The sequence below is a fragment of the Stegodyphus dumicola genome, chromosome 2 (genome assembly GCF_044657685.1).
Source record: "Stegodyphus dumicola isolate Sdum_Otavi_A_Nest chromosome 2, ASM4465768v1".
Lineage (NCBI taxonomy): Eukaryota > Metazoa > Arthropoda > Arachnida > Araneae > Eresidae > Stegodyphus > Stegodyphus dumicola.
This window is the reverse complement of record NC_140769.1, coordinates 250,534,315-250,595,262: the sequence shown is the minus strand read 5'-3', so window position 1 is coordinate 250,595,262 and position 60,948 is coordinate 250,534,315. Positions and strand designations below refer to the sequence as shown.

The following is a 60,948-nucleotide window of genomic DNA, read 5'->3' as shown; positions in this document are numbered from 1 at the left end:
TATAGTGGTTGTTAGAATTAAGAACTTTTTTAGAAGATGTAGATAACGCTAATGTTTCACTAGCAGAAAGACTGTGAAATGATTTTGGAGAATTGGAAAGTCTTCTTTCTACGCCGTATATAGCCACAAAAGAGCTACAATCTGAAGAATTAACAGGAGGTGAGAATGGAATAATGTGATGTTTGTTCTTTCTGAAATGTAGGGCTTATTGCAGAAAGAATAGAAATTATAAATGCCAGTTTTTCCATTTCATAATGAATGTTAATTAATATAAATAATTTGCTATGAGACGAAATTGTTTTGTCTGTAGCATCTATTACTTCTTTTATATTAAAAAAGTAAGCTATAACACATGTGTATACGTTTACATATGTAGAGGAAGTCGGAGTCAGAGTCTTTAAAATTCCAGGAGCCGGGAGTCGAGCATTTTCTCTACCGACTCCACAGCCCTGAATTTAAGTAACTTGGAAAAAGAAAAATGCATAATAATTAGAAATAAAATCGGGTTAATTTTAAAACCAGAAAATAAAGTCTTACAGTAAAGAAAACTTTTCAGCTTCGTAGTTATGAAATCTTTTGCTCATGAAAGATTAATGAGCTGCAACTGCTGGACCCTCTGGTATTCAGATGGTCCCAATACATCTCTCTTGGTCGGAAACATTGAAGTAAAATTCTGGGAGGGAAGAGAAATAACAAAAGGAGTAGCTGGCATTCTTCAAAGCTCTAGGCTAATTTTCGCGACATTTCACGTTGCGTTCGGTCAAAAATTAGTGACCGTTTTAAAGGCATTTATTTAAAATAACTCGACAGGAAAAGGGTTAAAAAGTAAATCTTTCGTTACGACTCTGATATTTTCCTGTTTCTGCTAAAATACGGCAGTGTACAATATACAGAGTGTCCCACAGAGGACACATGTTTTTAAAATTAAATAACTCGTAAAGGAAGATCGATAGAATAATGATACAAAAGGTATGTTTATTGGGACAGCTGTAAAAATCTGATATAGAAGTTTCACATTTAGTTACAAAAGTTGCCAACAGGAACGCTGTAGTAGCTGTACATTCTAGAAAAAGGTAACAAACGTGTCCTCTGCAAGCCGTTGTTGGATTCACATGACAATCTTTTAAAATGTCCACCTTTCGCAGTACAGAGGTGGCGCAAACGAAGAATGAAATTTTCACACACCTCCCGTAGTATTTCAACGGAAATGGATGCATATGCTTCACAGATCGGCTTTCCAAGCTCGTCCAGTGTTGCAGGCTTCTTCTGGAGACGGTGTCCTTCAAGGTGCCCCATAAAAGGTAGTCACTAGGAGTAAGATCAAATGAGTATGGAGGCCAATCCATGTCTCTTCCAGTAAATTTGGAATAGCCCAAAGCAATAACTCTATCCCCGAAGTATTTCTCAAGGAACTGAAACACCTGTTCCGCGAGGTGTGGTTGGGCCCTATCTTGCGTGAACCACGAATTGCCTGGTCGATCCTTCAACGCTAATAGTGTGGCAACAAACTGTTCCAACATTTCAACATAACGGTCATTTCTCACAAGAAGGAGCCAATAACACCTTTGCTGGATACTGCAGCCTAAACAGTTACTTTTGGGGAATATAGTGGTTCTGCTTTACACAAACGGTGGTTTTCAGTACCCCAGAACCGCCAATTTTGTTTGTTCATGACATCATTCACGTGAAAATGTGGTTCATCTCTGAACCATATGCAGCCAACATCGAAACCGCCATCATCAATCATTAGGAGCATTTCGTTCACGAAGTCTTCTCTCTGTTGCACAGCTTAAACGGGAATGGCTTGGTGACATTGGATTTTGAACAGTAACATACGTAGCCTGTTTCCAGTATTTTGTGCATGCTAGATCACGTTAAGGCAGATTCTGCTGAAAGTCTTCTGATGTAGTTCTTCAGATTTTCCTGAATAAGGGCAGAAACTGTCGCGACATTTTCAGGAATAACTACAGTGCACCTAGCACCCATTTTTCACAAACTCATCAGCCACGCTTCCGATCCAGTGAAATTTATCGAAAAGCACACGAATAGTTTTCGAATCAGGACCTTCTGCAACGTTAAATCGAGATTGAAAACCGTTCCTTGTTTTGCTGTAGGACTGTAATTTAACTTGCGAAATTCCAGTACCAGAAAAACACGTTGTTTCATGGAATACATAATTTCATGCAAGTCCTTCGATACCCTAACGTTCTTTCACGTTTTAACAGTGGAACTCTCCGCAGACTGGTCGCTTTGGACTTCAGATCACTCTTTATGGGGACTCCTTCTTGGTAATACAGCGTACGGCGCCACCTATTAACAACTTTTGCATCAGATTTTTACAGCCGTCGCAATAAACATACCTTTCGTTTCATTCTTCTATCGATCTTTGTTTTTGAGTTTTCTAATTTTTAAAACGGGAATCCTTTATGGGACACCATTTAAATCCAACGTATGAAAACAGAGTAGTTCCAACGTATGACGTATTGGATTTACAACGAGCCATTGTATTTGATTTTCAATAGTGGCAGTTTTTATTAAACTATATCAGAATAGCTTTCTATATCCCTATATCGATATATTGTAAGATTTATCATTTAGCACAAATAAAAAAGACTTTTTCGCTACAGACGAATGGCAAAATCATTCGGCTTTGCAATGCTCTTTGCCGTCACTTACAAAATTCGTGTTGCTCGATTTTATCATCTGGTTCTAAATATTGTAATATTCTGCCAATGATATGGCTTCCACTGAAACCACTGTTGCAAAATCTAAATGATTAGCAGCAAAATACAAACTGGCGGCTAGCACATTTTGTTGATTTTTGCGGGCGATATGTGAAAATTCTTACTTGCCTCTCAATTTTGTTTAAAACGCCTCGTCATTTGGAACTCCTTTCACAAGTAACTAATGTTCTTAAACTATCGATATCATAGCAGCATGTTCTAATCGTTTGATGAATGCGTATACCACAACTTTCGAAATGCAAGCTGCACACATTGCATATTATAAAACACATAACTTTCTGCTATAAATTCGAAAAATATAAAATAAAGCTGCTTATATTTGGGGGGGGGGTAAATCTGTCATTAAAGTATCGGCACCTGCGAATTTAAAAATTAAGGCGTTTTCTTTCATTACATGAATTTCGAGAACACATGCAATATATTACTTCAAAATTACAGTATTTTAACAGCAATGATTAATTTATAATATCACTGTGTAACAGAAATATACTTTATGTGATAATATAAACGTCAAATAAAAATCAACAGTTAGAACTAATATATCACATTTTATTTTCAGTATGAACATAATAAGATGAAATTCTCTCTCCGTTCTGTGGGTATCATTTCTTTTCATTCTGCAAGATTCCAGAGAAATTTTTTTTTCAAACGAGCTGCACCTACAAAAAAAAAGGAGAAAAAGTATTTAAATAATTAGCGGAGATAATTTTATTTTCATTTAAAATAAACGTAACTTAAAACAGCCAGTTTCTTCACATTTTATTATTCAGAGTTAATATTTTTTTCATTTTGCCTTGTTTATAATTTTTTTCAATTTCTGACACTGTATTATCAAACATAAAACGGTTAAATGCATCTTTAGAACAATAAATTATTTCTGTCCACGACTATAAAAAAACAAAATTTCCCGCATGCATTAAACCCAGCGCCTTTACAGTAAAACAGAAAAAGCAAAATCAAGGAAGTTACTAATTGCTGCTGAGATTCTTGAATGTGCATCAAGACGTGACGTCTTATCTGACGTGTAGCCCTTGTCTTGCTCGATTTGGAATTGTGAAAAATTTGTTATGTATTTCATTATTATGCACTTATAGTTCTATTAGCTATTATATAGTATCTATATCTTGTAAATATCCGTTTTTATGTAACATATAATAATATAAATAGTACATTGCTTCTCAAAAAGCACACGGCAGTACATTTCACATAACACAGGAAGTTACTCCTGTCATCAGTTGTAAGCAATTGAGTTATTATTCATCAGAATACTAATTAAATTACAGAAAATGCATTTTACTATACTTTTAACCCATTCAGTATTAATTTCCTTATTGAACTGTAATGAGAAAAGGCTTTATGCACTATATAAACAAAATAATACGAATTTTATATAAGATGGCACTTTCTGATTCTGGCATTCTTTGCACCGAGAATTCTTTCCCTCAAATGACTGCCCCTCAGTGATGTTCCCAGTACAGCAAAGGGTGTTAGAGCTGCCAATGGCTGTGCTAATTGCGGGAGCTGCTAGTGTTTCTGTTAGAGAACAGTTTTCACTTTGACATTAGCAAAATACGTAGGTACTACGTACAAGCAATACTTTCATTTTCAGAGTACTCGCACACCAGCCTCATTCTGTGTGGAGAGCTTCTGTTGGCGATTCTGTTAAAAAAAAGTCTAATGTTTTAACATATAATCTTCACTAGAGACAAACCGGATATTCCAAAACTAGATACCTGTCATTTTTTCCGCGTGCATACTACCTCCTGAGAACATCTGCAGGTAGGCAGAATTTTCCAAAGAAAATGTAAATGTCATCAAAATACAAAACTACACATGTGCTGTTCAAAAGCGTTACTAAGGATGTATATGCTCCTCTTTCTGTAGACTTTAGGGGAAATTTTTTACTCAACTGTGAAAAGTGCACTGAATTTATAGGATTAAGGGATTTTTGTAATTGTGTGTGAATGCATCAGAGTTGTTTAACATTTACTAGTTTTTGCCACACAGAATGCCCACAAGCGGGAATATCTCTGAACATTGATGGCTTTGCTGACTTGAATACGAACGATTTTTCCTTAGTAAGCCTTTGTTGGGGTAGGTGCAGATGCTGATGTTCTCTTCAAAACAATTTTCAGAAATCCTTTTCATCCTATGCCTAATCTAATTTGAACATTTAAAAGTCATCTGATAGCTGCATTACCCATAGCAGAAAATTAAAAAAATTGAAACAGTAAATATCCCCGGGATAATCTCGTAATTTGAGAATTTGTAATGCATGCTTAACTTTTAAATGCAGTGCATTTATGAGTTAGTTCATATACAGGGTGTCTCAGCGCCGGGATTACAAATTAGGTACCGTCTTTTTCCGAAAATAAGACACTGTCTTACTTTCATTTTTGGTCCAAAATACGCGCTAGGGCTTATTTTCGGGGGAGGGCAAAAATAAAAGTATATTTATATATTTTTATTTAATATTTATTTTACACAGAATACAGAAATTTAAATTTATTCAATTACAGTCATGTCATCTTCTTCTGGAACATCGTCATAAATAAAATTCATTCTGAATTATATTCTGATTTTCTTCCAAATCCATTTCTTGTTGAATCATTGGTCCGAATCTCTCATGTCTTGCGATATAGCTATCGTTAAATGAATACTTCTTGTCTAAGTAGCCTGTTCGTGGTGCATTGGAAACATCACTATCAGATATTTTGTCCCATGAATTTTTTACCCAATTCACAACTTCTTACAAAATTTATCCCTATGATTTCTCACCATTGTGTTTTCAATATATTCATTGATTTCGGAATATTTTGCTTCAAACATTTCTCTGAAATACGAGTATTAGGAAAGCTAAACATATTATTACTTAATAAATCAACAGCATTTTTTAACGAATTCTTTTTGTCACATTATTTTAACTAGGGATTATTTTCGGGGAATGTCTTATTTTACAAAAAGTTCCGAAAATCACGATAGGGCTTATTTTCGGAGCATGTCTTATTTTCAGAAAAAGACGGTAGTAGAAAAGGTAAGAAAAATCCAAATGACTAGGAATTTCACAGCAACGCAGAGTTGAAAATTCTTTCATAATGCCGCAAATGGTGTTGGCCCACGCATAGGGAAACTTCATTTTACACACGACGCAAACGCTGGCGGGATGAGTACTTATATGAAAACGGATCCAGCCAATTTCCATCTGGTTTAAGGGGCTGGGGAGCGTAATGCGCGAGCCGCATAGTGATAGTTCGAAAAACATTATCTGATGAGGCATAAACCCAATCATAATCTCTTTGGACGCCTGCAACAGAAGTTAGTTAAAACATGCTACTTACAGAGAGTCCTCATGAGTCATGATTGATCGGCAAAGCATCTGGACATGGAGAAAACTGTGCTACATCCTGTACAACGCTCTTTAAATTCGAGTACTCGAGCTCTAACATATGAAAGCATAGCTTGCTGCTGCGGCGTGTTGAGGATTTTTAGAGAAAACGAAATGCAGCAGTATCACGCGCAGTATCTCAGCCAGATAATTATGTACCACAGAACTTTTTGCTTTGCGCAATGGTTTCAGCAACAGTCAGTGTTCACGGATGAGTTGTTCTTCACAGGAAAAGAAATCTTCGATTCGCATAATGACCATATATAGGCGGTGGGGAACCATCATACGGCACGAAGCCATGAAGCACAGAGTCGTTTCGAGTATGTATGGGAGCTGGCACTAGGTCGAATCACTTTATCAGAACCACGGACAACTAGCCTGTTACCTTTTCGTCTGACCGGTAGCAACCCCTTGATATCTTTGAAGCATAGATTGTCACAACTTTTGGAGGACGAACAACTTTTGCACTGCAGTGATCTTCACTGTGGTTCTAACTCGATGGGACCCCTAGGCGATTTCAGTCGTTACTTTCGTTAATTACTAAGACGTTATATTTGGTACACTGTTTTTAGAACATTTCTAGACAATTTAAGTGCAATAGAATGCTGATTATCGGAACTCAACTACTGAGTATCCAAACAATTCAGTTTAAAGGTAAAACAGAACGATGTAGATAAGAAGCTATTCTCTTTTCCCCCCTTTCCTTCCGGCAGACTATATCAAAGAAGTTCGGTAATGATGTGGAACAAATAAGAAAGATACTGGAACGGAACAATAGGATAAGGCTTATTACGAATCTAAATCTAATGATAAGAAGGAGTCTGAAAGAAACTAATCTTCGTAAATAAATTATGAAAAAAATACAATTAATTAATGCTTAAATGTGGACGTAAATGATTTTTTATATCAAATTTTATTTGACGCAGAGATTGATCGTTTGCTCAAGATGACAAGAAATCCAAGAAAACAAAAAACACAATTACGATATAGACCCACGTTCAATCAAATAATTTAACAGTTTAAAATGTGTAAGGGAGTGTATTCTGAAACAAGTGTTAATTTCTGTGCCTGAACGGAATTCGCGACACGACCACGCGTAAAAGAACATTTTCTTTGAAACAAAATGCAATGTTCGGTTTTTCTTCTTTATAAAGAAGAAATATAATTAACCAAGTCTCAGTTTGAATAGGATAAAGTTCCATATTTTTATTATCTCCTAGTGCTTGAGATTGCGCACTGCCATCTGAAATAAATGTTACAGTTTTCATCCCAAATTTTTGTTTATGCAGATTGGGATAGGTACCAATAGGCATTATACTGCACTACCATTATTTTAGTTTTCTGACTTTGTTTCTGATAATGTGAATTCAGTTCCACATGAATATGAATTCAGTTTTGATTTTTATTTCGTTATTTTTTTGGAATGTTTGTATGTATTTAAAAATGAAAGAAAGAAAATACGTGTTTATTTAATTCTGTAAAGAATATATGAGAAATATTTTTACATAGATTAATTGTGTTTTCCCATAAAATTTTAACAAGTTATTCTAGAAAAATTTTAAATTGTGATAAACCATCCCCTTTATAACGAATCTCAACATTTTATGTCTTGAAGGATTTCCTAAATTATAAAGAAACTTGAGGAAATGTATAAGAAGTTAGAACATTTTATACATTTAAACTTTTTTAAATTTTAAACTTTAAAATTTTCAAGTAAAATAACTAACATTTGATTCATTAATTCATCTTAAAATAATAATAAAACATTAATACTACTTATGAAATTTTTATATTCATTAAAATACCATTATAATAACGTTTTTGATTAAAATATATCTCTTACAAATAACTATTCCACCTGTGTTTGTTTCAAATTGTTCAACAACAGTTTTTAGTTGTATTCTCAATTTCGTAAAACTGCTGATAGCTTTTTTGACCTTGCAGTTCAAGAAATATTCTTCGTCATCAACTAATTAAAACTACGATAAAAACTTACGGCTATAGATTTACAATTTATTACTCATGGGGTAGAATTTTGTCCTAGGAGCCCTTTTGCTGTGGCCCGCGGCCACCAAGGACAGTTTTTTTACATAAATTTATTTGCATATAACTCACAAGAAAATGAATGTTTAGTAACTGGAATTTTTGCTTTATGAAATTGTAGGATCTTATGCTAAGAACCAATTATGATGACATGAAACTTTACTATTAACTTCTTTCTATAGTCCTCATTTGAATGCCCCCCTCAAGACCTGAAGGCTGCCTCAACGTGGCGAGGGGGTGGCACTGGGTGGAATAGGCGAAGTACGTCGGGAGTGTATGCTCCTGGTAGGGCCACGTTAGGCGTGAAGGCTAGAGTTCTAGAGTATTTAAGCTGAGTATTTAAATGTTTCAGAGTTAAAAGAATAAGATCCTGAGAAGAACTGTAAATCCACATTACCTGATTAGAAACAAACTGATCCATGACGACTTCAAAATCGACCCTATATTGGACCACATCACTAAATTTAATAACGTTTCTTCATAAGTGGACTTGGATGTGATGCTGCAAATTTTTTAGAAGTTCTTAGCTATTAAATCATTCTAGAAGATAATTTGACCACGATTTGCTACTCACATGCTTAGAGATCATAACTTCGTAAACTAGCTTGCACTGCAAACGTTTACTTGTTTTCTTGCGCAGCGTGATTTTTGTCTCTGATCGCTTTCTATTAGATTCGAACACATGCAGCCCCTTTTTTACCTCATTTTCTGCACCATCCCTAGAGTTTCACTCAAAGTCATACACCCTCAGTGGCTTAATTTTCTTACCTATCTTATTAAGGTTCCTTTTGGGACCACATGAGCAATTTCATAATCACTATCAGTATCAGTTTCAGAGTTAGAGCTTTTTGCAAACTCGCTCGCAGTTTACGTCTTATCATTAGCTCTGCCAAAGTTTGTTACGACTTTGAGCCATTTTTGCAGCCGAATCAACTTTTAAAAGCGCGACGTTAATTGCTTGAGCCAGCTTAAGTGGATTATTTTGTGTGTAGTCTCAGAGTACGTTATTTGAATTTAAACTTTCATATATGTTGTTTTAAATAACCGCAAGTGGCAGAATTTTGTTTTGTAGCACAAGTGGTGGCTTCTGCTAAATTCAAAGAGTTAATTAAAAATATAATTTAATTTTCATGGAACTTTTTGTCATCTGATTTCAGACTAGAGCGATAACTTGCTTGTCAATATACTAAGATTTGAGAGGCATTGAGTTAAATTTCTATACAAATTAGAACACTACATTTAGCGCCCAATTCTCTCGCGAATCACGCTAGGTAAAGATGCAAATTTTAGCCTGCCTTCCTCAAGACTCCAAGTTTCTACAGCACTAGCAAGTTCAGTGCCGCCATCTTACATCTATGTTCTGGAAAAAATTTGTCATCCAAACTCATAGGATGGCCTTTTAAATTACCTGAATACAATTTAAAAATTAAAAATAATTCCAAGAAAAAAATGTTGTGGCAAATGAACTATCAAGAATTAAACTAGATAACGATGGGAAAGAATTAAAATGTATTTTGTTGACTTTAAAAATTGTATAGTTAACGAGAAATAATTATTTCAGAACTACAAATAAACCCAGAATTTAAAAATATATATGCTTATTTGAAATATACCGATCATTCTGAATATCAGGACTTAATAAGAATTAGGAACAGGGAGCAAACTGTGAAAGCATTGACCTTCTGTTTCATTCGAAAGGAACAAATAAGAACAATAAATGATGACCGATTATTTAAGTGAGTTTGAAGTTACGTATTTTAAATGAACTGCATGATGTGCCATTGCCAGGCCTTCTCGGAATAAAAAAAAAATTCAGAGACTAAGAAAGTCTGTTTATTTTTCACAGCTACAAAGATTTGTAACTGAACATGTTAAGTTCTGTAAGATTTGACACTGAATTAGCGATGCTAATGTATGCCCGGATGGGTACTTAGATACACTGTTTAAGAAAAAAAATCGACGCACCAAATAGGAATCATCCGATTGTTTTGAAATTTAGTATGCATAAATATTTTGACTAAATATGTAAATGATTAAAATTTGGTGTCCAATGAATGAAGAGTGCGATCTCCAGCGCATCGGAACTGCGCATCCAGCAGATGTATATAAGGAGCTGTTCTTGAACTGTTGTTGAAAATTTCTGTTGCATTGCGATTTAGGATACCTTTCAACGACTGAACGAAAAAATGCCTCGCCGCAGGATTCGAGCTCATTACGAGCAACTGTTACGAGATTGAAAGAGGTCGTATTATTGGATTGAAAGAGGTAGGTTGGGCAAATCGGAGAATCGCTGGTCATATAAGTCGAAGCGATAAGACGATTAAAAGATGCTGGCAAGAATAGGTGGACAATGGTAGATTTTAGAGCCATGATAATAGCGGTCGACCTAGGGCCATAACACATAGGAAGAACAGAGTGAATGTCAGATCAGCTGTCACAGCGCCTGGACTCATCGTTACCAGCCTTCATACGTGCCACCTGTACAAGAGTATCCACCATGACCATTTACAGACGATAGAGCGAAACCTACACTCGTTCCGACCGTTACGCCGCCTGCCACTCACGCCTGCAGACTGTCGAGTTACATTACAGTGGTGCTTGGCTCTACCAGGTTAGAATGATGCTGACTGGGGACGTAGTCTTCAACGACGACTCCCGCTTCCAACTGTGTCGTGACGATCATCGAAGACGTGTCTGGAAACGCCCAGAGCAGAGTGCCGATCATGCTTTCAGTATTGCACGTCACACTAGCCTTCAACTAGAAGTTATAGTCTAAGGTTCCATTTCCCTTGATAGCCGGACCCCTTTGGTCGTCATTAGAGGGACACTTACAGCACAGCGGTACATCGATGACATTCTGAGACCTGTTTTGCTACTATTCCTTTTGCAGTACCCTGGTCTTATTTTTCAGCAAGATAATGCCAGACTACATACGGCACGTGTTGCTATGAACTGTCTTACAGCTTGTCAAACACTTTCTTGGCCAGCCAGATCACCATATCTCTCTCCCATCGAGCATGTGTGGGATATGATGAGAAGGCGACTGCATTTACCGGGGAATGTTGATGACCTAGCCCGAAGATTGGAGCAAATATGGCAAGAAATACCGCAGGAGATCATCCGGGAGCTTTGTCAGTCGCCGTGTGGCAGCTTGCATCCAGGCTAGAGGTGGGTTAACACCTTATTGAGCTCGTTACTTTGTAACTATGTAACTCTAAAATAAATCATTCAAATGTTCTAAAATTTTAACCATTTTCCACTCTGCAGATAATCTTCCTATCTACGAAGTTTTGTCTCCACCGGACAACTCTTTCTTGGTGCGTCGATTTTTTTTTTTTTGTTATAGTGTGTAGCATAAAAGCCATATTTCCTAACGAAATCGTAGGAATTGAATTTTTCACTTACCCACGTAGCGAAAACAATAAAAATAGATACTTGCTCGCGATTCTTGATCATTTTATCAAGTTAGCAGAAATGAGTTCCCAGGAAAGGCGTCTGCGAAAATTGTTGCAGATTCTTTTTTAAATAAATTTATTTTAAAATGCGGAGCACAAATAAAAGTAGTTTCAGATAATGGTCCGCAATTCACAAGTTAAATTTTTGAAGAAATATGTACATGTCTTGACATTAAAGCACTCTAAAATGTTCTATTATCGACCACAGTCAGATATCGCAGGGTAGGTAAATAGAAGTGTAGTTAAAATTATTCGCAGTTATGTAAGAAATTGCCATCAAAGCTAGGAGCTCTATCTTACCATGCACTAAGATCTGCTAAGCACGATACTACTGGTAAAACACTGCCTGAATTACTTCTCGGAAGTAAGTTGCTTACTTTTCTGTTGAAAAAAGGCTAAATTATTTCTTGGCAAACTTTTTCTTTTTTTTTGGTTGTTGTTATTGTTGCAAAAATGATCGGAAGAATTTAAGCTGACAGGCATTCAGGAGTTTGTGGATGAGGCAAACGTGCAATTCAAATATAGCCCGTGAAAAACAAAAAAAAAAAAAATATTATGCTATGAAGAAGTGTGAGGCGAGTTTAAGTAGGGAGATAAGAATTTTAAAATAAAGTCCCCACTGTCATGGTCACCTTGAGGGAAAGTGGAAAAATTCTATAGTTAATTCAAAGGCCCCTTTTTAAGCGAAAGAATCAGAGAAACAATTTTGGACTTAAAAGAAGAGAATGGGGAATCGGTAAGAGTGAACGTGGATCAGCCTGTTTTACAGAAATCTCCTGGCATTAACAGTGTAAGCCCGTGTGAGAGGTTGGTGATTCAGCAGCGACGTTCACGAGACAAAAGGCCCTCAGAACGCGGAAACAGTGAAAGAAAGGCTTCCGGGAAGTGTAAAAGAAAAATACTGGCCCATTGGATGATGCATGAAAAAGAAAAACTAGAGAGGAGTGGTCCTTGAGGTGTTGCGACCACCCGAATTAGGAACAAAGGCAGTTTGAAGGAAGACAAAAATAAAAAATGTCCTGGTGAACGATATCAGCAGGAAACTTCCATTGATGAGGAAACGACTGGTCAGTTGTGGAAAAAATCTACGCTAAGAAAGACTGCCGGACGATAAACCTTCACGAAGGAAATTTAAAAGAACCAGCGATCAAAAAGCAGCAGACCAGATGATGCTTACCACGAACCGCAAAGGAACCTTCCAACGAAAAGATCTAGCACCAATGGTCAGAGGAAATCGATGAAAATCAAGGATCGAATCGAAAAACAGAAGAAGCCAGGAGATGAACAGTATAGCTATCAGCCTCGTACACGAATCCATGTGAATAGAGCGGCGACGTATCCTACAGCAAATCTATGGAAAAAAGGATGGTTAACATCCACAAACACAAAAGAAAAGTGGAAGTTTCTTCAAAAATATGTTTATTTCATGTGTGTTAAAAATATGTGTGCGACTTCATAGTATACTTTGGTTTCATCTCAAGCAAGGATATTTAAGTTAAGAACAGCTAAGGAGCTTTCTTTGTGTGTGTTGATGTATTTATCTATTTTTAAGAATTTTATATTTTTTTGTTGAACACGATTATGTTGAGTCCAAAATACTGTAAATAGTAGCAAATTTTAGCGCGAACTCAAGTCATATAATAGCAATTAATCCTCGTCTTTATCTATTTTGTATGTACATTTAAAACTAAGTAAACGTAATCAATCCTTTGTACATGAGTACAGTACGTGTATAATTGAGTGAAGTTTAATATTTTGATACATTAACAAGATATGTTAAGAACAAAAGCATTACACCGTGTTTCAAAAAGAATATACGTATTACAAAGTGTTATTTTGTCCAAACTATCGATCACTGCGTCTCGGCTCGGCTATTGGCGAAACGAATATATAGTCTAGTTTATCTTAGTAGCCGCTAGATGTCAGTTATCTTCTGTTTTGCGTGGTAACTGTCACATGTTTAAAATGGCTACTCCGCAGCAGAAATCATTTTGTGTTCTCGAGTTTGCGAAGTGCAATTCCGCGATTACAGTGCAAAGACGTTTCAAGTTGAGGTACTAAAGTGATCCTCCAAATGGGTGGAACATTCGCAGATGGTATCGACAGTTTGTAAATACTCGATGTGTATGTAAAGGAAAGAGTCCTGGCCGCCCTCGTGTTCCCGACGAAAATGTTGCGTGAATTCAAACTGTTGTCCAACGTAGTCCTTCAAAATCAACTCGTCATGCCAGTCGGGAGTTAAAAATGCCTACAACAACAATTTGGCGTGTTTTGAGACGTCGATTGGTTATGAAGCCGTACAAGTTACATTTGTTACAGGCTCTGCATCCTGATGACAAACGCAAACGTGTGGCATTTTGTAACGAGACTATTGATGCTATTGACAATGATAATACTTTCGCACAATACATCGTGTTCAGTGATGAAGCGATTTTTCATGTTAGTGGTCATGTAAACAAACACAATGTTCGAATTTGGGGCCTACAGAACTCACATGCAGCCACTGAACATGTACGAGATTCGCCCAAAATCAATGTGTTTTGTGCGATATCCCGATCTCTGTTTACGGCCCATTCTTTTTTGATGGAAACACGGTTAACGGTCAGTAGCATATCACTATGTTACAAAACTAGTTGGTTCCGAGGCTGCACGAACACAACTTCATTTTTCAACAAGACGGAGCACTCCCTCCCTGGTGTCGCGAAGTGCGTGATTATCTGAATGAAACTCTACGGAACCGCTGGATTGGTCGTCAAGGAGCTGGCGACTTAGCATCTGGCCTCCACGATTACCGGATTTGACACCCTGTGACTTATTCCTGTTGAGTTTCATTAGAGACAATGTTTATGTAGCACCACTGCCACAGAACCTGGAAGAGGTGAAGAACCGGATCCGTACTGTCATAACATCAGTGACGACGGACATGCTTGCCCGAGTATGGGAGGAATTTGAGTATCTATATGATACTATTCGTTTCGCTGATGGAGGACATAATGAATATCTGTAACATTTGTAATCTGGACGTGAGGGGTTCGTACACATGTGTGTAAAGTTTCATATTCGTATGTCATAGTTTAATAAATATATGCATTCGAAATACGTATATTTTTTTAAACACGTTGTATAAAAGCAAAATGTGTTGTTGATAAAAATATGTTAAGAACTAAGGCATTGTAAAAGCAAAACGTATTGTTTATAATATATATTGCAACTGAAAATTAAAAGCTTGCATGTTGTAAATGAATTTATTAAAGTTAAGCCCACTAGTCAACATTTTAAATGAAATTTAAATCTAGAACAAAGTATAGATTTTGAATTAGGGTGCCTTTGTGGTTTGGTGTGGCTATAAATTCTAACCATGCAGGGAATCGATTAGCAGGTAGTAGTGCTTGAAATACGGCAATTTTATACACCTTTTCACCGAACTCAATGTTGGAGAGCGGGAAGAGGAAAAGTTTAAGAGACTAAAAAGGAAATCATAAAAGGGTATTCTTGTACGTGTACATTACGTATCAAGTATTTCTCTGCTAAATTATTTTTCTTTCCAGATTCCTGGAAATAGATTTGGCACAAAGTCTTGATGGATCTGAAAATGTAAATTTAATTGAAATTTTGCAGAATGCAAATTTAGCCGTAAGAAATTATTTAAACTTAAATGAGATTTTATGAGCTGTGTAATGCTTTTTGACTGCAATTTAAAAATATGTCCAAGGTCATTGAGATCTTCGTTTTCGATTAGATTAAGTTCTGGTGGGGACATATGTACAATTTTATGTTAATTAACCAATTGTTATGATTTGAAACTTTAGTTCTTTCCGTAGTCCTCACCAGGATGCAAAATAGTTGCAGAGTATTTAAGCCGAGAGTTTGAATATTTTAGAATTATAGCTTTTTGCAACTTCGCTTTCACTCTAGGTCCTACAGTCATCTTTGCCAAAGTTTGTTCTGGTTTTGAGCCATTCTGCTATTCGACTATTCTTTGAGACAGTTTAACTAGATTATTTTCTGTGTAGTCTCAGATTACGTTATTTGAATTTAAACTTTCACTTATGTTATTTCAAATAGCCGCAAGTAGTGGAGTTTTGTTTTGTAGCACAAAAGCTGCTATTTGTTAAATTTAAAAGAATTAAGCAAAAAAGTTAAAATAACCTTCGTAGGATTTTTGCCATCCTTATTCAGACTAGAACGATAAACAGCTTGTTCTAGTAGGTCAGAAAGACTTTGAGTTAAACTTCTGTACAAAGGAGAATTCTACAAAGTTATATGAAAACTTACGATTTTATATTAACAGAACCTTTCCATCCCTGCAGCCGAAAATATTCTCACAAAATTCTCTACCTTAGGTTTTAAAGCCTGCGGCTGAAGTATATATCGTCTGAAGTATACCATCTTTATCGAACAGTTCTGCATACTAGATAATACGTTAAATTAGTACGCTATATTAATGGCTACAACCACTTTGTGCTACACATATTCCCACTCTTCTTCGCATGAGTTTATCTAGACACCGAATATTCTCTTGCGAAATAATTATCCCATATGCTTTGTACTTAAAGACACATTTCAGCTCTAATACTTTGCTAAAAATTACATGGGGAAAACCTCATTCTTGCTACAGGGGCACATCGAAATGGACTTAGACGTGATAAATGTGCAACTCAATATTGCAGAAGAACAATGTGCAACGTATGTTGCGCAGCTCGAGTAGTACGAATATAGGCTTCCTTTTATTCATAAAACATATTTCCTATGTGATGCAAGAATGGCTGTAATACGAGACTAATGATGATTTTGAGGCAAGTAATACTCGTTAAATCGTCTGGAACAGCAACCAGTTAGATTACGTTGACAGTTTATACGTGTGCACAAGCTACAAAAGTTTGTTCAGCATATGATAAAAACTGACATTCGCCTTTCCTTATCCAAATACGTAAGCGATCCCGCTGCAACTGGTTTTAAGCAGTAAGCTGACATTGATAATCTTACTGACCATCAAATACAATATTCACCTTATTTCCTTGAGACTAGTCAGGACTGTTCTCTTACCTACCCTTGAATCAGCAACGGATGCGTTCTACTTTGCCTTTCATCGGATAAAGCACTCATTCGTTAGCCTTACTTACCCTGAATTAGTTCTCCTTGCTTCTTTTGAATCCTGCCTCGTTTGTCACCAATATCTATGAATTGCGGTTACTTACTGCTTCACTCTGATGGCAATCTAAGCAAGTGATCCCCAAATTTTTCTATGCCTCAAACCTCCAGGAAAGGCTTGATTAATATCTGCAGTCCTTACAAACGAAATATCGTTCTATCAAAATATATTCTTCTCTAAAACGTTTATCATATGACACAAAGAATAGAAGCTGTTCCTTGTCGCAACCTCTTCTTTTCCGTTGCATTGGAAATCTTTAGTCCAAGCTCACATTTTAGCCTAACAATCCTTTAAATATAAACAGTAAATGATATTGCAATTTCCTTGTACCTTTATTTATTGTAAATGATATAGTGGTATGCCTTATTCGTCTTTTGATTTAAGGTCTCCCTAAAAGCTTTGAAACGTTTTTGCTAATTTACTTGATGAGCACTCTAAATTTTTCGATACAGAATCGTTTCCTACCTTGATGCTGCTTTTTCTGACAGTGAATGAAATAAAACTATCGTTCTAAAGTCTTAACTTACCATCCTTTTATAAATCACCATTTCTTTTGGAATTCCCTTTTAACACAAGAAAAAACAACATACACATTTAACTTCTCTGTTCAAAAAGTTCGCTGAAAATTCATGTTGTATATTTGAAACTAGCTATAACTGAATTTGGGAGTTAGACGGCGTGAACTTCAAAATGGCACTCTCTAGAGAATATATATTATATGAAGTCACACCATTCAAGGCAGCCGTAGCTCGTGCTGTATTGCGAAAGCATTAGACGCGATATCACACTTTTAGGAGAGTGTGTTTGAACAAAGAAGTGAGGATTTTTATGATCAGAAAGAGATTCTTATCATGTAATAACTATTTGATTTGCCACAGTGCTCTTCTAATTCTTCTAACCGCGACGTTTACTGTGATCAAAACGGATCCACAGTCAACGCTTTCAGACAACTTAAAACTATCCGAAACAACATAACGACCAGGCTATGACAGATAACAAAACAAAACATTCTATCACGGCTTTCAGGAACATCAGTAGTACTGGAAAAAGTATGTATATATTCCGATGTATGTTACTTCTGTAAGGTCATAATTTTTTACATTTCGAACATTTTCCGCGAACTTTTTGAACACCATAGTTAGACACACAGTACATCACGGTGAGACATTCCATGATTTTCTAGATTTAGCTTTTTTTCCAATGCATTTGAATACTCACCTGTTTTGAATTAAGAAGCAAAATAAAATTCCAGATCTGATTATTAGAATGATATAAACTCAGCATAAATGATAAATTTTATATGCTTACCTTTTACTTCAAATTTCATCTTCCATCTGTAATTTGTCCCATGGCTCCATTTCCTTCATATTTGTGTGTTTCACGGCACGAAGACATGTCTCCCATCTTCATAACTCATTTGCTTTTCGCTGACATTAGAAAAAGAGAACAGGCAGTACAAATTTTCCTGCTTGCTTTCTTTTGGAGCTTAATGGAGTGAAACATCCGATTTTCATACGAACGGATTGATTTTCTAGGGGTTCGTAGTGAATTCCGTATGCCTTAAAATAAACGGCTAACTTTAAGTTTGAATGCACCTTTGTTATGTTCCATAAGATTGTGAACGACTGGGAATTACTTCCGTTCACTCTACATTGTATATAAAATATGAACTATTCAATCTGCGCTTACGTATAAAAAAAGTTGCTCCTACTATTTTTATACATAATTCCTTAATTTTTTAAAAATATTTTGGGATCTGTATACAATAATTGTTTTGAATTCAAAGCACTATTTAGACGTTGCAGCGTCGAGGTAATACAAACCTTCGTTCTGACGATATGTGAAGTATTCAAATTAAAAGAAAAATTTCGATTGAGTGGCGAAATTAAAATGAATTTAATTGTGATTTGAGCTGAAGAAAAAACAGAGGATGCGCAGATTGTCGTTTTCTTGAGATTTTGATATCTGTACGAGCGATTCATTGTAAAAAAATTTCCTTTTTAATAGATGTAGAGAATGAAACGAGAAAATTATATTTTATAGGGGAGAAAGACAACAATTCTTGTGTTTCGCACAAAACATATTTGAAGAAAGAATTCAAGTAATTAATTGTTACAGTTTGTTCAGTAATCGTTAAAAAAACTCTAAGTAGCATCATCAACAAATTTAAAGAATTATAACATTGCAATATTTTCGTATTTGTGCAATTTCCGCGAAAAGGAATACGAATTAGGCTTTTCATTTTTTATTTGCAATAAAAGCGTATTACTTGTACAGAAAAAAAGGTCACTTGCCGCGAAAACAGAGAGGAATGTGAAGACTTTTAACATGTAAATACTTTAACTGTAGCTATGCACGGTCATTGAATGAACGTGTACGGCGCACCGGAACGGAGCAGGCCGACAAATACGAAAGGCCCAGCGCTCACCTGCTTTGTGAATTCAGAGCCTTTCTAGTGAGGTAATGGCGCTGAAGTGGGCGTGCTTGCGGCAGGGTGCACTATGGTTCAACCTATGCCATCGAATTGTCCTCTCCGGCCTGTCGCAATCTTATTAGTTATCAATCTTCCCGCTCACAGACGGCGTATTTGAACCGCTACTGACAGTATCTTTCACCCAGTTTTGTCACTTCGACCATCGTGTCTGGCGATTCGAATATGATAACTTAACGGCGGTGATGAGTTTTCGCTCAGTTGCGTCTGACTTCGTGTGGTTCTCCGAAGCATTCTCCTTGGCTGCAGTTTAAAAGAAATGAAATTGCTATTTTTGGTATATCACCGTTTCAGGGAGAACTGCTGCACTCACGTGAGCTTGAACTAATAAGACGGCACCTCGAAGCCAGAATAGCGTCCTCATTGTTAGGAACTGCCTGTGAGCATATAAGTATATACTATTAAACTACTGCTCTGTCGCCAGTTAACGGCTAAAGGATCAGTCATGAATGTAGCGGGCTGGAGCTGCACCATTCTCAGCAGTGAATCTAGGTTCTCGCTTGGTCCAGAGAACAGCCGTATGTGATGACGACCGCCATGCGTGAAGGCTTACGAAGCTGACGTTGTTCACCTCACCTAGTTGTGCAGCAGCAGCATACTTTATCACGTACGGCGTCACCGTCTGGGTGCTGTTGCATATTTCTGTATAGCCATTCTTCGTGACATTCGGTCACGTTTACTCATCTTGCACAACTTATCTTTTTCAACATGATAATACCATCCTGCGCATAGCCCACCGACAGTCTCCGCAACATGGCTACCTTACTAAGGCTGACTTGACTTGAGCATGTTTGGGAAATGATCAGCCGCCGGCTCCAGGCATCGTAGGACGTATATCTGAGTTGGCTGCACTGTTACGCCGAGACTGATGGGACATCGCTCAGGAAAGCTTTAGACGCTTGTATACATCCTCCGTGCTAGGCCGCATTTCCGCATGGATCGACGCCCACAGTGGCCCAATGCCATGTTAATCTAAAATAGTTCTGGACCTTTCTTGCTGCAATATATGATGATACTGATTCTGCAGTTTTTCTTCGTGTTTTCCTCATCATCTTCCTCACGTCTTTAGACAGATTCATGGTGATTCATTGCTTATATTTTAGGTGGGGGGGATTTCTTTTTGCTATACAATGCATTTTTAAATTGCAGAAGAATGGCTATACAGAAATATTGCGCTTTACTTGGAAACTTTCCAGTGCTAGATATCGAAACATTTTTGTGGGAACTCGTTAATGGATCATACACAGAGAATTAATCCCTTTGGTATATATTTGTTTAATTCAATCCAGTTCTCAAATCTTGAGTTAGACTGACTATACGCGAAACAGTGTTACTTCATATCTATTATCAAATAAGGAAGAACTTGCATATATATTTATTTCTCTCATTGTGGAAAAAAAGGCAGCTCACAGCCACCAAGAGTATGTGCATCTCGAAGCCCAAATTTGGAATTTCGATTTATTTAATTTATTGCATATTATGTACATATTTAATTAATTTTTATTAACAAATTCAGAGCTTTAAAAGCAGTGTGTTGCCAGTGGTCGAAATAGAAAATTTTTTTATCTTTCGAATCCCAGAGTGTTGAAAAATACAATATTTATATCTTTAACTCGGCTATTTAAAAAAAATGCGCTGCCACTACCGGAAATAAAGTACTTTAATTCCGGCTTCCACGAGCTAGTGTGGTTGCCTTTCGGCGTAAGATTAAGAAACTAAGATTTTCAGAATGACTGCTCATAACCTTGAAAGGCAAAGATTCATTTTGTTGAGATCTCTTATAGAGAGCGCTGTAGCAGCTCTTAACTGAGTGAATAAAAGTTTCAGTGTCGGAAGCGTTGGCATGGGTTAGAAAGTAGTGTAGTGTCACGATGGTACTACATATTATAATGCATATAGTGAATTAAAATGTCATAGTTTTAAAATGTAGAGCTACAACTTACGATGCACTCGACGACACACAGAGCACAGCTCCCGACTCTTCGGTTCAGTCGTTACCGGATCTTAACACACTCTCTCGACGATGCACTAATCGCAATACACTAAGAGATTCCTTCGGTGCACTCGACGACTCACACGGCACTCGCTGCCCGGCTGTCAACTCGATCGACTCCGCAGGGTGACTCGCTAGACGAGACACCAATTCGATACTAACACGCACTCTATGCGAGGTACTCTCACTCGGTCACTCGGCGAGGCACACACACTCGATACTAACTCACTCTCCGCGTACCAGCAGGGTTTATATAGCTTTTGGCTGGTGTTCGAGAACATTCTGGGCTAAACCGGTAAGAATTCGTTCCAGAAGGTTGCCCAACCGTCCATGGGATATCGCCAATTTTGACACCAAATATCGCCAAATTGGCAATTTCTCGCCAAATGTGGCAACCCTGCCTTCCCTTGCTATTTTATGGCAAACCTAAAACTGCTTTGCGGGGAAAGCTATCTCACCACGCCTGTACATTTCGTAACAATATTATCTCCTAATAGAAATTTAGAAGTATCAAAAAAGAGGGAACCCATATGTAGAAAGTTTAATTCCGAAAACTGTGTTTTATATATATTAATAAATTGTAAAAATATTGTACTGGAACACTACTACAATGTAAATACACTGTTTGCACATATTGACAACCATCCAAAGTTTTTTCATAAAATTTTCTTTTCGAAATACATAAAGACAGAAAATACAAAGTATTGCAAATCTGACAAAGTGCGTTATGCTTTCTTTCGATATCAAAACTTAATCGTTACTTCGTAGATGATATATGCAGTCAACTTCCGATGATTCAGCGTTGGATTACCATGCTCTGTCTGATTATTGCGGAACGATGGAAAAATTACAGTCACAAATCATCAGCGTAATATAAAACTGTCAACCGAAAACTTGAAAAATGCGCATACTAACAGCAGTAATAGGATATGATGTCACAATAATATTTGGGAAATTTTCTGATCCATAACAGTGCGTAATTTAATTATATAAAATACGGTATATATATTACGAACATTGTTAAATCACTGTAATATTTCGAAATAAATTACTTAATCCCCCCTGGGTTTCTGAGGAGGTGCTATTGTATAGGATGAAGTTACAATGGCAGCAACAAAAAAAAGATAAATTTTTCGCCTCTGTTACTGGTTTTTTACTTTGCGAACTGCGCACTAGAAATGCGTGCTAATGATCCGCAATTTCTGTTCATTTGCCTTGAAACTTTGATCATTTGGATGTTCGATCAAAATGTTTTTGCATACCAAATTTCGTCACGAGCGCAGAAGTCCTTTTTGGTGCTTTGAATATTTTGCAAAAGAGTGTATTTAGTTCTCAGTGTGTCATTGTGATACTTAACCAGTGGTTATTCTTTGAGGAATAACCAGGGCTGTGGAGTCGGAATTGGAGGTAGGCCGATTTTGGGGTAAAAGAAGTTGGAGCTGGAATCACTAAAACCACGTCGACTCCGAAACCAGTTTTTGTTGGATAATTTGAATTTGAAATAAAATTAAAGTGAATTAAAAAAATTGAATTACAAACTGAGTTATTATTTTCATTTATGGACTATATACATTAATAAATAGTTATTTTCTATTTTATTCACATATTAATAAATAAATATAAGGAAGGAGGATGGATGTGATACTAGCGTTCTTCATTAAAAATTGAAAAATTCAGTTCGGACATAAAATGGAATTGACTCGTGAACATTTTCGCGTGATTATTTTTCTTCGACGTGGATTATCAAGACAAGAGTGCTTCGATGAACGTATTTCGTGAGGGTCGTCCAAAATCGGTTGTTGTGCCAGAAAATATCTATGCTGTTCGTGCATTTATAAAGTAAGATATAATAAGACATACAGTGAGACAGAGGCACCTTTGGGCATTAGTATGACAAGCATCAATAAGGTATCATATGACCATTTGGCCGTAAAAAAGTTTTGTTCGCGTTGGATTCCGCATAATCTGACAAACGATCAAAAGAAGGCTCGTGTCGATTGGCGCAAGGAAATGCTGGAAAAATACGTTCAAGGTGCATCAAAGGCTGTGTACGCAGGTGACGAATCATGGATCTATGCATATGTGCCTGAAGTATGAGTCTTCAATGATGAGGCCAAATCCAACGAAACTTGTTCGCGGAAGAAGCACATCGAAGCAAATGGTCGTCTTTTCTCCAGCATTATCGGTCACGCGGCGACAGTGCCGTCGAAGTTTTTTATTTAAATTAGTTGGACTCAGTTTTGAAAGTGTTTCGTATTTGCAGTACAAATTATGAAAGCATACTCGGTTTATTGTTTGAATGCTATAGGTAAATACTTGTAAGATGATTTCTTTAGGGTTTATTAATGACTATGTTACTTATGCCCTTGTGTTCTTGAAGGCCTTGTATGCCACTGTAAACTTAATTTTGCTTAGTGATAATAAATAGCTTCTGGAGGCAAGGCTTTAATCTGTGTAAGACAGACATCATGTCAGCTAGGTAATGGAGTCTCTGTTCTCTGGTTAACAGTGCCGTCGTAGTAGCTTCATTTTGTATACCTCAGTATTAGAAATTCAGTAAAACAGATTCTGAATAGCGATTAGTAGATCTATCGCAATAAAATAAGAAATCGTGAGACCATTTAATTTCTAGTTTATCTGTCGTTTCAAAAGGATAATATCCCCCCCTTTAGGCCTTCCTAATTCCTGAAAATCGTCTCATTCTTCTAAATAGAAGTTCCCATTTCAACCTTTCCGTTCACTCAATTATGATACGTCACTCAATTATGAATCAAGTGTTGTCATAATGATGTTCTGCTCTTTTAATTTTGTTTTCAGATACTTTTAGATACATTAATTAATACCATTGCGTTAATACCTAATATAAAAACATGAAACTTTTCATGAAATAACAGAACGGTACGAAATGTATGGTATTATACATTTTATAGTAAGAAAACATAAATAACATTTCCGCTTTTATTACAATTTCGTCCATCACAAGATAACTTGCATACCTGTTACGAGCATTTATTAACACATCCTTTAGTAAATCTATTGCAATAAAAATATTCCAATGATCACAAATAAGTCCTTACAACACTGAATGTGCCATTACGTATATTAGAAATACCTCACTAAAATAAATTTCGATTTAGTAAGGCTTTGAATTAACTTAGTTTATCAGCTGCCATTCTTCAGATGCACAGAATGAATTTCAGTTATTGCTCAAACAGCATTTTTGTAGCGATTATAGTGACAATGAACATCTTGACGTTCGCATGTATGTAAAAAATTTTTTTCGGCCTCCAGTATCTACATCCAGATCTGGTTCTGCATCACTTGACAGCGGCAAGGTTCACGGATTTCTTCCTACGTGTATTTCGGGGAAGGCGGAAACTTCTACATCACTTAAATCTGAACACATCAAATATTCTTATATTTCTATAGCATCCTCAAAATCAGTAAGTACATCGGACTAGCGTTCAACACATCCATCTTTTAAAACCACAATTAACTTTCAATTAATTGAGAACGTAATAAACGGATAAAAATTAGATTTGTCGCAGAACAAAGGAAAAATTACAACTACAGACCATCAGAGTAAAGCAATATTTCTGCGGGAAGATAGTAGTGATTCTAAATAATGTCACAGTATTTAGGAATTATTTTTATCCGCAACAGAGCTTAAAGTACTCCTGTCGAAATGCAACAGTAATATAAACAGAAGCATTGTTCTGCGTATTTTGAAGTGTGTTCTTGTTTGGAATGCTGATTTAATTTACTCCACTAAATAAGCTTACATTCCAAACTATTTAAAGATAAAGATAAATTACTAGCAGTACTTTTTTCCGTTAATTATAACACCAGTTATCCTCCTGTTGTCGAATTAGCCGTGGTTTTGGGTTAATCATAAAGAGGTCTTCTCTGGTTAATCGAGAGTCTACCGCATTTCCTGCTTGCTCTACATTCTTATGGAGTTTAAATTCACATATAAAATTATTTACTGAAATCAGAAAATTTAAGATACAGACGACGTGCCAAAGGCTATGAACACACAAAAACCTCTCTCTGGCGCGATATTATGCCCAGATAATAAAAAAATATAATATTTTGTGTTAATTTTTTTTAATTTTGCATGAAAATATCAAACGAAAAGATGAGAAATAGTTGAGTGAATTAAAGTATTTTAATATGTGTATCTTCGGTTAACACAATCACGAAGATTACCGTATTTGCCGCCGTATAACACGAACTTTTTTCCTTTGAAATAGGTCTGAAAAACGCGGTGCGTCTTATAAGCCGATACTTAGTTTTTGATTACAATCATTTCTGGAAATTTCCTCTATTCGGAGTTATGCGATTTTGAATGGGTCAAAGCTTCATGGGTAAAAACAAAGACAGTGGTTAAATGATCTAAGAAGTGTGGCATCAGTTATGCACTGGATGGTTCAGAGGACAATTTGTTGTATGACTCAGATGCTAATTTAGAAGAGGTTGCAAGTGACTTCTTTTTAGCTCTGGAGATGAGTGTCTGGGTTTTGACGAAGATTACAAGGTGTTATTTTCCTGATAGATTGGGTATTTGCAGAAAGTATTACTTTATATTTAAAATACTGTAAATTCATTATAATGATCAGTAGGAAAGTTTTAGCCTTCAAAAATGTGTATAAACAAACGGGTGCGTCTTAGATGAATTAACGAGTTTATCTCACAAAGAACTACATCAAGGTGGTTGTTAAGGCTTTCATAAGGCTATCTGTAAACTTGTAGTAAAATAAAAAGGTATTCCAGTTGCATAATTTCTATGTAATCCTATCATGAAAACATTTAACTTTGTTTGCTACATCACAAATAATAGAAGTAACGCTTTTATGCGCTATTCAGTACAAGGATATCTAACTTCAGTTTATATTTCGCAATTTTATGATTATTTTGGTAAAACTGTTAAACCTCTATTCCCTTTCTTTGCAGTGCTCTTTTCCTACATCTATTTTAATAACATTGAATTGTGGTCTGTTTATTATAAAAACGTATTAGAAATGTCACTGTCTCCCTTTAGTAAATCTAAAGCAACAGAACAAATTATTTTCATTCTTGACAGGATCTTTAGTATATTCAAAAGACAAGAACATTTATTTACCTTGATAAAAAAGGTCATTGAGGCTTTTATAATCACATTAATAGATCTATCGCTATAAAGTTAGAAATTATATCAGTTGTTTACAGTGCGCCTTTAGTACATCCATCACATGAACAATGGCTAATTCCGAGATATTTTTCAATAGTCTATATATTTTTTAATTTACATATTTAATGGTAATAGTAAAGTTTATTTTGTTCCAAAATAATTATTTTTCATTATTTTTCAAAAGCTGGCTTCAGAAAATTTATTTCAGTTTAAAATATTTGTTTCAGAAAAATATCTCATTTTCTAAATTAGCCCATAATAAAGGGAGCGCAGCTTACCACAGAATCGTTTTGTTTCCAACATCAGCCATCACGTATTTACGTTCCTGAAACAAAAGAAAATTATATGAATTAGTAAGTATAAGAAACACTAATACGTGCAGTAAATATTATAACTTTATGAACACAAGAAATGAACAGAAAAAACTTATCTACTTAATATATAACTTCAAATACAAGATTTAAAATACTCCAGCAGTTTATTATTACACTTTATTGATATTTAGACAGAAAAATGCTTCTTAAATTTGATTATCTTTCATTTCTAATTCTTGAACAAATCCGAATACTGAAGCATGCACTAATTCCAAAACTAATGATTGGTATTTCCTAAGAAATCAGAGTACACCAGATTTCGATTTCCTATAATACAAATCAAGTATTTTTCTCCGTAGTGGTGGACTCTAGTCGTATATAGGCGCACTAATAAGGCCGGAAGCTGTGGTCTCCTTTATGGAGGCACATAACAGGAGGGCCATCGTTGCCCCTTTTGAAGGGACGAACATCACACCATTACACCAAGATTGGAGTATCCATTCCCTGGCCTGCTTCTCTGAGCTGTCTTAAATGTTAATAGTACTCCACACTCAGAGACTGTACGGAGGGGCGCCACGCCCACCGATCAGCCCCCCGTACAGACCTTAATATCTACATGAGAGCGTCTCCATATCCAAGTCAAGGTCACGACAGTACCAGTACGATCCCTGCCAAGACCGCGCCTATCACCGTATAAATGATGGTTCTAGTCACTGTGAAGACTGATTATTTACCCAAGGAAGCGAAACTGTCAGGACACAAGTCTAGCCATTGGTCTGGAAGAACCCCTGGTCTCCTCCCAAAAATGGTCCGTTCCGGAAATTCCTACCAGTCGATCCCAAGGGATGGGTTGTCCAGCATCATTAGCATATGCCAGCCTGCGCCGAAACCCCAGCCGACATAGTTACCAGTGGGCGCCACGAGGAGGCTGATGCTGAACTGAGGGAGACAAGAGCGGGTTTCACCGTCTCTATTCCCTCAACCCCTGCCCTTCGGTCGAACACCAGGTTTCCTCCCTTCCCTTCCCGCGCACGGTCAGTTCCAGCCGGTTCCGGACACTGAAACTCTAGGTCAGGTGCCGGCGTCCGCTGCTAAGATCAAATGCCAGGTCTCCTCCCGCAAGCGGTCGGTTCTAGACATTTGACTTCGGGTAGCGAACGCCACCCGCCTAAAGGGAAGAACAAATTACATTCATGCTACCTTCTCCGGGATTTGAATCCGGTTCCTTCGTACAGCACAGTCACTAACCTCTTTCCCGTCTGGGCGGCATTAATATTATAGACTATCAGTAACATATTTCGGAATTCTGCAAAATGAATTTTGGCAAATACATTTTTATGCGCAGAAAGCAGTCACATCATCTGTGTTCAAAATAACAACGAATACACGCGCAGAATTTAACGAATACAATTTAAGCAATACTGTATTACCTCGCACTTTATTCAAGTTTTAAAAATATAAAATTACTATTCGGCTTAAATTAAAAGAGAATACTTTAATGCCTTATTTTTACTGATCTACTACTGCCTTCATATCTCACAAGGAATTATCAAAAAATCTATGTCGCAAAACTAATTTAATTGGCACTGCAGATAGTGATCGGGTTTAAAGTGAAGAAGGGGATATATTTTCCTGTTACATTTCAAAAATCTCCTCATTAGTGGCCGGTAGTTCATCCTGAGTTCGAACCCAGGCGAACGGCCTGGATGCAAGATTATTTTCTCCATGTGTAATGTGAATACGTGCCAATTTCCGTTAACAAAGGTCTTCATGAAGGCGACAATCCTGTTCGATAGACAGCCCTCGAATGCTTTACCATATTCAAATAATCTAACCCAGTGGTCACAAACTCAGCCAAATGCACAATCTGAAAGCAGTTGACAGAACAGAATTTTTTAACGAAATTAGATTTTTTTATACAAAAAAAAAATAATTTTTAAATTTCGCTTACCAATATTTATCAAAATATACGTAAACAATAATACTAACGCACAGGACGCAATTCATTTTTATATTTGTTTTCTAACAGAAATCATATGTTTGGTACCTGCAAGACATTTTGTTGGTTATACTTGTAGTTTAAACATACTGACAGCTAAAAATTTTCATACTGACATTTATTTCGAATAAATCTAATATGTTAAACAAACTTACTTTAATTTTAAACTTATATAATCAAATTATGAAAACTAAAACTTTCTTTATGGCCCAAAAACTGGGAATAATAGTAAGCTAATGTCTTTCTATTATTCATTGCATTTTTAAACTTCTTGTTGCTTAATAGAGTTTGACATTTGATAGCGCTTTGATTCTGATGAAATTTGTAATCTATTGGAAAAATTATGAGAAACCATCTTCATCACGGATTTAAGATGCGTACTGGTCAGTCGGATTCCTTTATTATTAATTTTTAACAGTGAAAAAACGCTTTTCACTTGAAAATGTGTTTTCAAACAAAGTAGTTATTCTTAATGTAATATTTCGTTTTAACTTTTGACAAGTACGGCTAAAAGTTAATCAAATCTGTAACTTAATCGTTGAATAAGATTTATATCACACTGTAAATAAATTAGCTCCATTTACATATTTTATGGTGTATCATTCACGTTGGTTTTTAATAGGAATGAAAATAATGTAAACTTAGACTTTAAATAACTAAATTCTTGAAATTTTTGTAACAGATACATAACAAATGTATTCGTGGGCCGCAGGTCCCAACCAATTTCAAAATTATACCGCGGCTTCAACTCGATTATGATTTTTCTTCTTCTTAAGGGCATATACTGCTTTAATTTACCATTAATAGCAATTAGCTTTGTTTCAGGCGTAAAAATGCAGACACAAATACTGAAATTTTATTGGGATTTAGATATTATTATAAACTGAGCGTCAAAGACATTTAACCTGCTTAAAAATTTCGGGAAGTACTGGATGAAACGCTCTAAAGTTGTTAACTCACCTCTTCCCTGTAATGCAAAAACAGCAGATCATCAGTAGATTATCATGCTTTGAATCAGTGATCTCAAACTGGTGGTCCACGACTATATTTTACATATGTATTTGTTCTAAATACAGTGCCAAAAGTTAGTAGATGGATAAGGTTATTGAAACAATAATTAAAACAGTAAATTTTATCAGCACACTAGTTCTGAATCATTAAGTTCATCTGCACTGCTCGAAGAAATTGAAAGTGATTACAGAGGAATTATTTATATACGTTAGGAGTAGTTATCTCGAGAAAATGTATTAAAACAATTTTTAATAATAAATAAAATCAATATTTTCATAAAATGAAAAAATAAAATTTAAAAAATGACGTGCGGCCTGTCAGCTGGTTTCAGATCGTACTCGCATGCAATTTGAGTTTGAAACAACTGCGTTAAAGCGCCAAGTACAGAGAACTCATATACTCGTAGAAGAGCTAGGACCATCAAAGGCTACCCTAGACACGCTTCGTAAAACATACAAAAAATTTACATAGATTCCTTAATACCTTACCACAAAACGAATGGAAATTTGCTTAATTCGTATGAAAAACGTTTTGGATCTGCGATTATTCAAGCCCATAGTTATGTGATAAAAAAAGTAGACTTAACAGTTAACTTAAGAAATCCAGGCAGTTGGAAGCAATGTGTAGACAGGACTATCTTTAAAAACAGGCGACACAGGTAGCCGCCTAGGAAGGCCGGTGTCGTCTAGGCTAGTGGACTCAAACCTGCAACCTCCAAAATAATTTTACAAGATCTGTGAATATATTTCCCAGAAATCAATTAGTATTATTATAATAAGAATTTAAAGAAAAAGAGTTCAATGATCTGAACTCGAATTTTACATTATTTTCATTATCATTAAAAACGAAAGTGAGTAACGCCCCAGAAAATCTACAAAGAGCTACTTAATTTACTTTGCGATAAAAATCTTAGTCAAAGATCCTAAAATGCAGTTTTGATTAGCCTTTGCTGTTTATAAGGTATTACTCCCGCCTTCTTAGCGAACCTTCGTGGTGTAGTGGTTCTGGCCGGTATTTCCAGAGGTCCGCGGTTCGATTCCCGGCGAAGGCATTGCTCATTTTTCACGTCTCCTGCTTCCAAAACTCCTAATGTACATTTATATACAAAAATACATTTAGATGCGAACAATATTTTTCCGCAGTTGAAATATAAATTGATTTTTTTCCTTTGCATTATTATTACTACTATTTATATACGTTTTGATTAATTAGTAATATTTAGCAAAGAAAATTAAAAATATTTTTTCATGTTAAACACAGTGCAGAATTATTTTTCGTCAATATATAAATTACACTGATATTTCACGAAGAATTTTTATTTTGGCTTTTGATTTTTTTTATTTTGCATCAAACTATTCCAGATGCAATCGAACTCCTTATTACTAGAATTCGAAAGTGAGATTTTGTAATAAATATTAACATTCATAACAAAATTCCTTAATTTTACGGCTGGATGAAAGAATAATGAAATAAAATTACGGATGAAAAATATGCCAATGTAAAATGAGGCAAAAAAGCAACTTCATTTTAGCATGGATTTTGAAGAAAACTCCTATTTCAACGGGGCCAGACACGTCTGTGTTCTTTAGGTTCTTTAGTTGAAGAGATTTTTTCCCTCTAAGATATCTAATAGTCTGTCAGTCATATTTTTATTAGTCATGCCCGTTTATAATAAAATCACGAAGGCGGCAGAAATTCGATGTAACAATATATTACTTGTATATCTAAAAATAGTTTTAAAAATTAAAAAATACTTTTTTTGCTTTAAATTCCTTACTTTTTTAATTATCTAACTGTAATATGAACCTTAATTTTTAATTTGATTACAAGCTAAAATTGCATGTTCTTAACGGTCATAATTTTCGTAACTTAAATTTTTAGAATACAAACTTTTAAATATTACTTCTTTTTTTCCTTCCGGAGATGGGAGGAGTTCCAAGACTGTCTTCATTTCTTAAAGCGTTCGAAAAGCCTTGTTAGAAGAGAAAGCCATGCAAACAAGCTTTCAAAATGAGCCTGTTTATGAAAAGATAGGCATAAATTAGAAGCGAAAAAAATCTTATTTTCTTAACCAATACATAAAGTATTTAATTTTATTTGTGTGAAAAGCAACGTTAATTTCTCTTTGTAAGAAAACATGTGAAAATTGGAAGGCGGTAAACTTTTATTTAGGCTGTACAAGAAAGCTTATAATGGATGTTTCTTAGCAGTTGAATTTAGAGGAATAGAGAACAATTAATTTCTTTTTATATCAGCCAATGATTGATAGAACAGTTCGTCACATGAAATAACTTGTAGCTGTTATAACATGAAATATCGCATGAAATAACTTGTAGTTTTTGTATATGAAATAAAAATAGTTGTTTTTTAAGCAAAAATCAAACGTAATTAAATTCGGTATAAACGTATTCAACGCCACACATATAGTGAGTTTAGCAGAATTAAAAGTATTAAAAACGATAATAAAAAAGAAACCGCCTCAGCTCTTCAAAACTGGTAAGCTATAAAAACATTAGGAACAAGTTTTATTCGATGACCTTCAAAACTCTAGCCATTGCTGACCTAACAAATTCTGCTTACACTTCCTAGTTTCGTACAGATACGCCTGAAGTCACATTCCACTAGAGAAACCTTCTGTTGACGTTAAAGTGCGAAAAAGAAAAAAATGCAGCTAAAATCTCCTCCTTTGCGTTCATAGAGATATAACGAAATCAGTACAATATTAATACCTTACATATAGATGTCATACTGAATTTTTAATCTGTATACCTTCTGGTGGGACAGATGATAGATTTTTTATTCAGTTACACGTAACATAGAGCAGTAACCACGTCTGTATTTATACTGATAATTCTCTTTTAATATCGAAAATTGATTATAATATTAAAATTCGGAAGAGAACACAAATTATTTCATAAAAATGAGAAATACAGACTGATTCTTGATCGGAGAAGCATGATGATGACAGTAAAAAACATCTAATATTTATTTACAATAATATAATAAAGAAATCTGTCACAGAAAATTACAAAGCTAAAAATATACTCGCATAATTTGCCATTAACAATCATGTATCCCATAATTTCTTCAAATTTTTAACGATAAGCATATATTAAATTAGGCAATTAGAAGCAGGCTCACCAGTAGCCGAGCAATAAAGTCGCTGAACACTGATAGTTCAATCTGAGGTTCGAATCCCTCGACTGGGCTGGATAAATGGGGGTTTTAGTGGTTCCCCCATGTGTAACGTGTATACGAGCCGATTTCCCTTAGAAAGTCCTCCCCGAAGGCATCCCTCCCCTTAGGCAGATAACTTTCGATTGCTTAGCCATAATCAAATAAACCAATCAGAAACAAGTACCAAAATGCTAATTTTGTCGGTTAAAGCAAGCCATACGGATAGCTACCGAAATACCGTACTTACGTCCATTTCATACTAATTTTATCGCTTGAAAACCGGGAGAGGAAAAATATCTGCGTATACTGTTTCTGAAAAGACAGCTTAAATGATAAACATAGCATATTAAAAAACGCACATAGAAACACATTAATACTATTATATTATGCATTTCTAAGAACTTAGCAATTCCAGTAATATCCTTTTTACTTATGCAAAATACTTTCGCATTCGCGCATAAAATTGATATTGTTACCATAGATTAGAAGTTTCTACATCATATGCTAAAAAAAAGTAGGGAAAAAAGTACGCGTGGAGAAGAAGTATGAGAGCAAATGCGGTAATTTTTAGGTTTATTAAAATGTAGAAGATGGAAACAACGTATTTCACAAGCAAAGCATATATTTTGTTTGTGCGGTGAAAACGTGAAGTAGTCACAAATAACAAATGATTGTAAATTTAACCAATTTTTTTACTTACCGGTAATTCGGTAAAACTGCCTACTAAAACCAGTTCAGTATTTTTTTTCTCTCTCCAAAAAATATATTTAAAATAAACGAGAAATAACACAAAAAATATGTTTTCAAAACTTTTCAGGCATTATAAAAAAAAGTATTAAAATAATTCGCATTTCAAAAACAAAATTTCAAGTGGTGTAACAAAAACATAAAAAAATAATAATAATCTATTGATAAATTATTATATAGAATGTATCTCTCATGGAAATACTGAGAAATATTTTTTCTTATACTTGTAACCGCTTTTTATTTATTAATTCTTTTTAAAAAATCTGATGTGTACACCACATGACTTCTTGTACGGAATATTAAATTAAAAGTAACTTTCCTGCTTTTCATTTAAACATATTAAATTAACAGTTAACGAATTTCAATTAAATCTACTTCGTCGATAGCGCATAAACCACAATCGAATAAATGCACTCTTTAAAGTTCACTGTATTTATTTACCAAAGCGACACTTCGGCGGTACGTTCACTTAACAGCATTAACATTCATTTTATGGCTCAGAGTGCACAAAAATTATATCATCTGAAGAATTACTACAAGTTCTATTTAAATACTATAATTAATTTAAAACGATGTATAAAAGGAATTAAGCAAATAAAAAAGAAACATTTTTTCGCAGACGGTTCAGCGTAGCTTACGTAATGCGCATGCGCAACGAATTAATTCTTCTCTTTCTCTCACTTCGCAGTTCTCACTTCGCAGCAAGATAAAAATATATAAAAATTCAAAATATTTTCATTAAAATTTGAAAGCTATAGAAAAACATAAAACACTAAATACAGTTAAAACAAATTTAAAAAACTTTTACAATTAAAATTACTGTTTCTACGCCAAAACAAGCTAATACCTTAAATGTTAATCCCAGAATGAATTAAGCATAATTTAATTCGCAATAATAAAAGAAGACGTTGCTTTGTTGCTGCGAAGCTTAGTTTCTTTACATCGGCAACAAATCCACTATTCTGCTAAGTTTCATCAAATGTAAACAATCCCATGGTAATCAGAAATTAGGCTTAGCCGCACTTAAAAAACTTCTACTGTTGATATTTTCACAATTATAACATGCAGGTTAACGAAAGGCATAAAAATCTTAACCATAACAGCATAATTAAATGATTTTTTAAGCAAAAAATGCACAATTTACAAACATATAAGAATAAAGAAACAGCTCACTGTGCCGAATAACAAAGTGGATATATATATATATATATATATATATATATATACACATTTGGTGGTGCGGCCGATTGCAACCAAAATGGGAGGTGCACATCTACATGTTATAGCAGTCCTATGTACAAAATTTCAATGCTCTGAGGCTACTCATTTTTAAGTTATGCGAGATACGTACGTACGTACAGATGCCACGAAAAAATCTCTTCAGAATTCATTTTAAATCAGTTTTATAATTGTTTTTTGGGGAAAAGAGTCCTTTATTCTGTCCTTACGTAGAGATGTTAAGCCAAAACATCGTTAAATTGCATTCGATAGCGGTCAAAATAGGTAGTTTCGTTGAAATACGATACCCGAAAATTCTCGCGATCACAATACTTACTTTTTACTTCGTACAAGGAAGTAAAAATAATACTTCTACTAGTAAAAATAATACTGTAGTATAGTATAATAATTATACTACTAGTAAAAATAATACTTTTTACTTCGTACAAGGAAGCGAAAATTATAGTGTTCAAACTCTGGCTTCTGAACCGCGATCTACGTTTTTTTTTTTTTTTTTTTTTTTTTTTTTTTCAAAATAAGCCAGTCATTGAGAAAGCGTTCTCCAATTTCATATCTGATCTGCTCTGATAGTTAAAGATCGTGTTATCTGAATATTGATAATATCAAAAAAAAATCAAGAACAAAGAAAGTTACCTTTCTTTAAACCCTAGGAATAGCTTTTCTACTTCAACAGTGCGCTGTTAGAAACAAACAACTACTATAATGTAAGAAACAGCTTTCTCTCAACTTGGAATTCATACATACTCTCAAATAGAAAGGTAAATTTCACGCTTCAGACAGGAAATGAAAAACATGGAATAAATGCGTTACGAATTCGTGATAAAATTGCATCACACTGAATTCATGGTTAACATTTGTTTACCTTAGAAATGCATAGTAAAAAAACTGGAAATGCCAAATCTTTGTTTTGCTTAGAATATAAAATACTCTTTCACTGCGAGATTTGACATTTCGGTGGTAATCCTAGCACATTCTTTACATTCAATCTTACGTAGTTGGTCTCTTTTTCAGTCGGAGAAATATCCAATAACGAAATTTCAGCTGATTAACGATAAATTTTCCTTTACTTTTTTAACTAAATTATTTGCAATTCATGGTTATTTTAAAATCAGGGCTTAATTTCTAAAATTTGAAGTGCTGGAGACCTATGGAAGACCGTCAGGAAAGAGGAAAAAGAATAAATAAATAACTAATAAAAATTCTCTGAGAAAAAAAAACTGATAGCTGAGATTCCCTACCATACGATTAGTTATGAACATCAATTTAGGATCTGAGTTCAGAATTTGAGGAATTCCCTGTAACCTAGGAATATACACTTCACAGAGCACATATTTTTCCCATATTTAATGACATCAGCAAATGTATGAGAAGACAGAACAGTCTTATCCTTATTTACAGTAAACAACTCAGGGTAAAAGTCTTTAAACTTTTCAAACAATATTTGGCCAGATGTGAAACACTGCCACTAAACAAACTAAGTATAATGTTGCTACAGTAATCCTGACATGATATACATGTGCAATCACTTTCCTAATGGATGATGTAGTTAAATGGAAGGAACAAGAATGAAAATGTTACTTTTCAGAACCTCTTGTACTTTCTCAGAAGCTTACTCCTCAGAAATGCACTTTTATTAGCAAAGCTTTCCCTCTACAACAGCTACATAAATGTCATGGCTGTCAGTGGTCAAAATATTTAACCACACATATACACATTCTTCTATTAAATTCCTGTCACTTCTGCTTTTAGCAATCTCCTCTTTCTTTTTTGTGACATTTTATCGGTGCTTTCATAATCAGAAACTTACAATGACTTCATGGCATAAGAGTAGTGATGCTACCAGTGCTTCAAAACTTACAAGAAGCTAAATTATTCACTTACCCATTAATGAGGAAAATTTTTGCATTATTGTATTAATAATAGAGTATATGAAAAGATAAACTGATTAGTATATTTTACTATTATTTAAATACTGATAATGGTTTACTGTGCCATATTTATCAATTACACTTCACTGACTTTATATGTTACATCAAGAGTAAGCAAATACTTTCCATCATCAGCCAAACAGATCTTTTCTAGAATAACAGGGTTATCACAAATTGTGATAATGCTTGTGTGATGATGTTTGGCTGAGTCCCTTATGTTGCCAGGACGCAATTGGGGAACTTAAAATAGCATTTTATGTACTTAGTTTCATATTTTTTACTCTAAATAAGCCACAGTCTATAATAATGAAGTCATGACAGCCCTCCACGAGGTTCAAGCAATGAAATATAAAATGTGCACATATTTCAAGGAATATAAAGCGTAAAAAAGCACTGATGATTAATTAAACATTTTTATAAATTTATAGCTTTGCATATATTTGTAATTTTTTTAAAATACTGCATTTCAAAAATAATTATTAATTGCTCTACACTTAATGCAAGATGAAAATCTCAGTTGGTATGCAATAATGTTTTTCCAATTTAGGCTCCCCTATCCTTAAAACTGAAAGTAAAATTTCCAAAAATGGGTCTGTTTTTATTGGTCATCAAATAATTGAACATATACTGTTTTATTTTTAAATACAAATTTGGTTTGATTTATTCGATTATGGCAAAACACTTGAGGGCTATCTGCCTAAGAGGAGGGATTGTGAAGGTCTTTCTAAGCGAAACTGGCTTGTTTACAAGTTACTCATAGAGAAAACCATGAAAATGCCCATGCAGCCAGCCCATTTACCAGGATTCAAAACATGGATGAACTATCAGTGTTCAGTGACTTTAGCGTTTGCTTGGCTAAATAAAAATTTTTGAGGGTGAATGTTCTTTCTCTTACCTCCTTTTCCCACAAATCATTCAATCAAAACAATGTTCATACTTCAGTGTTTAATTTCTAAATTAAAGCTGCTAGAAATAAAACTATATTCTTCAATGGATGCACATGCTTTCTAGCATATCTAGAGTTCTCAGCTTAGAATAACTGCTATATAGTCATGCATAGATACACTGTAAACAACACATGTTCATTTATGCTGCTGACTTCAGTTGCTTGTAGATACAATCAGAAAGTAAACCACATAATTTTAGCCACTTCATTGTAATCTAATCCTTACTGAAAACAGACTTTTCAGTTTTATGCAAACATGATTTCCTTAAGAGACATTTTTCAGTGCTGATCTTTGTTTATGTTAATGGAAGCAGTGGTCACACTCAAAGGTGGTTGCCATGAGAATGTTAAGAGTAGTTACTACTAAAAAGTATTCATTCAGTTCAATCCCTGAGAAATGTGTTTATGTTTTCTTTCAACATATGTTTCATGACACTGAATAATTCAGAACAGTTATACAACCAATTTACATTGCTGATTCAGTTTTACTATCAATTTAAATGTCTTCTAAAATTACCAGTTTTAATTATTATATTCCTTCAGCGATTTTTTTCGAAAGAGCATGGGAAAATTTTACCATTTCTAACTACGGAATAATTCACAACAGTTATACAATCGATTTTGATTGCTGATTCAGGTTTCCTATCTATGTAAATGTCTTCTAAAATTACCAGTTTTGATTATTATATTCCTTTAGCAAATTTTTTGAAAGAGCATGGGAAAATTTTACCATTTGTAACTACCGATAAGCTCAGAACTTTTATACATTCAGCAGCACATAAAGACATACATGAAATGTAAACTTCAGTTATTTTTTGCTATTAGAATGCAAACGTATAAAATTCATTTGGATAACTAATTTATATTACATATAACAAGTTATCGAGATCAAGACACTTTTAATTAATTCCACTGGATCCAAATTTTTTATGTGATTGAAACTCATGGGATTTTTTGAATCAATTTATATGTAATTATTCATAATTAATATTTTTAAATTTCTCTAAACCTCATTTTTTAGAATATTCTATACTTTAGATTTACTTATAGTAAGTACAAAGTCCGAGATCCTGATATCCAATATCAGGAATGATCTAACAGACCTTAAAGCCACCAACGGAAGTTTTTTTAGGAATTCTTTTTATGCTTTACGCATGCGCATTTGATTTCCCCCCCCGTAAGAAAACATGTGGAGAATCCCGATTATTAATTTCACTTTGGCACCAAATAAAATACCTCGTTAGAAAGCATCATTTTAGCATAAATTTGTGTGATCAGTAATTTGGCTCCGTAGCTGCGTATTAGAAGCTTGGTGTACATCTCAAACCAAAACATTCTACACAGAAACATCATTAATTTTACAATTACAAAAATTTTATATCTATTTTATATTCCCAACGCCAACCTGGCGAATCATTATTTATTATATTTTGCTTTCATCACCATATGTTTATCAACACATGACAACTTGAGTAATTACTCATACAGCGATACCTAAACAATTTTTGCATATCAGTAATTGAATAACAAAGAGTATGAAAACCTTTTATGTTGACATTACACTTAACGATAATTACAAATGAAAGTTAAATGCACGAATATAGATGAAGAAAAAGGTAAAAAAAATTTCTTTCCATATGCTAAAAATAGATTTTGTTAATAATACTCATAGGCCAAAAGATTACATTTGGTGTTATTTGAATTAGGAATAACTGATTTTTTATTTACATAAACCGAGAACCGGCGTCAGAGCTCGTATGGCTGCACCGGGTGGCAGAATTTAGAGAAGACAAAATTTTTGGAATTTAGACAAGCACCGAGTATCAAAATTAAGAGATAATTTTTTTAGAATTTCGGAAAAGCACTGGGACCCAAAATTAAAGGGTGGCAAAAATTTAGAACTTAGGGAGCCACTTGGTAGCAGAATTTAGGACCCACAGAGACAGCATCAGGTGGCAAATCTAGCGCCGGCATTCAGTAAGCTTAAGTATATGTGGAAATTTATTTATTCAGGACTCAAGTAAGCCTTAAGCACATGCAAGAATTAGACGCAAGTATAATAAAACACTAAATTAATACAATTCAGGCTTAATTGCCTCAGTGCACAATAGAAGCAAGGCAAAATTTAATGGAACATTTTGTCTTTTGTCGCCAAGCTATATACCAGTGGCGTAGTTACGGTGGGGCAAGGAGGGATATCTGTCCCCGGGCGCAGCATTCAGGCGGCACCAAATTGATGCTACAAAATTTTTAATGAAATGATTTCCATTCTTGGCACACAGAAAGGGGCACAAATTCTTCAGGTGTCTCTGGACGCTGGAATGCTAGCTACGCCATTGCTACATACCTAATAATGTATAGCGGACACTCTTACGCTATGTTAAAATTATACTTTACTGATTCCACAGAATTTCAGTTAATATAGCAGATTGCACTGTTTCTTAACTTTCTGATTTGATCCAGCTTATTATTTTTTGCAGAATGTTATGATTACAGTACTTTTATGAAAACTAAACTTTGAACTTTCGATTATGTCAAAAAGAATTTCTAATCCTGGAGCTGTAACAGGATCTACAAAGCATGTTTCGATATCCATTAAAAAAAAGTGGAATTGCTGCAAAAATTGAATATATTGCTACAGTCAAATACCGAAAATCCGCTGACCTGAAATCCGCCAACTCCTGAAATCCACGTTGCCTTTCAAAAGTATAAACATTTAGTTTATAGGTTCCGGAAACCGCAACATGGAGTACGAAATATCGAAGAAAAAATACTTACTGGATAATGACGTCATAATTACCGAATGAGCCATAACGGAACTACCAAATTATTGACATCATAAGAGTTCTCCCCCCCCCCAATCTGCATCGAGGTAAAAAAGCAGACGATTAACTCAACTCTTCTTTCAAGTTCACGCTTCACGTTGTTGTACTTTCTGAGCTTTGTTATTTCATGAGATTTTTTAGTGATGTTGTTTTTTTTTTATACAGATATTTTGTGAATAAATTAAGAATATTTTAAATTTCAGTGCTTTTTAATACAATGACAGATAAGAAACGCGCTCATGATTTTACTGCTTGCAACGTTGAAAAAATGTAAACACGAATAGTAATGAAATCATTGACGGTAATGAAAAAGTGGAAATTCTGCTAAAGATGGAGGTAGGTGCAAATGTTCGGTTTATAGCAGAATTGTATGGAATTGCCACATGGACTGTGTATGATATACGGAACAATAAAGAAAAGCTGTTGAAATTTTACAGCAACGGTGATTCTAACACCGGAATCCGAAACCAAAAATCTTTACATGAGGAGAAATCGGCAAACCTTGATGCTGTCTTGTACGAGTGGTTCCAGCAACCGCGGAGTGATGAGTACCTATTTCAGGACTACTCCTGAGAGAAAAGGGGAGGCAGATTCATACTGATTTTAAAATAGAGGAGCCTAATGTAAATGAACAATATAATATAATCAGTTTATATATGTAATAATAATTTAATGCATATAATTAATTATTGTATTAATGTATATAATAATTTAATTAAATGTATCTAATACACCTTATTTATTTTGCACTTTTAGTCGGAATATTACCTTTTCTGTCTTGAAATTCGCATAACCTCGGGTCCCAAGCATTGTTCATTTCTGGACTTCTACTGTATATCCTTCTCAAAATTATGCAAGTAGTTAGTTAAGGTATTTGAAAGTCAGCTGAATATGGCATAACAGAAAAAGGTACTTTATGAATTTTTTGTGAATTCCGAAACCCCACTCACAATGAATAAGAGGAAAATTATTGGCTATGCTAAAAGTGACGATCATGACATAAAAATTTAGTGCAGATGTTCGACAGATTGGTTAACCAAATTTTAAAACTGCTGTGGTAAAATGCAATTAAAAATTTCAGGTGAAAAAGCTTCGGCTGATACTGAAGGTGCTGAACTATTTGCAGATGAATTCATTGAACTCATTAATAGTGAAACGTTACAATGCTGATGAAACTGGTCTTTTCTGGCAATATGAGCCACAAAATATCTTAGCAACCTCTACAAAAAAGGCTCCATCTGGTGTTAAAGTTTTCTATGCTAGACTAACAATTTTAGCATGCACAAATGCTGCAGGAACACACAAGTGTAAACTTTTTGTAAACTGAAAATATGCACAACCTCGAGCATTTAAAGGAGTAAAGATTTTCCTGTTATACAGCATGCAAACAAAAGAGCACGGATGACACAAGTATTATAATGTATGTTTGGTTTGAAAATCATTTCATACCCGAGGCTCGGCATAATATGAATTCAGTTGATTTACCTGATGATGCAAAAATTGTCCTGATTGTAGATAACTGCTCTGTATATATTTCATTTTTTTGTGTCAAGTTTAATGAAAGATAACATATCCGTGTTATTCTTTCCTCCAAATTGCACTTCCATCATTCAGCCTATGGATAATAGAATAGCGTGCATGCTGAAACGCAAATATAAAATAGCATTTTTAAAATCCATGTTAAATTTCTTGAATAATTGCAAGACTGTTCAAGAATTTTTGAAATACTTTACCACATACCATAAAATATGTTATGTGGATCACAATATTGTGGGAGGATGTGCCTCCAGATACTTTAATAAATGCTTGGTATAATTTATGGCCAGCTGGTGTATTTTATGGTGAGGATGATGAAGATGATAGCCACAAATTTGAAGACTTTCAGATATCGCAAACTACAGGTGCAATTTTCCAATGAATTTTATAAAGAAATGTGGAGAAGCTGTAATAAATGAAGATGCTATAACAGAAGTTTCTCATTGCGATGACACTGCTCCAATCATCAATCAATTAACGGATGTTGAAATGTGTAGTGTGGTTCTAGATTAAAAAATATTGTTGCCGATAGTGAAGAAAGTGACAGAGAGGTTATTGTAAGTGAAAAAAATTTTGATTCACAAATTAGTCGGAATTCTCGACACAGTAACTACAGGACTTGAACAGTGAAACTTTGTTACTGAACATGAAATTGTGTGTCTGCAGAATTGAAGAGAAAGTATGAGCATAAAACCGTTGAGCAGACCGTCCAGATGAACCAAGTGACTACCAAAAGTGTCTCCTCAACGATGGTTCAGTAAATGTTGCTGCGTCTGGACCTCCGCAGCAGATGCCTGGTTAAAGCACCTATGCTGTCTGCAGTTCATTGGTAACGAAGGCTGGAATTTGCATGCACTACCACAAATGGATATCCACTGCGTGGCAAAAGGTGGTTTTTTTTCAATGAATCAAGTTTTATGCTCCATCAGACAGATGGATGTTGGCATATACACTGTAAAGTGTAGGAAAGCAAACACCCTGTAACATTGCTGGAAGGGTCCAAGCTGCAGGAGAGAGCACTTTGGTCTAGGGAATGTTTTGGTGGTATTACCTAGGTGCCTTCATCATTGTGGAAGGAACAATGGAGCAACAGAAGTACGCATCTGTCCTTGCATACAATGTACAACCCTACATGTGAATTGTTTTTCCTCGGAATGATAGCATCTACCAGCAGGACAATGCAAGGTGTCATACAGCTCCTAGTGTACGTGTGCGGTTCGAAGAGCTGCAGGATGAGTTTACAGTACTCCCGTGCCCAGCAAACTCCCCAGACTTCAACCCAATCAAAAATCTGTAGGACCATTTCAATCAGGATTTTTGCACCATGGATTCTCAACCACGTAACCTAGCGCTGGCAATGTACTGGAGTCAGCATGGCTTAACATCACAATGAACACCTTTAAGAACCTGACTGACTGCCTTCCTGCGCGTCTCGTAGCAGTCTGCTATGCAAAAGGTGATTAATTTAGAAGTCAAACAACAAAAATCAGCATTATATTTTTAAATTTTCACAGGACTAGTTTCAATGGTTTTACCAAACCATCATCCTCAGCTGCAAAAGCGCAAATGAACGAGATAAGCGCAAATGATCTTGCACTTTTGCAGCTGAGGATGATGGTTCGATAAAACTATCGAAACTAGTCCTGTGAAAATTTGAAAATATATAACGCCGATTTTTGTTGTTTGACTTCTAAATTAATATTTGTTCGGCATGTTATTGTATCTTAATTAAAAGGTGGTTATTCTGGCTTATAGGTCGTCATATTAATGTGACTAATTCAAATTAAGGAAACTTTCCTCTACTCATGTTAATTAAAATATGAAAAGAAAAAGAAAATGATTTTTAAAAAAATGACAAAAAGTTATTACTTCTATAAAAAAAGTTTAAAATAAAATCAGTTTTAGGAAACAAAACTTTATAAAAATTTTCCATCAGACAATGTAACATATTTCACATAGACTGCAATGCCATGTCATGTAGATAAGTTTCCCCTCCATTTTAAAAAAGAAGGGGAAGAGCACATATATTTTCCTGCTTGAAGAAAATAGTTTAATTTTAGTTCATTTACCAGAAATTACCTTATTATATTCAAAATTTATATAATATCATAACTTATGTCATTTGCCCCACTTTATTAAAAACAAGTGTTTTAAGCAGTTCAGATAGCTCAGAAAGGATTTTATAACACACGAAGAAAGTAACTTAGAGTCAATGACTTTCTGCAATTCTGAAACCAAAAACATTGTTAAAAAAGCACAGGAGTCTGACCATAAACCTTATATACACAAACACACACAATCACATACACATAATGCAAAGAGACAAAAAATACTACAATTAGATGAAGGATTAAATTTAAAGTTGTAATCTTTAAAGACACTGATTCAGGTGAATAAGTAGTAGTAACAATCAGAAGGAAAAGATATTCAAACCTGCTACAAGAACCTTCTGAAGTTTTAAAAAAAGAGGGTTCCTTAAGTTTTGCATTGAATCTCATCAAAGATCAGATGATGACTCTTCAAGAGACTGATTCAGACAGTAAAACTGGAACACATCTACAAGGTATCCTCGACAGTGTGTCAAGAAAAACATTTCACAGAATTTTTTTTTTTTTTTTTTTTTTTCAGAATATCTGATTGGTTAACTTATGTGATAACCAGTTCTTTGTAAAAATCATATGAGAAATAAAGCTTCAAGTGAAACATTTTCAATTTAGTTTCAAGAAATCCTACACAGCTGGCCGGGAATACAAGTTCCAATGAAACATGTTTTGGCTGGGAACCTTCCAGTGGTAGGAGGACAAGCTTCTAGGGTCATGTAGGAAATTTCCCAGAAAATTTCTTCTAGGGTCATGAGTCATTAGATGTGATAACCGCATAATGTGTAGCAACATGAAAAGAATATAAAGCATGCAAACCTCTGTGAAGAGTTTCTAAGGAGAAACGATGTGTTGGACCAGAATTCATAGATTCTCATCATAATTAGAATACTTAATTTTATTATCATGATATAAATATATTTGCATGCATTAATATTCTGTGTATCACATACAACTATCAAACTTAAGGTTAGTTTATGTTTTAGGGCACACCTTGGATTATCGTGAAGTTGTTTCATTTCCTGAGATAACCTGCGAAGCTAAATGTTATGGAAGCCCTATTATGATGTGATTGGTTGCACGATTACGGTGAATTTGACTGATGGGTAAAATATTTGTAAGGGCTTATTTCTGCACTGGATCTGGATGAGGAAGTACATTGTGCATTTTGTGCTTTACATTGTAAAATGGCTGCCGGCAGTAAACTGGGTGTTTGGTGGTATAGAACGAGAGAGCAGAAGGTGTTTTGCTTTTGAAGTGGTTGAGGACAGAAGAAAAGAAACTTTGTAGAATGTAATTTAACGGAATATTTTACCCGGAACAACGATCATATCCAACTGCTGGAAGTCGTATGATTTGTCTTTTTGATAATGGCTTCGTTCACTTCTCAGTAAATCATGCAGTGACATTTAAGTATCTGAAAACTGGAGCTTATATTAACACTTTCGAAGGTAAGTGGAGTGTAATAAAAAGGGATTTTCGGAAGAAATGCCACCGATAGGCCAGCACTACAGAGGACATTTTCATGAATTTATGTGGTGACAGCAGTATGCATATTCTAGTTCACATAATTTTAGAAAGATTTTGGATGCTGTTAAGGAATTTTGTGTGCCACAGACTGACGACACAGCAATTTCTAAATAAGGTAAGGTGATACTTCATCTTTCTAGTGCACTATCAGATAACATATATTTCCTTTTTATGTTATTTCAGTGTTTGATTTAAAATGCAGTTTATTGAGATAATACATTTTTTGTTTGGCTCTAGCGTAGAATTGGGTGCCCCTTTGATTTTTAAGTGAAAATAGATCGATGTGTACATGGACACCGAGTTTGTACAATTCTTTGACTTATTATTTTGGTTTTTTGTAGCAGGCATCTTGAAATTGTGCCTTGCTGGTGCCGATCTTGGTGTCAAAAAAGAGTTGCCAAAAAAACAAGGCGCACCCAATTGTAAATTTTTATCTTTTGTTTTAATTATGTTTTGGATGTTATTTTACTGGGGTGGGCATTGGAAGTCTACAAGATTGGTGCCATAAAATTGCCAATTTTTGGCAAGAGGCACACTGAAATATATTTTTACTCCTTTTTATTTCATTCACATTAAAATTTTTAATCAAGCAAATATGATCCTCCTTGTTTTGCCAAAAATCTGGTGAAGTAATGCCAGCTCTATTTTAAACAATGGAAACATTTTCCCCCGACTTACAATATGGCTTAGGAATTACTACATAACTTTGGAGACATTACTATAATTCAGTGGATACCTATGAGGCAATGCACAAAATATAGATACTATTTATTTATTTGCATATGCAGTTTAGCAACAAAATGTTGTATAACACTAAGAAACTGCAAAAATTACTCAAAATAACTAAAGATTGCCAAAATAAAATATTTTACACACTGATGCATAGAATTATTATTAATTACAGTAAAAGTCCAACTATCAAGAATTCAACTAATTGGCATATTTTAAATTTTTAAAAACTTTTGTTTAAAAATATTTAAGCTAATGAGAGATTTGTGAAGCAATCCTAAGGCATGTATCGGACAACTTGAAACAAATAAAATCTCTTACCAAATAATGATTCAGACTAATAATGGATAAATGTGACATTGCAATACGCAGTGATGTATTAATAAAATTACAGGATCAAGAAAAGCATCTGTTAATAGGTACAATATGCAACTTTATTTGAAAATGGATAAAAAATAAAGATGCAATATAAAAAATAACAAGAAGTGATTTAAGTTTATTATATGCTATATCTGTAACTAGTACATCTAGCTAAAGAATTACAGTCAAAAGTCGTTAATCAGGACTCGTCGGGACTTCGGCGATTCCGGATTATAGATCATCAGTTTAAATCTGGTAAGATGGCATGCAGAAATTTTAAAATTAAAAATATGAAACCGTAATTTATGAAATAAAGGACAATTATGATCTAAGGGGTATCAAAATTTACCAAAAAAAAAAGCTTAATATTTATTTGTTTACTTTCTTAAACAAATAAATATTAAGTTTTTTTTTTAAAGATTTATTTCAATAAGTTGTTTAAGTTGCTTCGTTTTATGTGATAATACTTTCTCTTTAATTCTATAAAAAGACAGAATTTCTTGTTCAGTTACAAAGTTCCGCTGTTCAAGTCCTATAATTGCTGTGCTGAGAATACCGACTAATTTGCCAATCGAAATTTTTTCATTTTCAATAACCTCTGTGTCACTTTCTTCACTATCGGAAGCGAATTAGAATGATGAGGAATTTGATTTAAATCATATCAAAGACGGAGTACATCGAGATGAAATACTACATTCAGTAAGCAATTATAAGCCAAATAAAAACATCTGCCCTGGAGATAAGGATAGTGCTGACAGATCAACTTCCAATTCATTGCTGCTTACCATCTCTGTCTTTTTTCCAAATTTCATCATTTTCTGGGCACTCCTTCTTGGTGTTGCATTTTCAATGTCGAGCAGCGTATATAGCAAGTGACAAATCGAACGACCAAAAGATAATGGTTATGTTACTCAAAGGATTCTTAAATGAAAAAAATATAATTACTCATAGTACTACTTCAGCTTCCATTGAAGGACCATGTTCTTTACATAATTTAGGCATACAAGAAAGTCAGGTTAATCTTTGGATTATGGTAACTTGGCGATTTTTTGGCGACCAACCCTGCTACAGCAACCTACCAGTTTTTGTTTGGACGCCATTTTGTTTTTAAGAAGTAAAGGCATTTTTTTTTTTTTAACTCAACATTTTTTTTCCCAACAATCTGCTAGCCGAATTACGCTTATGCTAGAACTTTTATGGAACAAAATAGCTTAATCATGACGAAGATTAGGTGTGAAATTGGGAGAAAGTGCAGAATCGCAAACTGCTTGCCATGTTTTTAAGAATTGCACATACACGGTATCCACGTCCACGTCGACCTATTTTCACTTAAAAAAACATCCCAGAAATGCACAAAAATGGCATGGCACACAATCTTGATTTTATCCATGTACACTGTTAAAGTTTTAGCTAGTAACCTTTATCGCCTTACCAAAATGTCGCCAAACTACCTGTTACCATATTCCAAAGATTAGCCGAAAATCATTTACTTTTGTTTTCTTTAGATAACTGTTTGTTCGCATGAATATTTGCTTAGATACCATTTTATTGCACATTAATGGCATTATTATCAATTTCAAAATTGCTCCAGAAATGTAAGTTTTTGGTGCTTCTGCTTATACGCCCAACTCTGAAAGGAATTAACTCCTGCAGTCTACTATGCCACCAAAACAGGAACCCATAATGTCAGCAAAATATATATTTATTTGCAACCCAAGTATATTTGCATGAGCAACAGACGAATGCCATTTTTGATTTTCAAGTTTAACTGCCATTACTGTTTGTTTTAGTTGCAATTTATATATATATATATAATGTTGTATGATCTTAAACCCATTTAGTGCGAATACAAGTTATATAATATAATCAATACTGTTTAGGAAATAAATTATTATATATATATATATAAAGAATTATATGTGAAGTTTGCTAGCTGATAAAAAAAAAAAAAAAAAAAAAAAAAAAAAAAGGAAGCATCACATTTTTCAAAAACATGGCATTTTGCTGAACACAGAATGCAAGAATTCACATTTGTGAAGTAGAAACATAAATAATCAAATTTTATGGATTAAAATATATGCAATTCTCTAATATTTTTTGAAATGAAAACAGATCATTGTGAATGCAGGAAGAAGAATAGTGTAAACACTGACAAATTTGTGCAATTTTCCGATTTTCTTTTTTAAGCAAAAAGATTGCTGTGTACATAGGGAAAACAGTAGCATATCCAGTGCTAAGTTGTCTGCATTTCTTCAATGTTTAATTACGCAAGAACAAGATCACTCTATACATGGGATGAACAGTGCCAAAAAAAAAAAAAAAAAAAATAATCCTACTTTATCATGGATGTTTTTAGCATTATTAATTTCATTAATTGGTTGTTGTTTTATGTAATTATTAGTGTGCTGCCACTTTTTAAATCTGGTGTTGTCTTTCACATCTTGGCAGAAAAGTAGTTGCCAATGGTTGGCGATACTTTTCAAGGTTGGACAGATAATTCAGAAAGTATCCAGATTTTCAATAGAAAACTAAAAATTTATTGTTTTGACTACAAGCACTATTTGTCTACATATGAGCCATAGCACATCATTATCAAAAAGATAGATCAACATACATTTGCATCTTAACCTGCTATTATTGGCATGTTACCGGAACAAAGAATATGAAATTGGCAGCTAAGTGCTTCAGTATCTTGTGTGTAATTATAAAAAATATAGGTGAATCATGGGTTGAAGATAAGCAAAAACTAATTAACTGCATGTGAAAGAATATATATACCTTTTTCTTCCAGAAATATCAAATTCGGCATTTAATATAGAAGGCAGTCTAATTCTTTTTTTGGTTAATCTTTGGATTATGGTAATTTGGAGATTTTTTGGCGACCAACCCTGCTACAGCAAACTGCTAGTTTTTGTTTGGACGCCATTTCGTTTTCACGAAGTAAAGGCATGGTTTTTTTTTTTTTACTCAACATTTTTTTTCCAATAATTTGCTAGTCGAATTACGCTTATGCAGAACTTTTATGAAACAAAAGTGCTTAATCATGACGAAGATTAGGTGCGAAATTGGGAGAAAGTGCATAATCGCAAACCACGTTTTTAAGAATTGCACATACACGGTATCCATGTACACGTCAACCTATTTTCACTTAAAAAAAATCCCAGATTTGCATGAAAATGGCACTGCGCACACTCTTGACTTTATACATGTACACTGCCAAAATGTCACCAAACTACCTGTTACCATATTACAAGGAAATACTGAGCCTGTAGTACATCTTGTGAATTCCTACAACCAAGAACACACACACATGCTTCATTATATTTCCAAATGCACTTAAGGAACTAAGGATCAGACTCTAAGTGTGTAAAAACGATATGATGGATTCAAAATGAAACAAATTTTTAAATCTTACTGAAGTTGCGACAGAGATCATTGCAGACACTGATTTGGTCAAATGTGACAATCAGGGAGGGGGGAAGTATTTAAAGTATTCTCACCTGCAAAATAAGCTCTTAAAATATAAAAAAGAAGTATTCCACTGGTCCACAATTCAGTACGGAATTTCTCATCACAATACTAAATTATCTTTACCTGCTTATCTTTCTTTTAAGCTTCCAATCTTATAATTATGATGTAAATTATACACATCACTGAAGTAAATTACACACATCACTAAAATAAAACTTTTCCATCACATGGTTATCAAAATTTTGTATTCTGCCCATTAAAACCTTCCTTAAATATATATAAATATGCGTCACAATTTTTTCTTTCTTTGAAACATGCGTGCGAGATTTAATTTTCCAGAACTATTCTACTTTAACAATCTATTGAAACTTTTACCCTCGACTTTAGTTGTTAGTACAGAAAACATGACTTCGAAGTATTACAGCAATAGTCAATTAGGAACATTAAAAAAAAAAGAAAAGGAGAAAAGAAAAATACAATAAAAATCAAACACGCAAGTTTAGGATTTCTAAGCTTATTTTAGAGGGGAGTACATAGCTTAGATTTTTACAGTGGACGATATTCACAATTAAAAATTGAAGGACGAAATTTTATTGATGAAATGACTATGTTTACATTATTAAGCTTCACAGTAATTAATCCTAAAGACAAAATATATATCTTTGATCTAGAGGAGCTATCAGTTATTGCAAATGTATTTCAAACCACATTAGCTGACAAAATTATCGCTGTATTTCACACATGCAGTTCGCATATTCATCCGAGTCATTTCGCACATAATACACACAGATTAATACATAACGTTTAAACACTTTCGTTAAATAAAATTTAACCATACCACTTCTTATTTGGAACTCCATTTCATCACCAACAAAATTAAACACAAACGCCTGATATGATTTGTTGTAAATTGAGTTGTGTTGATGCTTCTCTGCTGCGAAAAAGATTCATGTATTTTCTTGATCCCATAACAACAGAATGCAGTATTTAGTATATCATGAATAATACTATTTCGAAATCTAATTAATAAGTCACAAAATTTTAGTACAACGTGATACAATGTGTCAATGATAATACGATACAATGTGTCATTACGATTCAACGAATAGATACTCTAGTGCCGCCATCTATTATCATACCGGGAAACATATAAAATGAAGAAAAGCAGACCGATGAAGACCAAACAGGTTTGTCCCATTTTTAAAGTAATGCGACACACCGTCATTGATTCTCAAAACATTCAGTCATCTATCAAGAGGCGATAGCTTCAGGTTAAAAAGATTTAAAGATTAAAAAATTTAAGTACTGTAAGCACGATTGTAAATTGTTTATTGTTATTAAACAAAATATCTATTGAGAAATGGCAACAGCTAATTGCTGGATGTCGTTCTATATAATTTTAAAAATCAGATGATGTACGCTTGAAATGTTTAACGGTACGATGCAGTAAATACGTTTGTTATGTTATGTACGTTTACGAATAAGTTACGTGTAAGTTATTAAGATATATCTTTAAATAAATGTTTGTTTGTCTTTTACAACCGTTTTATGAGTGATTAATTTAACTACAAAAGGAAGTTAATATAAATCAGAAGTGAGATTATTCTGAAACCTAAGCCTAAAGTTACAAGACTTTGCTATACGTAAATAAATTGAAAATAATTTGAATTTCAAGCAATGTGCATTGATTGATGTCACATATTTATTATAGAATTTAATTTTGTTATTTTTTTATCATTTAGGAAAGATAGTTTGGTGAAAATGTGCTTTAGCCCACTGCTTGGCGCGATTTTTTGAAAATCGCCAGTAAAATCTCAGAATACGTTACGTAAACAAAGTTGCTAAGACGGAACTAAGTGACGTCTATAAATGGGTGAGACTAAAAGTGTGACGTCACAATGTAATCTCTATAGATATAAGTATAATAAATTCTTTATATTTTAAGTTATAATAATGCGGTAAGTGAATTGTACCAGTTATTAAAACGGTAAACAACGTCGCAGTCTCTCATATTTGTATTTCATACAGCTTCAGTATTTTCAAAGAATTTAGAATTTAATCAAATAAAAAAAGATTTTTATTATTAAATTTATTGCGGCAATTATATCAGAATGTTGCAAATTATTGTGTGTCTTTTAAATAAAATAATATATCCTCCAATTTACGTTAAATCTATTAATATAAGGGCTTAATAAATTTCAAGACTTACCCCTTTGATGGTTTTTTTGATGCTGGATTATATTCCGGATAGCTACTAAAAAAATACTAACTTCTTTTGTGACTGATTCAACGTAAAATAAATCATACACGTGATTTTGATTTTTTTGGAAGGGGGTTTATATTGACATTATTTACATTTTTAGTTTAAAAGGATAATCATTTAAAGAACAATATCCAATTAGAGCCGATTAAAAAACTACCAAAAATCGAGTTCAAGTTCTAAAAAAGAAGTGCTAGTTCTACGGTTTTCGTTTGGTTTCTCTCTGTTGCCAATACGCTCGAATCAAAAACTATTTCCCTCCTTTTTTTTTTTTTTTTCCTTTCTTTCTTTTACCGGAGTAGTTGCCAACAAATTTAAACTCATATTATCGAACATTTTAATTTATCATTTTTACAAATTACCTTGTTGCTACGTAACGACACAATCCCTTAGGTACTAGTAAGTAGATCTTCATTATTTTCTAAAAATTTTAAACTTTACATTAATAAAAAATAATAAATATTTTTGTTGCAGATCAACATCATACACAGCTTTCATATCACTGTTTCTTAAATTCTTAAATCACGTCATATTCTATAGTCTTATTAGAATTCTATACAATCTACAAATAAAAAAATCTAATTTCTCACAATGAAAGAAAATAAACACTACAAATTTGGAACACTAAGCAATGCTTCACATACACACATATTATCAATGAACTCGTATTATCAAGTGCAATTGCGATAGGAAATACTACGTATTAATGAAAAAAGTTATTTATTGGGTCAAATTTTGCTACTATTGACTAGATCGTTGGATTATCGACATTTTTCGGAAAGCATTATCAACATATCAAAACCAAACAATTAAAAATAGATGTCTAAAGTATGACCTGCAATTAAAACAACAATGCAAATTTAAAATACACAAACGACACATTAAACATTGCATATAAAATACGTTACATTACAGCTCGGTATAACATACAGCCTCGCTTTGTTCATGTGCACAACGATCTGTATTCGCTCAAAAAACTTCAAAGAATTGCAAAAACTTAGTGTCGATGTACACATCCATCTATTTTCACTAAAAATCAGAGATTTGCACAAACTTGGCATTGCGCATTGACTTCGCTTTGTCCATGTGCAAGTCGATCTATTTTTACTTAGAAAACATTGGAGAATCGCACAAACTTGGCATTGCGTGCTACATTGGCTTTGTACATGTACACATCGATCTATTTTCACTTAAAAAAAATCCCAGAATTGCACAAACTCGGCATCGCGCACAACCTTGTCCATGTGCACAGCGATCTATTTTCACTTCAAAAAAACATCCCAGAATTGCACAAACTCGGCATTGCGCACCACATTGGCTTTGCCCATGTGCACAGCGATCTATTTTGACTTCAAAAAACATCCCAGAATTGAACAAACTCGGCATCGTGCACAACCTCGGCATTGCGCACTACATTGGCTTTGCCCATGTACACATCGATCTATTTTCACTTAACAAAACATCAGAGAATTGCACAACCTCAGCTTTTCCAATCTTCTAGGATCGAGCCAAAAAGAAATACAAAATATTAAAAGTAAGCAACTTTAAAACGAATCATACAAGAAATTTTTTTTCACTTCAAGCAAAATGTAAAATCTTTTTAAGGGGTTTTATATATGCATATTGAATTTATATCAGGGGGAAACACTTTTGGTTCCCCCCTCATCTTTAAATAAATTTACTAACGTTCTATACTCCGTTTCCGTAATATATGCAGAAAAAAGGCAAAAACCCACAGGGGGAAAATACTCGATTAAAAAAAGAACTACCACATAAGAACATTCAAACCGCAACAGAATTAACTGCTCAGATTAACAAGTAATTTTTTTTTTTTAAATTAAAGCTTTATTTTTAACGTTTTGTGTGGTACCTTTCTTTATCAAATATAATGTTCTTTACACTTAAACCATAAAATTCAGTTCAACAGCAATATCGCAAAATAATTTTAAAATGAGCATATCTTTAGAATTTGCGATACACAGTTTTGCGCTTTTGCACGTAATTTTTTTTTTCCTTAAGTACTGTGTTGGCGTTGTTCGCTTTGAAATCTTTGAGTTTGTTAATCAAAAATTCATTCAAGTTTTACAAAATATCAATCAGATAGTAAGAAAAAATTCCAAATTCCAAGTTTGGGCATCCAGATGCCCATATTAGTTTGGAAACATATGTTATTCTAAATTTGATGGCTCTAGGTACCGTTGTTTTATCACAATGCGAGAAACATTTAAGCAGATTTTTCAATATTTAATTTTTTTAAATATAACACAGGGCGATAACATCTAGTGGCAACAGAAATAACAACACAGTGTCAAAACATCGAGTTAGCCATATTGGCGCGTTTATTGCCCATTGAAAAACAATCGCCAAGCAGTGGGCTAAACCGCATTTCAACCGAGAGTTTATTTATTTATTTATTTTTCATTTCTTTAAATTTTGAAATATAATTAGAACGTCAAACAAACTTATAAAATACCAATAATTGTGTTCTACTAAGTTGTCTAATTGGAAGTTAATAATAATAGCATATATATATAATTTGCATTTTAATGAGTACGAAAATGTCTATTTTCGGTAAGGCAAAGAAATGCGATTTAAGAATATTAGCTGAAGAATTGGCTGAAGATGTAAATGAGAGTCATAAAATGAGCGCTTTGAAAAAGATAATTTTGGCTAGCAAGAGTACGATGAAGAATGCGCCAATGAATGGTTACACATTATAATAAATGAAAGAAAAGAAAAAGAAGAAAATGAGGAACGAAACGTCAAGAAGAAATTGAAGAACGAAAACATCAAGATGAAGAACGTAGGCGAAAAGAAGAATATGAGGAACGAAAACGAAAGTATGAAATGGAATTTGAACTGCAAAAACTACGTATTGAAGCAGAATGTAGATCTACAAATTCTGGCACCAATGAAAATGCTAGTGCACATAAATTCAAAGTTAGAGCTTCATCGTTTGATGCAAAAATTTAAACCTGACGAGAATGATATCAGTTTATATTTAATCATGTTTGAACGTTTGGCTAAACAAGTTGAAATACTAGAAAATACATGGGTTACTCATTTGTTTGGCTTATTACCGTATGATATTGCTTAATCGCCAGAGAAACCGATGAGATTGCAAACGATTATAAAGAAGTTAAAACGATCCTTATTAAAACGGTACAAGACGACACCTGAAAAATTCCGCCAAAATTTTTTTAGGCACAATTAGAGTATAGGAAACACATGGAAGAATTTTGCGTATGAGTTACGAAATTTTTTTAATGAATAGATAAGCGGAATTAAAGTAGATACTTTTGACAAACTTATCGATCTTATTGGATCAGATAAAACGTAGTGAGTGTCTCCAGAAGTAAAAGATCATTTTATTGACGTCTGGTCTGAGTTGATTTCACCAATTGATTTAGTTGAAAATCTAGATGATTATGATGCCTTGAAGTCAACTTTCAACAATAAACAACCGCGTAAAGAATAGTCTTACGACAAACGAAAATCCTTTAAAGATGGTCCAGTTGCTACAATCAACGAAAAGAAAAAGCTCTACGATGTCACACATAATGAAAAAGGTGAACCAAAATGCTTCAGCTGTAATAATTTTGGACACATCTCAAGGCACTGTCCGCTGTCCAAACCAGTAGTAACATGCACAGGTCATAAAGCTGAAAATTGTGTTACTAAAGCTGAAAATAATCATTCAAATGATAAAAATCATTCTGTTGAGCAAGTTAGCGAAAATTCAGAAGAGAGCAATTCATATTTGAAGAAAGCAAAACTGAATAATTCTGAAGAAGTACAGGCTTTAATTGATACGGGGAGTTCTTGTTGTCTCTTAAGAACTTCAGTTGCTCAGAAACTTAAAGTGAAACCCGAACCTGCTATGAATGAATTGTATGGTTTTGGAAATCAAAGGGTGCCTGCAGTGACTTCTATAGGAATGGTTAAAGCCGATATTGAGGTTGATAATGTAAAAGGCCAAGGCATAAATATATACCTTGTTCCTGATAATGCACAGCCAGTTGATCTAATCATCGGACAGACATGGTTTTTGATCTCCCTCACATCGCTTATGTCAGAATAGGAAGAAGATTTCACTTCGGGTATAGGGAAGATGAACTATTTAGTAACCTTCAAATTGATGAAAAAATAAATCGAGTCTGCCTTAAAAACTCTTGAGGAAAATGAATTAGATAAAAATACGATTAGTCTTGTCAGTTCTCAAACAGATTCTGTAGATAGTGGAATAATTATGATACAAAATCCTTCCGAAGGTATTAGTTGTTTATTAGAAATTAAAAATGGCGAAACTTGTATACCAGTGATTAACGTTGGCGATAGAAGTGTTAAGCTCCAAAAAGATCAATGCATTGGGAGAGCAGAAGAAGTTGAACTATGTTTAAATATTAAAATTTCTGAATTGAGCTCGAACTTAACAAAGACGGAAAATATTAACAACATAAAAAATCCTGTAAGTTAAAATTGGCTCTGATCACGACATTGATCACCAGCAAGAGTTATTGCGTCTTCTGAATGAATACAGAGATTGCTTTGCACTAAATATTTCAGAACTAGGGTGCATAGATCTCCTAAAAATGGACATTAAGGAAATCGAAGGTTCAAAGCCGGTATGTATGAAGCCTTATAGAACAAATGCCTCTGAAAGAGCTGCGATCAAAGAAATAGTTCAAGAATGGAAAGAAAATGGAATTGTAACAGAAACGCGATCCCCATATGCTACTCCTGACATACTAGTAAAGAAAAAGACCGGTGAATACAGATTAGTTGTTGATTACAGATGTCTCAATAGTCAAACTATAAAGGATAAACTTCCCCTGCCTAAATAATAATTAGAACAATTGCATGAGTTTAGTCTGTTTACAACACTAGATTTAGCACACGGATATTTACAGATTCCATTAACTGAAAGTGCAAAATTGAAAACTGCTTTCGTAACACTGGATAAAAGTGGACAGTTTGAAAGAATGATATTTGGCTTGACTAACGCTCCTGCGGAATTTCAACGATTGATGTATCATGCATTATCCTCATTATGTAATAAAGAAGTGTTGTACTACCTTGACGATATACTTGTTCCAGCAAGAACTTGAGAAGAAATGATTCAGGAATTAATTAAAGCATTCGAAGCACTACGTGCAGCTAAGCTAACCCTGAAGTTACCGAAATGTGAATTTGCCAAACAAGAAATAGAATAATTAGGCTTTATCATCAATATAAACGAAATAAAGCCAGGATCAAGAAAAGTTGAAGTAATATCAAAATTTCCAGAACCTAAAATCCTTCATGAAGTTCGACGATTTCTTGGTTTAACATGTTTTTTAGAAGGTTTATTCCAAATTATGCCATTAAAGCTGGACCATTGACTCAACTGCTCATGTAAGTCAACTAAAATCTTGGGAAAATGCAGAAGCAAATGATGACGATAACAATGACGATAATGACGATGACGAACTTAAAAGGCCCAAGTGAACAGTGCGCAAACCTTTGCGCTATAGAAACTTTGTATAGGACTTATAGAATTTTTTTTAAAATTATATTTCATTTTATTCTTTTTCCTACCTATGATTATATTTTTGTTGTTGTTTATTTGTCGTTTTAATGTATGATAAGATTTGGTTCAATTGAGGACAATTGAAAAATCAGGATGGTCGAATGTAAGCACGATTGTAAATTTTGTTATTAGACAAAATATCTATTGAGAAATGGCAACAGCTAATTACTGGATGTCGTTCTATATAATTTTAAAAATATATTCAGATGATGTACGCTTGAACTGTTTAATGGTACGATGCAGTAAGTACGTTTGTTATGTTATGTACGTTTACGAATACGTTACTTTGTCTTTTACAATCATTTTATGAGTGATTAATTTAACTGCAAAAGGAAGTTAACAGTACATTAAAGAGAAATTTTAAGATAATCTGATTTTATTATTTTAACAATATCATAACATTAAAATCACACTTTTATATCTTATTAATACCAAAATGGTGTATGTATTTCTTTAATATTCGCAGAGACTTGTTTTGAAATCTTTTGTAAAATATAAGAAACTCCTTGCTTTGCTAAGATATCTTTTAAATCAGAGGAACATAGTTACGTATTCTCACTAAGAATGTTCTATGAACAAAATGTTCTTTCCTCGGATAAAAATAATGTTAACAGTTTTTATCAGTCATATTTTAAAAAACAAGAAACAAACTTCCTACACACATTTAAAAAAAAAACGGTTTTATTAGGAGCGTGCGTCTCAATTTTAATCTATATCCTCCTGGGCTTTCATAAGAACTGGTAAAAACTTCTTGGACATTTTGTGTAGTCGCAAAATTTTAGTTTCAGCCGCTGCCATTTTAATTGGTTGTTGCGTTGCACTGCAGGAGGTAGGAGGATAGAAAAGGGTGAGGACTTGTTTTGGAGTTGCTTCTAAATTTGTCTTTTCTTTATGTTCTTACTCGAAATATCAGATAGCTCGGAGGTTTTACTTATGTTTTTAAGCTATTTTTTTAGCACTGAAAAGCATTACTATTCTTCAATAGATGTAGAAAACGAAAATCCTTTGTATATGTCTTTGTTCCTTCCAAGGATTTAAAATATTCTTCTACGGATTAAATCTAAAATCCCATATTCAAGTTAGGGTGTTTTCCTTTCTTCTCCTTTATTTATATTACCTTTTGTTGGTCTTTATACTTTTAGGTCTTTATTTTTTAGAAAGTTCTTAATATTTTTGTTGTTTTCGTGATCTAAATACCTTTTTGTGTGCATACAGTCATTTTCCATAACGTCGGTACCCACGCTACGTTTCCTGGCTTTTTGTCTACATTCCTGGGAGGTGCAAATGAGAAGACCAGATTCTAGACAGAGAGCGTAGTTCGATGACCTTCAGTTTTAGCTGCAAGAGAGTGAGAGAGAAAATTTCTCTCATTCTTGAAATTAGGAATGCGTAGGAACGGGGGACGATTTTTCTTTTACTTATTCAGTACTTATTTTTGTTACAATAATTTCAGTACTTAGATTTTTAAATTTATTCCCTCTCGCAAGCATGATTGTTTGCTCCGTAAAATTCAGTACCGTCTCTAACGCTTAACCTGTGCATTTGTGATTTATTGCCAGGAGTCTTATGTCTATGTCTATGTCGTAACACAATTAAGAGGCAATCGGCCTAGTGCGGCGCTTACCAATATATTATAAGTAGGGTGTCTTTATTGATGAATTGAATCCAGTAAGATGGAACGTACGTTTTGCTCCTAGTGCAGAGTCTCTAAAAGATAAGTTAACGTGGTCTCACGATGTGAGGATCTGCAGCTTGAGGATTTCTGCCGCTCGAATATGCTTGTCTTGAGAGAAGCTGCGAATTAAACTTGATCTGCAAAGTTCAAAATAATCTCGATGGTTTGAAAAGCTAAACAAAGTTTCTGCATGTTTGATTTAGCTGATTAAATTCTCAGAAATATTGTAAATATTGATTTCATGAAATAAAGGGTTTTCTGATCTTTGAAAATGTTAATGATTTCTTCTAAAATTTTCTGCGGGTTTTTCTCCTTAACTTTGTTACTGTAAAGGTTTTTCGGCATTTCTTGATTAGTTTGGCCTGAAGCTTGGATGAATTCGGGGAAGTCATCTTTAGTGGGAATTTCTTGTGGTTTTTCTATATTCTCTAAATGATTGAATCCTTCTGTATACCTTACAACCATCATAAGAAGAAACGTGATTTTCGTAACATTAAATGCAAGTTGGTTTTTCATCTGGTTTTAATTTACAGGTATTGGATCTGTGATTTTGTCCGCTCTTACAGCACCTGACGATTTTAAAGCAGTTATTTTGTGAGTGCCCGAACTCCTGACAACTGAAACATTGAATTGGGCGTTTTCTGGGCTGATATTTTTCTATTGTGATATTGAATCTGAACATATTGTTTAATTGATGAATTTTGACTCCTGCAGAATTTTTTTTTTTAGTTCAAGGAAAAATATAGGTAATCGGATAATTTGGTCTTCTGCTTTCTTCGTGAATTGCTTTACTTTAATTATAGGGAAGCTTCTGCGTTTTAAGTCTGAATTGCTTGCTCTGTGTAGGATCTTGGGATATTCTTGAGTATAACTTTAATTGAAGAGGCTGAAGAAATTTGGTACGTATGAAAACTAATCTGTGCTTTCTAGAATTTATCAACTGTAGCTGTATAATCGGCTTCGGTGGTAGTGTAAAGGAAAATCTGTCTGGCTTTGATTGTAACTTCAAATTCGTTTTTACATATTTCTCTGAGCATTTAGTCTATTTCATGCCAATCAACATCGTTTTCTGAAATGACTAATGGAGAAATTTTCGTTTT

The 60,948-nt window shown here is 34.2% G+C and overlaps 1 long non-coding RNA gene across 3 annotated transcripts; it reads right to left on the bottom strand.

Annotated features, from left to right (window-relative positions):
- Positions 1-3,200: 3,200 nt before the first annotated feature.
- Positions 3,201-52,802, bottom strand: LOC118185532 (uncharacterized). 3 transcript variants are annotated; one of them, XR_004757609.2, is made up of 4 exons: positions 52,554-52,802; positions 31,661-31,773; positions 26,712-26,758; positions 3,201-3,403 (listed from the first exon to the last, which is right to left on the bottom strand). It is a non-coding gene; the product is annotated as an uncharacterized LOC118185532 (long non-coding RNA). The 3 variants fall into 3 exon arrangements; XR_004757608.2 differs by lacking the exon at positions 52,554-52,802 and adding an exon at positions 51,183-51,461; XR_015039834.1 differs by lacking the exon at positions 52,554-52,802 and adding an exon at positions 51,183-51,461 and having other exon boundaries at positions 3,210-3,403; positions 31,648-31,773.
- Between the last annotated feature and the right edge of the window lie 8,146 nt (positions 52,803-60,948).